General features: G+C 39.4%; 1 protein-coding gene across 1 annotated transcript; it reads left to right on the top strand.

The window, feature by feature from the left end:
• Nucleotides 1-14,620: 14,620 nt before the first annotated feature.
• On the top strand, nt 14,621-66,560 carry LOC124711369 (transmembrane protein 248-like). Its single transcript, XM_047241413.1, has 6 exons — nt 14,621-14,781; nt 14,925-15,116; nt 20,164-20,407; nt 33,512-33,885; nt 54,769-54,897; nt 65,921-66,560. Exons 2-6 carry the CDS (start codon nt 14,955-14,957, stop codon nt 65,936-65,938), a joined length of 927 nt encoding a protein of 308 aa, XP_047097369.1. The 5' UTR covers nt 14,621-14,781; nt 14,925-14,954; the 3' UTR covers nt 65,939-66,560.
• Nucleotides 66,561-72,089: the final 5,529 nt, after the last annotated feature.

Here is a 72,089-nt window from a genome sequence, read left to right as displayed (position 1 = left end):
ACATATAGTGGTCCATTGATCGTGACCGGGCCAAATATCGCACGAAATAAGCGTCAAACGAAAAAACTACAAAGTACGAAACTTGTCTAGCTTGAAGAGGGGAACCAGATGGCGCTATGGTTGGCCCATTAGAAGACGCTACCATAGGTCAAATGGATATCAACTGCGTTTTTTTTAATAGGAACCACCATTTTTTATTACATATTCGTGTAATACATAAAGAAATATTAATGTTTTAGTTGGACCACTTTTTTCACATTGTGATAGATGGCGCTGTAATAGTCACAAACATATGGCTCACAATTTTAGACAGGCAGTTGGTAACAGGCAGGTTTTTTAAATTAAAATACAGAACACAGATGCATTTGAACATTTTATTTCGGTTGTTCCAATGTGATACATGGACCTTTGTGAACTTATCATTTCTCAGATCGCATGCTGTTACAGCGTGATTATCTCAAATACCGCATTAATGCAATAAATGCTCAAAATGATGTCCGTCAACCTCAATGCAGTTGGCAATACGTGTAACGACATTCTTCTCAACAGCGAGTAGTTCGCCTTCCATAATGTTCACACATGCATTGACAATGCACTGACGCATGTTGTCAGGCGTTTTCGGTGGATCACGATAGCAAATATTCTTCAACTTTCCCCACAGAAAGAAATCCGAGGACGTCAGATCCGATGAACGTGCAGGCCATGGTATGGTGCTTCGACAACCAATCCACCTGTCATGAAATATGCTATTCAGTACCGCTACAACCACATGCGAGCTATGTGCTGGACATCCATCATATTGGAAGTACATCGCCATTCTTTTATGCAGTGAAACAGCTTATAGTAACATTGGTAGAACATTATGTAGGAAATCAGCTTACATTGTACTATTTAGATTGACATCGATAAAATGGGGGCCAATTATCCTTCCTCCTATAATGCCGCACCACACATTAACCCACCAAGGTCACTGTTGTTCCACTTGTCGCAGCCATCGTGGATTTTCCGTTGCCCAATAGTGCATATTATGCCGGTTTCCATAATGTTCACACATGCATTGACAATGCGCTGACACATGTTGTCAGGCGTTTTCGGTGGATGACGATAGCAAATATTCTTCAACTTTCCCCACAGAAAGAAATCCGAGGACGTCAGATCCGATGAACGTGCAGCCCATGGTATGGTGCTTCGAAGACCAATCCACCTGTCATGAAATATGCTATTCAGTACCGCTACAACCACATGCGAGCTATGTGCTGGACATCCATCATGTTGAAAGTCCATCGCCATTCATTTATGCAGTGAAACAGCTTATAGTAACATTGGTAGAATATTATGTAGGAAATCAGCATACATTGTACTATTTAGATTGACATCGATTAAATGGGGGCCAATTATCCTACCTCCTATAATGCCGCACCACACATTAACCCACCAGGGTCACTGTTGTTCCACTTGTCGCAGCCATCGTGGTTTTCCGATGCCCAATATGCTGGTTTACGTTACCGCTGTTGTGAATGACGCTTCGTCGCTAAACAGAATGCACGCAAAAAATCGGTCATCGTCCCATAACGGATATGCATAATTTACACCATACATACAACACTCAAGGGAAAAGTGTCCATCACTCATTGTTGAAGCTGTTAGCAGCTCAGAATCGAATTCAGTATGCAGCAACAAAAAATTTTGATCATTTGTCCAATAACATAAAACATCTGCCTTGTAGCAAAGGAAATTTTAAATTCCACTTAATATCATTTCTCTTGGACAACTTCTTCTATTCCATTGACGAATTTCGACTTAAAAGCCGGTAATCATCAAAAAGCCTTCTTTTTAAGTGTGTTTGCATGAGGAGGACTAAAAAACTAATCAATTCGTTAATGTTAACACTGGTTGTGTATACATATACTGCAAACTCGCTCGTTACACATCATTTCGATAAAAGAATCGTTCAAATGATTTAAATCTCGTGGCTGTTTAATCCTGTGTCAGCCTTCTCCACTAACTTAAACCACTGAAGTACAGGAAATGACACATTGGATGCATGTGATGGTTTCAGCACTAAATGGGTTCATTCTGAAATGATCTTTATATTTATTCAATAGAACTGATGTTTCTGGAATAAGTCTCTGTGTGCATGTACTTCTACAACTTCCCAGGATAACTTTGTGACAGCAGAACGTGACAGTGTTCAGAAACTGTTCATGTCATTACAGAATAAGTTGAATGGTTATGATCTTCTCATCTAACAGACTCGTGAATTTTTTTTTTTAAATTTGCCTTTTCGAAAATGTTTCTTCACTTGAAACTCATAGTTTGTGACTCGACTTCTGATGTGACTGGCATATTACTGGACAGTGTTATATATGAGGAACTGGTAGGTATGCATACTGATTCGATGCTTTACTGGGACAGGTATTCATGAACAAAAATAAGATCAGGATTTTAACCATTTTTCCCTTTTGAAATCGACAATGACAACAGAATTTTCGTGCTGTTGAAAGTACGAGGAGAACTGAAAGAAAAGTCTTCATTTGGCCGTTTCTAGATGGTTGAAACTACCAAGTTACTAAATTTGGCTCTGAGATTTCACTGTTGTTGTGTTCTGCAAATGAAGTTGATAGAATCCGGTGGTCTGATTTGCCAAAAATGGCACTACCATAGTGTGTGTGAAATCTTTCTGTGGTTAATTTCATTCCTGGAACTTTAGGACGGCGCTGGTTATACCCCTTGCGAGCTTCTAAGATATGTGGTAGGTCAAATTTGTTAGAGTGGCACAAATTGTGTAACAGCTGTTCCTTACACTTAAATACCCCTTCAATGTTCATAGAAATGATTGTAATGCCTGATTCTATGAGGGTTTCAAAACTTTTGGAAATCTTCATTAACTGATATATGCATTAACTACTAGTTCTGTTCTAATTATGGTATCAGGACATTTAAACCATTAGACAAAGTGTGTCTCCCATATATATTCTTTCTCCTAATATATACCTAATATATAATTTATACAAAAACTGGATACACGACACTGTGCTAGTGTTTCCTTCCTTCCAGTCAGTTCTAACAGAAAACAGGAAAATCGTATTTATGACTTACCGGCTCGTTGTTAGAATATTGCCATGATATCTGAATCGTCTGAAACATGGTAATCCTACCTGGTTCATATTAAAACTATGTGAAATGCTGTCACTGGAGTTATTATCCTTATAGAGCCATCGTCAGGAGAGATTACTCTCATAGTCCATACACCAATGATCCTAAAAGATTTATCAATTCACATTAAATAACTTCACCTCAAAATAAAAGTTTCATTTGCAATACCAGTAAGAAAAAGGTCCAGGGCAGAAATAGGGGGAAGAGTAGATGGGCAGTGATGGGAAAAGATGAGATAGATAGAGGGGGGAAGCAGCAATGGAGACAAAGGAAGGAGGAGAAGATGGACAGAGAGAGGGGAGAAGGATTTAGGATATACATTCAACTCCTATAGATATTTAGCAACTGTGAGGCATTGCCAGCCTTGCTAGTAAATAATAAGAACAACAGACCCATTATCAATCCCTGTGATAGAAATATGGTAAAATTTCTCCATCCTGAAGATGTCTGTTCATTGTGTAAACCCTCTGTGCTTCTTAATACGGGTCTCTATATGTTTTTAGTTAGATAGGATAAAAACAAGATATTATCAACACCTCTGATAACTTAATACTGAGATTCTCTTCAAGAATAATTTGAACTACACAACCAGAAGCTTTTGGCAAACCACAGAAAAATATTAGTCAGAAATATTTTGTCATTTAAGTTTGTATAATCTGATTTATTAATTATAAATGGCATGTTCTGAGGAGAGACCCATTTGAAATCCAAATTGACATTGACTAAGTATCTTATTTTGAGAGAGATATGTAGCAGCTCTTGTGTACATTAGCTATTCCAGTACCTTCAAAGAGGCTGATCCAAACTGTGAAAGTTTTTCGCTTTTAATTTATTATAAATTTTCATAGCCATGTATTGAGGAGATGAGGAGCAGAGTTTGAGTCTAAGAGCTAGCAGTATGAGTTTATCTATGTTCATTGTGTCATACACACACGTCAAAAAAAGTTTTGCATCACTTCGGTTCCATGAATTTTGGAAACTGTGCAGAAAACTGGAGTAGAGATCAACATAAACATCACTTCCGCCCTTTTTATTGCTCATGAAAACTACACTTTGCATGTTGTACCCCCGTACAGCGAGAACTTCAGAGGTTCTAATACCAAGTAGCACGTCCTCTTGCATTGACGCATGCCTGTATTCGTCATGGCATACTATCCACAAGTTCATCAAGTCGTCCATGAAGACGAAAGCCTCGCCTATATGCTGCTGATATGGTTGAACAATCAGTCAGACGATGACATTCACATACCGTACAGCCGTTACAGCGTCTTCCACGTCCACTAGCGGCATACGTCGGCCCCACATAATGCCACCCCAAAACAGAAGAGAACCTCCACCTTGCTGCACTCGCTGGACAGAGTGTCTAAGGCTTTCAGCCTGACCAGATTACCTCCACACATGTCTCCGATGATTGTCTAGTTGAAGGCATATGCAACACTCATTGGTGAAGAGAATGTGATGCCAACCCTGAGCAGTACATTCGGCATGTTGTTGAGCCCATCTGTATCACGCTGTTGGTGTCGTGGTTGCAAAGATGGACGTCACCATGGGCGCTGGAAGTGAAGTTGCGCATCATGCAGCCTATTGCGCTCAGTTTGAGTCGTAACACGACGTCCTGTGGCTGCACGAAAAGTGTTACTCAACATGATGGCGTTGCTTTCAGGGTTCCTCCGAGCCATAATCCATAGGTAGCGGTCATCCACTGCAATAGTAGCCCTTGGGCGGCTTGAGCGAGGCATGTCATCGACAGTTCTGGTCTCTCTGTGTCTCCTCCATGTCTGAACAACATTGCTCTGGTTCACTCTGAGATGTCTGGACACTTCCCTTGTTGAACGCCCTTCCTGGCACAAAGTAACAATGCGGACGCGATGGAACCGCGATATTGACCGTCTAGGCATGGTTGAACTACAAGCAACACGAGCTATCTACCTCCTTCCTGGTGGAATGACTGGATCTGATTAATAGGCGCTGCTCATGTATGGCTGTTTACATCTTTATGTGGGTTTAGTGACATCTCTGAACAGCCGGCCGCGGTGGCCATGCGGTTCTAGCGCTGCAGTCCGGAACCGCGGGGCTGCTACGGTCGCAGGTTCGAATCCTGCCTCAGGCATGGATGTGTGTGATGTCCTTAGGTTAGTTAGGTTTAAGTAGTTCTAAGTTCTAGGGGACTGATGACCTAAGACGTTAAGTCCCATAGTGCTCAGAGCCATTTGAACCATCTCTGAACAGTCAGAGGGACTGTGCTGCATGATGCAATATCAACAGTCAACGTATATCTTCAGGAGTTCTGGGAACCAGGGTGATGCAAAACTTTATATATATATATATATATGCTGATAATGGTTTTTATAAATAATTTTGGATTGATACTGACAAAGCCAAAAGTTCACAAATGTAATTACATGGAACAGGTAAAATATTAGATCTCTGAATAAAAGTCAGCATGACCCTCTGGGCTTAATATTACACATATTTTAATGGTAATTCTTTATAGTAATGATATTCTGTTTACCCTATCTGCTTTCCCTCAAAGGTTTAGGATAGGTTTCCTAGTGTTCAAGTCACTTACATAGGACAATATTCTCATTCCAAATGCAAGACTGTTTAGCTTGTTTGCTAAGTAGTTTATATAAGAAGATCAAGACAAATTTTGCTTTTCTAAAAATGTTCCCAGGCATTTGACAGATTCTGCCTCCCTGAGCTCAAGATTTTTATAGGTGATTTTTAAGTCACTTGATTGTGATCGTTTAGTTTTAAACTTTGTAAGTCATATTTTTTCATGTTTAGTTTTAATCCATTTACATCAAACCAATGTTCTATGCTATTTAGAGATCAGTGATTCTTTTATGAATTTGTTCCATGGTCTCACTTTCAATGAATACAGATGTGTCAACTGCAAAAAAACTGAGTGGGATGTTGTATTTAACGGTAAATCATTTCTATAAAATATAAACATGACTGGGCGTAAGATGGAACCTTGCAGGACACACAGAGAAATAATTTTCGATTGTGAGGAACAATTTCCTGTACCTGACGTTGCAACTACCCTTTGCTTTCTGTCTGTTAAATACGATGTCAACCTTTTCAAAGCACTACTGTTTATTTCGTATCCTTACTAATTTATGTAACAATAGAGAGTAATTTATGCAATCAGAAGCCTTTATACAATCACAAAAAATTCGTCTGATTTTTGGAATTTATCCAGAGATAAGCAAATTTTCTCAACTAATTTGTTGATGGCGCCTATTTTACTCTCCTATAATTTAATGTGATTGATAGGTTGTGGTATGGGAAAACTTAACCAAAATGTAAGGTAAGCAGAGCTCAAAGACTGCAGGGAGTGAAAGCGTAGACCCAAATGAGGTTACAGTTTCAAACACAATTTAATTTTATTAAACATTAAAAAACACTTGTTCACTGGTACAAATATATATATATATATATATATATATATATATATATATATATATATATATATATATATCACAAAACACAATAAAATTTATTAAATTCCAGGCCTGAAGGACTGCTGAACGTTCACAACTGTAATGTCAGAATGACAACCTTCAGATTCCACATAAGGAGATAATCAAGGTCTGAAGGACCCAACATTTTTGATTAATTATTGACCAATACAATAAGTTACTGAAAGGAATGACTTAAATCATTCGGCCAGAAGGGCCAATCAAATATAACCACAAATGCTGTTTTGATAATGCTACAAGAATGCAAAACCAACAGTTAATATACTTCGTCCAAAGGAGCAGTAAAGACCAAAAGACAAATTCAGATACCAAAGGTCTTTTTTAATGAAACACGCTAACAAGATAAAATTAATAACCAAAAAGGGGTAGTGACGTCGCCACTGGGCCTGAAGGGCCTGAATACCAGTAGCAATAAATATTTGAGAATGGTTGAATTTAGTGAGTCAGCACTTAAAACCAGCCCATGCCCCTACCACTAGGAAAAATTTACAATCAGCTGAGCTAGGACTGCCTGCTTTAGCGATATGGCACAGACCTGCAGAACAACTAGAAACTTCACCAACTTGGCGAATCGTCCACATAGGGCATGACAGCAACTCTCTATAACACATAAAATAAAAGTTACTAAACATTGAAACACATGGTTCAAAATATAATGCCTATCTAGGCAGGAACTGTTAATGACGCCCACTGGCCTTTGTAAATCTTCGACTTAGTAAATGTGACAGCCAGTACTAAATAATAATACCACTCAACAAATTGTAAAATACAAGATCGTTATTGCACTTGGATCAGAAAAAAATTTCAACCACAGATAACATATTAGGTTCAGTTATTAAGGCACAGAGAGTTAACACTCTTTTCTAGTGATAGTTACACTTCACAATATAACAGCAGATCATTGAATCGGGATTTTGTGCACGCCTGAGCCTACTAAAATTGCTAAACACCATGGTACACGACCTTAGAGCAAAACACACCCGACGACACAGGCACAGATTGAGTGAGACACATCAAGTCAAGAAATCCTCACCATTGGTCCAGAAGGCAGACAAGCATTCGGCGACAGGTTGCAACCAGCACCAACTCGAGTTATGTCAATCGCCCCAGTTCCGCCATAGCAACGCGGACACGCCATGTCAACAGTTGCCATACCGAGCTTACTTATCACACAGCCCGTCCAGAACGACTGCCGCCGTCCAGAGTACACACGCTCGTAGCAATCATGTGCATTCACAGGAAGTCATACCACCTTTCCTGCAACATTGCGCTGCCACAAAACTGGAAACTCAACTCCCCATCTCACTCCGGCAGCAGCACTCGATACTCTCGTCGACAGCAGGTCTCTCCCCAGAAAGCAGCGCCCTCCGAAATTTAAAAGCAAACAGACCAATCACGGCAGAGGAAAGCCAAGGCTCCACACCTAGGTAACGATGAACATGATACGGTTCAGTGATAATATTAGATTTTGCTATGAAATTTGCCATCTGGTTTGCACCAACTATTTCGAATACTTTTGAAAGTACTGGAAAAAGACCTACTGGTTGGTAGTTTCCTACATCTTCTTTTGAGCCTTTCTCAAGTAAAGGCTTTACTATTGTGTACTTTAGTGATGTCCCCCCCCCCCCCCCGTGACCCATGGTCGTTGCTGTTGGTGGGGAGGCCTGCATGCCTCAGCGATATACAGATAGCCATACCGTACGTGCAACCACAACACACAACAGAGGGGTATCTGTTGAGAGGCCAGACAAACTTGTGATTCCTGAAGAGGGCCAGCAGCCTTTTCAGTAGTTGCAGGGGCAACAGTCTGGATGATTGACTGATCTGGCCTTGTAATACTTAGCAAAATGAGTAAAATATTCCGGAGGTAAAATAGTCCCCCGTTTGGATCTCCGGGTGGGGACTATTCAGGAGGACGTTGTTATCAGGAGAAAGAAAACTGGCATTCTATGGATTGGAGCATGGATCGTCAGATCCCTTTATCGGACACGTAGATTAGAAAATTTAAAAAGGGAAATGGATAGGTTAAAGTTAGATATAGTGGGAATTAGTGAAGTTCGGTGGCAGGAGGAACAAGACTTCTGGTCAGGTGAATATAGGATTATAAACACAAAATCAAATAGGGGTAATGGAGGAGTAGGTTTAATAATGAAAAGGAAAGTAGGAATGTGGGTAAGCTACTACAAACAGCATAGTGAATGCATCATTGTGGGCAAGATAGATATGAAGCCCACGCCTACCACAGTAGTACAAGTTCATATGCCAACTAGCTCCACAGATGACGAAGAGACTGATGAAATGTTTGGTGAGATAAAAGAAATTATTCAGATAGTGAAGGGAGACGAAAATTTAATAGTCATGGGTGACTGGAATTCGATAGTAGGAAAAGGGAGAGAAGGAAATGTAGTAGGTGAATATGGATTGAGGGGAAGAAATGAAAGAGGAAGCCGCCTGGTAGAATTTTGCACAGAGCATAACTTAATCATAGCTAACACTAGGTTGAAGATCATAAAAGAAGGTTGCATACATGGAAGAAGCCTGGAGATACTAGAAGGTATCAGATAGATTATACAGGGTGGTCCATTGATTGTGACCAGGCCAAATATCTCACGAAATAAGCGTCAAACGAAAAAACTACAAAGAACGAAATTTATCTAGCTTGAAGAGGGAAACCAGATGGCGCTGTGGTTGGCCCGCTAGACGGCACTGTCATAGGTCAAACGGATATCAACTGCGTTTTTTTTAAATAGGAACCCCATTTTTTTATTACATATTCGTGTAGTACGTAAAGAAATATGAATGTTTTAGTTGGACCACTTTTTTCACATTGTGATAGATGGCGCTGTAATAGTCACAAACATATGGCTCACAATTTTAGATGAACAGTTAGTAACAGGTAGGTTTTTTAAATTAAAATACAGAACGTAGGTACATTTGAACATTTTATTTCAGTTGTTCCAATGTGATACATGGACCTTTGTGAACTTATCATTTCTGGGAACACATGCTGTTACAGCATGATTATCTCAAATACCACATTAATTCAATAAATGCTCAAAATGATGTTCGTCAACCTCAGTGCATTTAGCAATACGTGTAACGACATTCTTCTCAACAGCGAGTAGTTCGCCTTCCATAATGTTCGCACATGCATTGACAATGTGCTGACGCATGTTGTCAGGTGTTGTCGGTGGATCACGATAGCAAACATCCTTCAACTTTCGCCACAGAAAGAACTCCGGGGACGTCAAATCTGGTGAACGCGCGGGCCATGGTATTGTGCTTCGACGACCAATCCACCTGTCATGAAATATGCTATTCAATGCCGCTTCAACCGCACGTGAGCTATGTGCCGGACATCCATCATGTTTGAAGTACATCGCCATTCTGTCATGCAGTGAAACATATTGTAGTTAACATCGGTAGAACATTACGTAGGAAATCAGTATACATTGCACCATTTAGATTGACATCGATAAAATGGGGGCCAATTATCCTTCCTCCCATAATGCCGCACCACACATTAACCTGCAAACGTCCCTGATGTTCCACTTGTCGCAGCCACCGTGGATTTTCCGTTGCCCAATGGTGCATATTATGCCGGTTTACGTTACCGCTATTGGTGAATGACACTTCGTCGTTAAATTGAATGCGTGCAAAAAATCTGTCATCGTCCCGTAATTTCTCTTGTGCCCAGTGGCAGAACTGTGCACGACGTTTAAAGTCGTCGCCATGCAATTCCTAGTGCATAGAAATATGCTACGGGTACAATCGATGTTGCTATAGCATTCTCAACACCAACATTTTTGAGATTGCCGATTCTCGCGCAATTTGTCTGCTACTGACGTGCGGATTAGCCACGACAGCAGCTAAAACACCTACTTGGGCATCATCATTTATTGCAGGTCATGGTTGACGTTTCACATGTGGATGAACACTTTCTGTTTCCTTAAATAACGTAACTATCCGCCGAACGGTCCGGACACTTGGATGATGTCGTCCAGGATACCGAGCAGCATACATAGCGCGCGCCTGTTGGGGATTTTGATCACAATAGCCATACATCAACACGACATCGACATTTCCGCAATTGGTAAATGGTCCATTTTAACACGGGTTATGTATCACGAAGCAAATACCATCCGCACTGGCGGAATGTTACGCGATACCACGTACTTATACGTTTGTGACCATTACAGCGCCAGCTATCACAAGGCGATAAAAGTGGTCCAACTAAAACATTCAAATTTCTTTACATACTACACGAATATGTAATAAAAATGGGGGTTCCTATTTTTAAAAAACGCAGTTGATATCCGTTTGACCTATGGCAGCGCCATCTAGTGGACCGACCATAGCGCCATCAAGCTAGACGAGTTTCGTTCTTTGTAGTTTTTTCGTTTGATGCTTATTTCGTGAGATATTTGGCCCCTTTATAATGGTAAGACAGAGATTCAGGAACCCGGTTTTAAATTGTAGTACATTTCCAGTGGCAGATGTGGATTCTGACCACAATCTATTGGTTATGAACTGTAGATTAAAACTGAAGAAACTGAAAAAAGGTGGGAATTTGAGGAGATAGGACCTGGATAAACTGAAAGAACCAGGGGTTCTAGTGAACTTCAGGGAGAGCATTAGGGAACGATTGACAAGAATGGATAGCTTTGAGAGAAGAAATAGTGAAAATAGCAGAGTATCAAGTAGGTAAAAAGACCAGTTCTAATAGAAATCCTTGGGTAACAGAAGAGATATTGAATTTAATTGATGAAAGGAGAAAAAATAGAAATGCAGTAAATGAAGCAGGCAAAAAGGAATACAAACGTCTCAAAAATGAGATCGACAGGAAGTGCATAATGGCTAAGCAGGCATGGCTAGAGGACAAATGTAAGGATGTAGAGGCCTATCTCACTAGGGGTAAGATAGATACCGCCTACAGGAAAATTAAAGAGACCTTTGGAAAAAAAAAGAGAACCACTTGCACGAATATCAAGAGCTCAGATGGAAACCCAGGTCGAAGCAACGAAGGGACAGCAGAAAGGTGGAAGGACTATATAGAGGTTCTATACAAGGGCGATGTTCTTGAGGACAGTATTATAGAAATGGAAGAGAATGTAGATGAAGATGAAATAGAAGATATGATACTGCGTGAAGAGTTTGACAGAGCACTGAAAGACCTAAGTCGAAATAAGGCCCCGGAAATAGACAACATTTCATTAGAACTACTGACAGCCTAGGGAGAGCCAGGCCTAACAAAACTACTATCTAGTGAGCAAGATGTATGAGACAGGCGAAATACCCTCAGACTTCAAGAAGAATATAATAATTACAATTCCAAAGAAAGCAGGTGTTGACAGATGTGAAAATTACCGAACTACCCGTTTAATAAGCCATGGCTGCAAAATACTAACATGAATTCCTTACAGATGAATGGAAAAACTGGTAGAAGCCGACCTCAGGGAAGGTCAGTTTGGATTCCGTAGAAATGTTGGAACACATGATGCAAAACTGACGCTACAACTTATCTTAGAAAATAGATTAAGGAAAGGTAAACCTACGTTTCTAGCATTTATAGACTTAGAGAAAGCTTTTGACAATGTTGACTCTCTTTCAAATTCTGAAGGTGGCAGGGGCAAAATACAGGGAGCGAAAGGCTATTTACAATTTGTACAGAAAGCAGATGGCAGTTATAAGATTCAAGGGACATTAAAGAGAAGCAGTGGTTGGGAAGGGAGTGAGACAGGGTTGTTGATTCTGTATATTGAGCATGCAGTAAAGGAAACAAAAGAAAAATTCGGAGATGGAATTAAAATCCATAGAGAAGAATAAAAAACTTTGAGGTTCGCCAATGACATTGTAATTCTTTCAGAGACAGCATAGGACTTGGAAGAGCAGTTGAACAGAATGGATAGTGTCTTGAAAGGAGGATATAAGATGAACATGAACAAAAGCCAAACGAGAATAATGGAACATAGTCGAATTAAATCGTGTGATGCTGCGGGAATTAGATTAGGAAATGAGGTGCTTAAAGTAGTAAAGGAGTTTTGCTATTTGGGGAGCAAAATAACTGATGATGGTTGAAGTGGAGAGGATATAAAATGTAGACTGGCAATTGCATGGGAAGCATTTCTGAAGAAGAGAAATTTGTTAACATCGAGTATAGATTTACGTGTCAGGAAGTCGTTTCTGAAAGTATTTATATGGAGTGTAGCCATGTATGGAAGTGAAACATGGACGATAAATAGTTTAGACAAGAAGAGAATAGAAGCTTTCGAAATGTGGTGCTACAGAAGAATGCTGAAGATTAAATGGGTAGATCACAAAACTAATGAGGAGCTGTTCAACAAAATTGGAGAGAAGAGAAATTTGTGGCACAACTTGACTAGAAGGAGGGATCGGTTGGTAGGGCATATTCTGAAGCATCAGGGGATCACCAGTTTAGTATTGGAGGGCAGTGTGGATGGTAAAAATCGTAGAGGGAGACCAAAAGATGAATACACTAAACATATTCAGAAGCATATAGGTTCCAGTAGGTATTGGGAGATGAAGAAGCTTGCACAGGATAGAGTAGCATGGAGAGCAGCATCAAACTATTCTCTGGACTGAAGACCACAACAACAACAACAGTGTGTCTTCTTCAAATGACTGGTTTATTGTTTCAGATAGGGGTCCTGGTATTGTGTTTTAATTACACTAGTGCATATTTCAGTTCATCCATACGAAATTTTATTCTTAAGGGAGAGTACAATACTGATTGAAACCATACTGCCATTGATTTATTTATGTGGTTCATAATACATTTTTATGTGCCTTTTCTTTTGCTGCCTTTAGCATCCTTCTAAATACAGTTTTATTATATCTTTTTACGTCGTTTACAAAAATCTAAATCTGTATTACTCTTTAGTTCATTATGTGAGTGTCTTTTTCTGGCACTTGACACTTTTATACCAGCAGTTATCCATCCTACTGTACTAGTGATTTTTATTGCAGACTGTGGAGGATAACATTTCGTCAAAAAAATCTAAAAAACTTGTCGAGAAATGCGTTATAATTTTTAGAACTTGTAATACAATGACCCACTGGCCAATTTACTTATTTAAGCCTACAGTAAAATAGGTTTATATTTTCCTTGTTGATACATCATTTGTTGCACATTTTTCTAATGTCTGGTTCATTTATTTTTCGTAGCTGCAAAACCAGTTTCGAATGATCGGAAGTGCTTTAATCAACGCAGAATCGTTACTGAGTGAGGCGGAACAGTGGTTAATACACTGGACTCGAATTTGGGAGGACGGCGGTTCAAACCCGCGTGTGGCCATCCTGATTTAGATTTTCCGTAATTTCCCTAAACCGCGCCAGGTAAATGCCAGAATGGGTCCTTGGAAATGGTACGGCCGATTTCCTTTCCTCTCCTTCCCTAATCCGATGGGACCGATAACCTCGCATTTTGTCTCTCCCCCCAAACCAACCAACAAACCAGCAGAATCGTTTCGGATCATCAAATGAGTAATGTGATTATTTACTACTTTGATTACTATTATAATTGTTTGGCTGTTTTCTTTAACCAAGTAGTCCTCGCATTTCTTACCTGAGCTCCAAGTTTCGTATTGTTTATTGCTGAGGTAGATTTAATTCTATTATCTGAATTATTAACTTCAGACTGATTTGTCTTTTTAATAATGGTGATAATTTAGCGCACGCATTAGGATATACTATGAAATTGTCCCGATATAGCCTTTATGGCTCATGCATGGAACACAATTTATTTTATTATATTGTTTCTTTCGAATTGTTTCATTTAATTAGCTGTTAATAGGCGATACTGCATTTTTGTCCAGAAAATAAACGTTCCTGTTTGTCAATAATTATTGCAGGAGGAATGTAGAATCGAACTGAAGTCTTATAACAAAGATTTAATAACCACAGCACGAACTGTTGTGTACTTACAGCATTAAAAAACAACTATCTATAATATACTGGAACGCTGTGCATCCGACATCACGATGTTTCGACTTGTGGATAGTCATATGTTAGTGACGACTGGAAGGGCTTCCGCATCCGTAACTGTGATAATATGTAAAATGGACGGCACTGTGAGAGGAAAGCTGACAGTTTCTAATGTTCACAAAATGTGAAGATAGAAGTAAGCATAATAGTTATTTGTAATATGAGTTGATGATTCGTATGTAGCAGTTTATTTGTCTGTATCGTGTAAAATCGATTAACTTACTAGAAAGTATCAATGTTTATGATTCGTAGCTTCTGTTTACATTTGACGTTTCTCAGTTTCAGTGAAGATAACAGGTAGTTGTAACCATGGGACTGAGCTACCCGCTAAACAACCTGAAAGGGTTCGCATCTAGTCGACCGCCGTTAGTGGTTTTCACGTTGTGTGTGACAGCATTTGCATTGACAACTCTTTCGTTAGCATACTTCATCAAGAACTCTGATTCTGTACCAAACCCTGATGCCGCAATAGTAAGTAAATATTTATACATTAAGATTGTTGCTTGTCCAAAGACGTATATTGCTGTGAAACGAACATTTCATAGAGTATGTCTTGGCTACTGGTAGCTCTAGACAGTGGAAGCTATTGATTTACAAGACGTCGATATACTGGCGACGGAAGTCGCACTGAAACAATATGTTCCAGAACCCGATTTGTTGGCGTTAGTGCTCGAAATTTTCCTTCATGTTGTTGTTGCCACATTTTAATGGGTGGTCGAATCCAGAGGGTGAAAATTTTGTTGTGACATGCTTCTATGTTTTATTGGCCATTTAATAAAATTTTAATTTTTAGAAATATTTTGTCAGTGCTTTGATGATCCATCCAATGGAAGATTTCTCACTAAGGTAATAAAATATCCGGTTGAGTCACTGAAATTGTCCTTCTGTTTATTTTTTTCAAAGATTAATATAGCTTTAATCTGGAGTTCGCACCTAAGAAAATAAAGCAGTGATGCTTTTAGTACATGTGTGTAAGACTTTTAAATGTTGAATCAATTTGTAATTTAGATTAAAATTATTTAGTATTTTTATAATAAGTCAATCACTGTCTTTTTAAAATGAATGTTGTGTGTTCCAAAAACTAAAGCCTTTGTTTATACTTATTTTGCCCGGGATTGCCTTCTTAGCCAGTGCTAGTCTGCTTTTTATGTCCCTTCTGCTACAGTCATCATATGTTGCAGAACGTCATAGGTAGCAGAATTCGGTCACTTTGTCTAATTGTGGTCACCAGTTTTGATAACTTCAAAATTGAAAATCTTATTTCTGCTACTCCTCATTACTTGGGTCTTGCTAGCCAGTCTGTAGTCTGTACTCGTTCGACTGTTCATTCCAGTCAATGGTTCTGTAATTCTTTTCACTTTAACTGATGATAGCAATGTCATTAGTGAATCTTATTATTGATATGCTTTCACCCAAATTATAATCCCACTCCTGAATCCTTTTTATTTCTGCCATTGTTTCTTTGATACATAGATTGAATACTAGATCAACAAATTCTTTGAAAAGTCTTAGTTCCATTATCAAATGCATCATCAGAACTACATCTCAGGTGCTTTTACCTTTACTGAAGTCAAACTGTTCATAATCTAACAACTCCTCAATTTCAGTCGATCCAGTCTTCTATATATTTTTCTTGTCAACAACTTGGATGTACCCTATGAGATATTAAGCTGACTGTGCAGTAGTTGTGCCACTTATCTGTCCTTGCTATCTTTGAGGATATTCTGAATGAAACTTCCCTGGAAATGTGATGGTATGTCTCCAGTCAAATATACTTGTGTACAACAATGGTAGTCATTCTGGTCCCTACTGCTCACTAATGGGTGTTCTAGCTTTTATGGTGTGCAGCAGGTGGTACAAGTTTTAAAGGTATTTTAATTAGGTTTTTCATAAAATTTTAACTAAGTATTTTGTAGGTAATTATTACTGTATACTTTGCTGTAACTCTGCTGTATAGATTTTATAAAGTTATGTTACTGCCCTACTTTATAAATCCCCATTGCTGTGGAACCAGTGCACAATTAGAAAATTTTATTACTAAGAGGGGTACAAAAGTGGGCAGTTGGTAAAAAAGGTATACACTAACTTGAATTGTTGTTTGGATCCCACTTTCCCTAGTGATCACAGTAATTCTGAAGTTTTGGTGTTCATGTCTTCTGCCTTACATGGTCGGAAGTCTTCCAAATCTTTATTTAATTCTGACACCGAATTGGATTCCGTCTTCCTTATTGACTCCTATTCCCTTTTCTCTTATGCCATGGGACAAGTCCTACCCATCGTAAAGGCCTTTAGTGTACTCTTTCCACCTATCTGCCCACTCCTCTGCATTTAACTGTGGAATTTTCGTGCTCTTGATGTTGGTGTCCTTGTTTTCTAAGTTCTCTGAAGGTTGTTTTGCATTTTCAGTGTGCTAAAAGTCATTCCAACAAAAATTTCTTTTTGGATTTCTTCACATTTTGCCTGAAACCATTTTGCATTGGCTTTACTACACTTCCTATTTACATACTTCATTACAAAGTGACTTATATTGATGTACTTTTCCTGAAAATTTTTTTCACTTTCTTTCGTAGATCAATGGAAATATTTCTTTTGTTACAAAAGGTTTTTCTGCAGGGGTTTCCCTTGTACTTATGTTTATCTGTCCATCATATGTGATTGCAATTTTTATAGCTAGCCATTCCTCTTCAATTGAATTGGCTACTGTAATTTCATTATCATAAAATCTACAGCTGTAGAGAATATTAAACACATCTTATCATTTCTCAGTATTTCGGTATTCCTTTCCCGTCTGAATCTTCTGGATGACTCTCCTGAACTTAAACCTGCTGTTCATAATTACTAAATTATGATCCAGGTCTGTATCTGCTTGTGGATGTGCCTTACAATTCAGCATCCGATTTTGGAATCTCTGTTTGACACTGGTATAATCCAGCTGCAATCTTCCCATGTGTCTGGGACTTCAAAGTATACCTCCTCTTACTGTGATTTTTGAATCAGTGTCTTTGCTATGGCTAACAAATATTTTGCAGAACTTAGTTAGTCTCTCTCCTCTCTCATTCCTTCTACCAAGCCCATAATCTCCCATACCTCCATTTCCTTGACTTGCTGCTGCACTCCAATCCCCCATGATATTAAATTGTCATCTCTCTTTCCCTACTTAATTACCCATTCAATATCCTCATATGCTTTTATCTCTTCACCTTCTGCTTGTGATGTTGACATTTATACCAGATTTATTACTGTTTGCATTGGTTTGCTGTCAGTTCTGAATGGAACAACCCTATCACTGAACTATTCACAGTAACTCACTCTCTACCCTACCTTCATATTCATAATGAATCCTGCTCCGGGTATACTATTTTCTTCTGCTGTTTATACTACCCGTATTCATCTGAGCATCCATTTCTCTTTTCAGATTTCCTAGTTTCCATGCTACAGTGAGAAGTCTGATATTCCACACTCTTACTCCTAGAATGTTAAATTTTTGTCTGTTAAACTATGGAAAGTCCAGCATGGAATAACAACAATATTATGAATAGATTGCGACTCACCATATAGAGAAGGTGTTGAGTTACAGACAGAGACAACAAAAAGACTGTTACATATTTTAGCTGTTGCCCAAAGGGCCGTCTTCTGATGTAGTGTGCACCGCCACCCCCCTTTACCACTCCCCCCCCCCTCCCCACACACACACACACACACACACACACACACACACACACACACACACACACACACACACACACAAAAATAAGACCACTGTCCCTGGTTGCTGTGGCCAGATAAAGTGATTATGTGTGTTTGACTTATTCTAGTGTGAATGTGTATATCTTTTCTACTTCAGGAGATGGACTTTTGGGTGAAAGCTAAAATGTACAGCAGTTTGTGTCTGTCTGCAACTCAACATCCCCTCTGTGTAGTGAGTAGCAATCTATCGTTGTCATCATATTTTTGTTATTATTCAGTCATCGTGTTGTGGTTATCTCCCACTGGGCAATCCGTCCCTCCTGGAGACCTGGATCGAGGACTAGGCAGGAATGTTTTGCCAATGGAGATACCATCATGACACTTTTTCAGTTACAGGCCACATGCCATACACATTGTGATGCTGTGGTTTCCATTGGCTTGTGCGTCCTTATGCCATTGATCATTACTGATTAGTCCACCTTGCTGAATGTCTTCAGCTGCTATTGCTGATGGATTTTATTCAGAATTTAAACAGTGGTTGGGTTCAAACGTGAGACCCGGAATGTTTTGATTTCTAGTCAGACATTACTGCCAGACCACTACCCATTAGCAGTGCTATTATATAATTGCAAATGACTTACCAGTATTTATGAGGGGTGTTTGAAAAGCCCGTGCAAAAATAAAAACTACTTAAATGTTTGGGGTAAACCCTTTTTATTTTTCGGCAGTCTCCTTTTAGACTTATTCACTTCATCCAATGCTGTTCTAATTTGTTGATCCTTTCTGAATAATAGGAATTGTCGAAGTCTGTAAAATAGCTATTAGTTGCTGCAATCACCTCCTTGTTTGAATAAAATCTTTGTCCCGCCAGTCATTTTTTCAAATTGGGGAACAAATAGTAGTCTGATGGAGTCAAGTCTGGAGAATAGGGAGGATGTGAATTGAGTTGGAATCCTATTTCCATTAATTATGCGACCACAACTGCTGAGGTGTGTGCTGGTGCATTGTCATGGTGGAAAAGGACTTTTTTGCAGTCCAATCACCGGTGTTTTTCTTGCAGTTCGGATTTCAAACGCTCCAATAACAATGAATAATACACACCTGTAGTAGTTTTACTCTCTTCCAGATAGACGATGAGGATTATCCCTTGCGAAGCCCAAAAAACAGTTGCCATAATCTTTCCGGCCAAAGGAATGGTCTCCCGCTTTTTTTTGGTGCACATTATCCCTTGGTAATCCATTGGGTAGATTGTTGTTTGGTCTCAGGAGTATAGTAATGTATCCATGTTTCATCCGTAGTGACGAAATGGCACTTAAAGTCCTGGGGATTCTTCCTGAACAGCTTCCTTCCCCACCTTTCCCTAATCTGTTGTGGCCAATGACCACGCTGTTTGATCCCTTACCCCAAATCAAGCAATCCTATCTTTGGAGATCAGTGAAACTTGTGCTGGATTGGAAGGGAGGCATGCAGCAAGCAGTTATATACTTAGTCATGCTGCAGAGCATGTTCAGCAGCTGGGTATTGGATGTCCCCAAGGCAGACAGTTCTTCTGTATCCTTTCATGCATATAGCCATTTTAATGATAGTTATTACTATATAAAACAGAGTGGGCACATGTTCATTTATAAATGACATGTTGTTCACGAGTTACACTACCTTTGATGTTTTGCACTAATTCTTGTATTAGTGTTAACTGTATTGTGTGCGCATGAGATCAGTGATGAAGCAGTCAGTACAAAACCTGAATATTGCTCATCTTTCCGTTTTGTACATTCCAGTGTCTCTTCTGAATATGTATGTTCAGATTTGATAGTACTTTAATACTTTACAGGATTGGCCAACATTCCTGAGGCACTTGAGCAGCTTGGATCTCTGCGTATTGCCGGATGAGACCACCTCAGTGACACATGTCACAGCAAACAGTAGTGGGAGCCCTTCTACGACAACTGCAATCTATGACGAGCAGTTGTCTGACAGCTATGGAAATGTCTCTATTGCAGTGACTGCATCTCTGAGCCTTAGGGAACAGCTGCCACAAAATGTGACGTTCCTTTCTGGGTCCCTCCCACTTAGTGGTAAGTCAGTGATCTCTTTAGTCTGGATCTGTTGGACTGTATAACATGCTGGTCTCAGTTTGTCCTTTGACTTGAACACTTTGAAGCTTTGTGCAGGTACTATTTTAAGTTGTTTAGCTGAGAAATCGTCAAACTACAACACACTTTCTTAAGCTAATTAATGCTACTGACATTTATCATTAATCTTGTCAGCTCTGTGACATTGACAATGCTTAATACTCTCTATATGATGGATTTAAAAATAGTTTCTTTAGAACTAGTCGTGGCCCTCCAGTTCTGAGTCAGGCAGAGGGCTTGAACCAGGAACTGTGAAAGATCTGCAATGAACTAGGCTGAAACTTCGTGCATTTAACTTCATACGGTTGAGAACTGCATGGCCTACCTAAATGTGTTGACAGTGCACTACACATCAAAGGCTGCAACATAAGTAGCTGACTGTATATGGAGTGTGTAAAAGTTTCTTCCCATTCCAAATAGTAACAGTAGGAAATCGGGAATATTAATGTAAGATCCAAAGAAATGCACCTCAGAAATGAAATCACAAATGCCCTGACCAACTACTACCATCTGAAACAGTATCTCAGTTTGAAACACTTCAGAAAGGCAATGCAGCTCATACAATAGTGCAAAAAAATCCTTTTTAATGAATCTCTGGGAATCGAAATATTTTTTTCTTAAACAGGGGTTTTCCTTCAGTGATCTAGAGACTTATAGCTGATTGTAAAATTATTTGTATTGAGATAAATCATTGGGTATATGTATAGAAACAGTAACTCAGTACGTTTTTTCACAAATGATCATTCTGTTAACTCACGTGGCACATGTCCAGTCTGTAGTACAATTTGGTGCACACACACCCGAAAAGTATCCATGTCTGTGCCAATTGCAACTGCCACAATTAGTGCCATTACAAAGACATCCTGTTTCCTTAAAATTCTGTGCATACTCGTAAATGGATTATCTGGTAGGTGGATCCTCATTGAATGTACATAGTCCAACAAACTGCAGTGCAGATTCTCTTGCAGAACTCAGTGCTACGAAATGCCTCCTTTGTTGGTCTGGTAGCCATGCTGCTGGAGATTACCATACCAAAAAACTCCTCAAGTTGCTGTAATCCCTTATTAATCATGGTGTTGTACTGTTCTTCCAATGGTTTACAGTTTCTATGTCCACAGCCTCAATCTCTCCACTTACTCTAAAGTGAAAGATTATTATGTTTCTTAAAATGATATAACCAGCTGTTCGATGGACTGAAATTTTTAACACTGATCTTCTGGACGATTTCCTGAACATTTTAAAAGAATAGGTTCCACATCAGTAAACATTGACATGTGCTCATTCTTTCTCTTGCATCCAAAACCAGTAGCGGCAGTTACCACTCCCTTGTTTTTGAGAAAGGCACCCCGTACAGACTGTACCAAATAGTACTACTACTTAAGTGTGGAAAGTTTTATGCTGTGATTGTCCTTAGCATCACGGATGATCATCAGATTCTGCTGAATCGTAAGCTTTCTGTGTTTGCAGGCCATAACTCCACAAAAGTAAAACTGATAAATTCAACAATAACAAAGACAACTCTTCATGGCTCACGATTCATTACTCTGCGACTGTGATGTCAGATCACATGACCAGAGTTGCACAGCAGGCAGAACGGAAATCGCTTTCAGATTTGTTTGATGCTTTTTCTGTATCACTACAATGGAATTCAATCTAGATACCTGTCAACCGAAAGAATCGATTACCGTACACTGCCATCACTTGACACAAAGTGTATCTTTGTGAAACTGAAAGAAATCAGAAACTCACTTGCACTCATTAGGAATTGCATGAGAAGTGATTTTAATTTGCAGAATACTTCGTGTTCATTCCTTAAAAGTGAATTTTTTTCTTAAAGCGGGGTTTTTTAAAAGTGAGGAGCAATAACATTGATTTTATTTTTAACAGAGAGAGAGAGAGAGAGAGTTAAGCGGGTTCGTTAATTTGGATTTTGCTGTGGATACAGAAAGCTGGCTAAAACTTAAAATTGACAGCAGTAAGATGTTTGATGTAAATCTAAATGTATATTGGAATGACACACTGATGGGGAAATACATGTGGTGTATTTGTTGGAGTATACAAGAACTTCAGTTCCACAGATACAGGTAATGGGAAACATATGGAAAGACCAGAAACACAACACATTACCACACATCATTCGCTTTAGAAAAACCGTTGACATTTGAAACAACTTTCAGTCATTTTGGAGTGGATAAAGGCTGATAGTGTATGGTTTTTAAGGGAATCTTATACCTTTTGTCCAGCAAAATACTGTTAAGGTCGGGTACCGATGGTGAAGGTAGATAGCGATCTCGCACTTTTTTCTCCAAAGTAGAAAACGAAGGCTTGGTAACATTGAGGTCTGGGGACTTTATTGGCCAGAGGAGATGTGAAATTTCGTTGTCACACTCACAAATCCAGTCCTGTTCCTTCGGAGTCGTGAGAACAGAGTCCCTGTCATCCTGGAATGCAGGATCACCTGTGGAGAACGAACACTGTACCACGGGATGGATCTGATCAGTCAAAATGGTCACATAATCCTTGGCAGTAGTGCAGCATGCAGAATACCCGTGGGGCCCGTGGAATCGCATGATATTGCTATACAAGTCGTCACTGAATCCCGCCATGTTTCGCTCTCAAAATGTAAACTTGGCCAGAAGTTGGAAACATTCTGACATTCTGAAACAAGTCTCACGTGGCCAAATGACTTTCTTCCATTGTTCTGTAATCCAGGTTTTATGGCTCCAGCACCATGTTTTTCCTGTTACGGACATTTGTATCATACTTTGGGAATTCCAGCTCACCCTGCAATTCTCGGGCTACGAAGGTCCGTTCGTGTAATTTTGGGAGTGACAGGGTTTGCGAGTGCGACATTCAGTTCTCTGCAGGTATTATGTAATTTATTGTCACAATCCTGTTCAATGACTGTCTGTCACAATCACTCGACACACATTTATGTCTGCATTGCAACTTAGTGGATGATGATTTTTCCATTTTCCCTCTAAGTGGTATGAATCTTCAATTAGTACCTCTTGAAACATGAAACGCACTTCAGCTACCTCGGTTACAGAAGCACCCTCCATACGAGCACCTACAATTTGCCAAAACTCAAATTCACTTGCAAAGACATCACACAGGTGCCATTCGTGGCCAAATACAACAGTGCAATGTGCAGGCTCGACTAGCGTCTGCATTTATACTCCAGGACGCATTTCTTGTGGTGTTTCCATACTTTAATTTGACCCCTGCAGAAATTGAAGCTACATTCAGGATTTTTCGGCCAAGACTCCGTATCAAGCAGGTATGATTTGTAATTGGATCTTATGTAGCCAAAAACATAACCACAAGCGTTTCCTTACTCCCCCCCCCCCCCCCCCACCCCCAATTGCCTTTTTGATAGGGACAAGCAAAAGTAGTTTAATATTTTGGCCAATTTCAGTGTCGTATTTGCCCAATTTGGGATTATACAGTGTACTCCCAATGATTTGTGTGCAGGTTATACTGTTTCTAGATTATTCACGAATCTAGAAAAAATACTATCGAACAGTAATCAATACCCTCCCCTTCCTCCTGCCATTTCCTCCAATATCATTTCCATTGTTTAAACAACTGCTACATGACAACAGAATAATGTGTTCATTGTTTCAGTAAAATCTTCTTGGTTTACAGGAAGGGGGAACAAAAAACCACTCAAGTTTGATAGCTCTCTCTGCCATCGTCATTGAGAGTTGAAGTCACTGATTGTAAACCATGAAGATTTTACTGAAGCAGTAGACATGGTACTTCGTCATAATGAGGCACACGTTTAAACACTGGAAGTGACATTTATGGTCACACGGGTGGGAGGGGGGAGTTGTTTATTACAGTTTGATAGTAATTTTTAGATTCCTGTGTAATCTGCACACAAATAATTGGGCAAAAATAATGCATATATTGGCTAAACTATTAAATTACTTTAGCCTGTCCCTATCAACAAGGTAAAAAAAAATTTCAAGGAAACTCTCGTGGTGCTGTAAATTGAGAAGATTTTACTGCCACGAAATATTCCATAGTTATCAGCCAGCCTGTTCTGTGTAAATCAAAAACAGATTCGATTTTGTGATGTTAATCGTCATGTAATAGTCACCAAAGAAATTTAGAACAAATGTGTAAGATGACAGAGAAATGACAAGAGAATCAAAAGAAATATGTTGAAATTAAAACAACACTTTAGAATTAATGGAAAGATTTGATAAGATGGAAAAATGTTGCAAAACTAAGTGCTGATTATGGTATTGGGATGCAGACTATTCGTGAGATTAAAAAGAATAAGCAGAAAATAGCGAATTTTGTCAGGAAATGCAATTCTCGTTCTGGACCATCTGCACAGAAAAGCATATAGAAATATACATTTAATGAATTAAATTCTGATCTTTTGCAGTGATTTAGCCAAAAATAAGCAGAACGTGTCAGTTTAGGTGTGATGTGTGCCGAAAAAGCTAAATTTTTTCATGATGATGTAGGTTTATGGGGTGACTTTAATGCCTCATCTGGATAGCTAACCAGATGCAAACAATGTCCCATGATTCACAGAATTACTGTGAGAGAAGACTAGCTTAGTTCAAATGTTGGGGCAGCTGGTTCCTTCTGCAAACAGTCCCAGAAATTTGTGGGAGAAGAGTAGTTCACACCAGACCAAATTTATCATACAGATAAAAGTGCTCTATATTGGAAATATCTACCAACCAGAACCCTTGCTTTTAAGAGTGACGTTCATGCTCCTGGATATGAGTCGCTTAAAGAATGCATTAAAAGTTTTGTGCACTGCTATTGCTTCTGGGAACCACAAAATGAAACTTCTAGTGAGTAGAAAATTTTTAAAAAATATTGCAGCTAAGGATCTCCCTTTGCATTATTACAACCAAAAAGGAGCGTGGATGGGTAGTGAGAGTTTCAAAAACTGTTTCCACTCACATTTTGTAGCAAAATTTGGTGATTTCTAGAAAAGAGGGTTGCTACAGAAGGCTGTTCTATTGCTTAGTAATATCACTTCATGTCCCAATGAGAGAATTATTGTTTGTGATGATGGGCTCATCGTAACTAAGTTCTTACCTCCTAAAGTGAGTGCCATGATACAGCCAATGTACCACAGCGTAATTAGATCAGTAACACAGCGCTACTGGCCTGATCTCTATGCGTATTTTTATGAAAAGGACAGTCGCTACCCATCATATAGAGGAGATGCTGAGTCGCAGATAGACACAACAAAAAGACTGTTGCAAAATAAACTTTTGGCCAACAAGGTCTTTGTCAAAAATAGACAAGACTCATAGACGTGTGTGCGTGCACGCGTACACACACACACACACACACACACACACACACACACACACACACACACACACACACACACACATGTGCGTAAGTAAGTTCCTCAGTCATATGGTAATCATCGGTGAAGACTTTAATCATCCAACAATTGATTGAGAAAATTACAGTTCTGTTGGTGGTGGGAGTGCCAAGGCGTCCTGTGAAACGCTGCTAAATGCCTTCTCTGAAAACTACCTACAGCAGATGGGTAGGGACGCCACTCGTGACAGAAATGTATTGGCTCAAATGGCAATAAACAGACCTGACCTCTTGGGGGTTTTCCACATCAAAACTGGTATCAAGGACAATGATGTGGCAACAATGATTACCAAAGTACAAAGGACAACTAAAACGAGTAAAAAGATGTACACTGAAGAGCCAAAGAAACTGGTACACCTGCCTAATATTGCGTAGGGCCCCCGTGAGCACGCAGAAGTGGCATGGACCCATCTAATGTCTGAAGTAATGCTGGAGGAAACTGAAACCATGAATCCTGTGATCCCGTGGGGCTCTCCATAGTAAATCCAGATATGCTCAATAATGTTCATGTCTAGGGAGTTTGGTGGCCAGCAGGTGTGTTTACATTCAAAAGTGTTCCTGGAGCCACCCTATAGCAATTCTGAACGTGTGGGTTGTCTCATTGTTCAGCTGAAATTGCACAAGTCCATTGGAATACACAATGGATCATGAGGTTGTCTCCAAACTCGTACACATCGATCTGCTTGATACAATTTGAAATGAGACAGGCAACATGTTTCCAGTCATCAACAGTCCAATGTCAGTGTTGACAGGCCCAGATGAGGTGTAAAGCTTTGTGTCATGCAGTCATCAAGGGTACACAAGTGAGTGTTTTGGTCCGAAAACCCATATCGATGACGTTTTGTTGAATGGTTCAGCGTTGAAATCTGCAGCAGTTTAAAGAAGGGTTGCACTTACGTCACGTTAAACGATTCTCTTCAGTCATCATTGGTCACCTTCTAGCAGAATCTTTTTCCAGCCACAGCAGTGTTTGAGATTTGATGTTTTACCAGATTCCTGATAGTCCCAGCACATACGTGAAATGGTCGTTCAGGAAAATCCCCACTTCATCACTAAACATCACTTCCAAACTCGTGTAAATCTTGATAACCTGCCATTGTAGCAGCAGTAACCAGTCTAACAACTATGCCAGACACTTTGTCGTCGTATATAGGCGTTGCCGACCACAGTGTCATATTCTGTCTGTTTACATATCTCTGTATTTGTATATGCATGCCTTTACCAGTTTCTCTGACACTACAGTGTCTATATTCAATAAACAAGATAAAAAATGAGTAATGTCATATCTAAGTGAGGAACTTGAAACTTTCAGCACAGGGCAGAAGCATGTAGAAGAACTATGGCTCTAGATTAAAAGAATAATTGACCATGCACTGGATAGATACGTACTGAGTAGGAAAGTATATAATGGGAGGGAATCTCCATTGAATACAGTCACTTTAATGGAATGTCTAAAGAAATAGAAACTATTGCATAACTAGGTGTAAAAGTGTGGGGCTATATATAGAGAGATGCTGAATTAAACAATTTTGGCTGTTAAGAGAGCAATGTGTGATGCCTTTAATGACTACTGTTGCAGAATATTATCAAATAATATTTCACAAAGCCCAAAGAAATTCTGGTTTTATGTAAAGACTGTTAGTGACACCAGAGTTAGTGTACAGTCCATAATGAAAGAGGCAGGAATTGAAATTGAGGGTAACAAAGCAAATGCTGAAATGCTTAACTCCATTTTCAAATGTTCATTTACAAAGGAAAACTCAGAAGAATTGCCCCAGCTTAATCCTCATACCACTGAAAATATGAATAAAATAAATGTTAGCATCAGTGGTGTTGAGAAACAGCTGAAATCGTTAAAAATGAATAAAGTTCTGGGGCCCAAGAGAATCCCTCTGATTCTATGCTGAATTTGAGGCTGAGTTAGCTCCTCTTCTAACTGTAATCTATCGTAGATTTCTCGAACAAGGAACAAAAGATGGGGTAATAGAAGTGATCCAATATCTTTGATATCGATTTGTTGGTAAACCTTAGAACATATACTGAGCTCAGCAGAATGAGGTATCTTGAACAGAATAATCTCCTCACTGCCAAGCAGCATGGATTCAGAAAACATCAATGATGTGAAATCCAACTCACGCTTTCTTACATGACGTGCTGAAAGCTTCGGACCAAAGCGGTCAGGTAGATGCAGTATTTCTTGATTTCAGAAAAGCATTTGACTCAGTACCACACCTAAACTTACTGTCAAAAGTACAGTAATATCGGGCATCAAATGAAATTTGTGGCTGGATTGAGAACTTTTTTGGTAGGGAGGACACAGCTTATTACTTTGGGTGGAGAGTCATTACATGTAGAAGTAATATCAGGTGTGCCCCAGGGAAGTGTGTTGGGACCCTTGCTGTCATGCTGTATATTAATGACATTGAAGACATTATTAACATCATACTTTTTGCGGATGATGCAGTTATCTTTAAGGAAGTACTGTCAGAAGGAAGATGCACAAATATTCAGTCAGACCTGCATAACATTTCAAAGTGGTGCAAAGATTGGCAACTTGCTTTAAACGTTCAGAAATATAAAATTTTGCACTTCACAAAAGAAAAAAAAGTAGTATCTTATGACTACAATATCGATGAGTTACTGTTGGAATCTGCCAACTCAAACAAATACCTGGATGTAATATTTTGTATGGATATGAAATGGAATGATCACATAGGTTCAGTTGTAGGTAAAGCAGTATTTGTTGAATACTGGGGAAGTGTCATCAATCTACAAAGGAGACTGCTTACAAATCACTCGTGTGACTGGTTCTAGAATGTTGCTCAAGTGTGTGGGACCTGTACCAAATAGGACTAGCAGGTGATATTGAACATATACAAAGAAGAGTAGCATGAATGGTCAGAGGTTTGTTCATTCCATGGGAGAGTCACACAGAAATACTGAAGGAACTGAACGGGGAGACTCTTCAAGACAGACGTAAACTATCCCGAGAAAGTCTATTAACCAAGTTTCAAGAATTGGCTTTAAATGATGATTCTAGGAATATGCTACAATCTCCTGCATATCACTCACGTAGGGATTGTGAGAATAAAACTAGAACAATTACTGCGTGTGTGGAGGCATTCGAACAGTTATTCTTCCCGTGCTCCGTATGTGAATGAATGAATGAAACGGGAAGAAACCCTAATAATTGGTATAATGGGACATATCCTCTGCCTTGCACATCACAGTGGTTTACGGAGTGTAGATGCAGATGCAGACACAAAGGACAACATTTTGAAGGGTTCCAATTTTTGTGTACCCAAAATGTGAAAAATTTTAATACAGTGGTCACAATTTTTAACCCATTGCACTGTTTTTATTATTCTGAGGAAAAAAGCTGTCAGTTAATAGTCACATTTCAATCATAATCAACTCACTACATTTATTGTAGTGAACTACATTGAAATGGTGTAATCTTAAGGTACAGTAGCTACTAATGTAACTACACAATTACATGTAAGGGGAATTAGCCCCCCACAATATTTTTGTGAAACTACATAAGTTTTTTTTTTTTTTTTTTTTCAATACTTCCCTGGCATGTTCAACATACAAGAGTACTACACTGAAGCACCAAAGAAACTAGTGTAGGCATGTGTATTCAAATACAGAGATAAGCAAAAGGCAGAATACGGCACTGTGGTCGGCAACACCTGTGAAGACGAATGTCTGGCCCAGTAGTTAGATCAGTAACTGCTGCTACAATGGCAGGTTATCAAGATTTACGCGGGTTTGAAAGTGGAGTTATTGACAGCCTACGAGTGATGTGACACAGCATCTCCGAGGTAGAGACGAAGTGGGGATTTTCCCATTTGACCATTTCACAAGTGTACCATGAATATCAGAAATCCAGTAAAACATCAAATCTGACATCGCTGTAGCCGGAAAAACGAACGTGACCAACAACGACTGAAGTGAATCATTCATTGTGACAGAAGGGCATCCCTTCCTCAGATTGCTGCAGATTCCCATGCTGGGCCATCAGCAAGTGTCAGCATGCAAACCATTCAACAAAACATCATTAATATGGGCTTTCAGACCAAAAGGCTCACTCATGTACCCTTGATAACTGCACAATAGAAAGCTTTATGCTTTGCCTGGGCCCATCAACACAAACATTGGACTGTTGATGACTGGAAACATGTTGCCTGTTTCATTTCAAATTATATCGAGCGGATAGACGTGTACGGGTATGGAGACTTCCTCATGAATCCATGGAACCTGCATGTCAGCAGAGCACTGTTCAAGCTAGTGGAGGCTCTGTAATGGCATGGGGCATGTGCAGCTGGATTGATATCAGACACCTGATACGTCTAGATACAACTCTTACAGGTGGCACGCCCATACGCATCCTATCTGATCACTTGCGTCCATTCATGTCCATTGTGCATTCCAACGGACTTGGACAATTCCAGCAGGACAATACGACACCCCACGTGTCCAGAATTGCTACAGAGTGGCTCCAGGAAAACTTTTGTAAACTTAAACACACCTAATTGGCCACCAAACTCCCCAGACATGAACATTATTGAGCGTATCTGGGATGCCTTGCAACTTGCTGTTCAGAAGAGATCTCCACCCCTCATATGCTTACGGATTTATGGGCAGCCCCATGTGATTAATGGTTTCAGTTTTCTCTAGCACTACTTCAAACATTAGTAGAGTCCATGCCACATCATGTTGGTGCACTTCTACATGCTCGGGGGAACGCTGCACAATATTAGGCAGGTGTGCCAGTTTCTTTGGCTCTTCAGCGTATATCTACTTACTATAGGCCTGTCGAATGGGCAGCATATCTGATCTAAACATATTGTTCTGGAATGTGATTGTATAGTTTCCTTTTGTGAATGTGTAATTTAGCAAATTTATTTATCATACCTAATTTATATGTTGCTGTTGCCATTTATAGCATAGTGAATAAATGTCTCGTACATTTAATTATGGTTTTTCCTTATAAGAGACAGGGATATTGAAGTTTATGACCAAGAGGTTCAAACTAGAATGAACATTTTATCATAATGGCTTACTTGTAGAAAATATACTGGATTTCTACAGAGAAATACTTCACATTTTATGCATTTTGTGTTGGACAACAGTGGTGATAAAAACAAATTAAAGTCATGTGAATTATTCTAGGTACACTTGTCATATTAATGCTCTATGAAATCCACACTTTTGGCAATATCCACCATTGTCTTTGCAGGAGAGAACCTTATTGTTGGAGTAGTAAAGGTATCACACGAACTTAGTAGTAACCACTGTGGTCAGAGGTCACATTAGCATGTAGAACATATGATACAGGCTAACGTGTGGATCTGAAAGAGAAGTTCACATTCATAAATATAATATAGTTGACACTTAAACTGTAACATACCACTTTTTTAGTCTAGATAGTATATTTACAATCTGACATATGTGGTAAGGCAATTGTCACTAGTAAAAAGTCATTTCTGTTCTCTCAAAACACAAAAAGAATGTAAATTTGTAATTTTCCACCCAAAATTGGCAGTGTGAGCTTTTGAAATTCGTAGCATAATAACAACTAAGTCATCAATGAAGAACTCTCGTTCGTTTCAAGTCGGTCTTATTTAGTGTTCAAATTGTTATTTATACCACTAAACAGAGTGAAAATGTTGAGTTCCACAATTTTTTTTGTTTTTTCCTCCCATGTCAGCCAAGTGGAATGGAATGTAATGTAATGGAGTACTTAGTAGTGTTGATAAAAAAAATTCAGTCTTTAGTATGTGATACTCTTGCCCTTCTACCAGTCCGAAATGAAAAAAATATCCATACAATCATGTGATAATGAAGGTGAGAAAATAAAACCAAGTACCCTTTATTCACTCAAAATTATGTTTAAGAAGTTCCTGAAATATACTCATTATAATGCATGCAAGTACAAAGTGTAATTAACACACTTCAAAGACTACCTAGAACTTCGCATTTTCGTGTATGTTTTGTTTCTCTTCAGTTACCAGTTTCCTTGGGAAAGTGTAAAGCTAGTAAATAGTGTGTTGCTAGTAAGCTGTTGCTTGAGTAGTTCCAAATTTTGATAGTAATTAACTTCCAGTGGCAAACCCATGAAGACTATTTACAACACATCCACCAGGAAAGCTTGAAAAGTCATAATTAGCTTCATGGTATGAACAATATTCAGAATATTTATTTGCAGTAAATAGGCTGATGGAAAAAGTAAAATATAAGAAAACTCTCATGGTTACTTAAATCAGTGCTTCGTGTGTACTAATAATCACAGAAATACAAGGAGGAAACTGCCTGATCTTCATCAACAATAATTTTCGTGTATGTAATTTTGTTATTATTTCTTTTTTGTAAATACGAGGGGGTATCCAAAAATACGAGTTATTATTTTAAAACTATATATTTTCAAACTGTGTACAAAACAACTTTATCCCCTTCAAAATACTCTCCATTATAACTAACAAATTTGTCCCACCTGTGCTTCCACTGTTCAAAACATTTTTTGTAGTCATCTTTAGAAATGGCTGACAGGTCTTCGCTCGTTTTTCTCTTGACTTCTTTAGTGTTGTCAAATAAGTGTCTTTCATGCCCCATTTCTTGCGTGGAAATAAGAATAAGTCACACGGAGTCAGGTCAGGTAAGTAAGGTGTGTGGGGCAGCAGAACCATGCCATTTTTTAGCCAAAAACTGTCTTAGATGACTGTGTGCAGGTGCATTGACGTGATGGAGGGACCGTCTCCTGTTTGTCACGAATAGAGCTCCAAAATAACCCACTAATCTCTGAGAGTCGATCAGTTGTCTGTCAAAGATCTGTGAGCACTAGCTCTCGAATGTTTTCAATGTTTTTGTCGAATCATTGAGAAATAGATGTCCAGAACAAGGTCTGTCATCAGTCGACATGTAGCCATTTTTAAATTGAGCAAACCACTTGTATACTTGTGTTTTTCCCCATAGTGTCATTTTGGTAATCTGTTTTAAACATTAAAACAGTTTCAGCAGCTTTTTTACTGAGAAGAAAAGAAAAATTTCACAGCTCACATTGTTCACTTAAACTTGCCATCATGAAAAAAACAAGAACAAAACAGCCCTTGCAAAAACAATCTCTGCAGATGAACAAAATAAGCCAGGCCAACAACATAGGCCTCACTGAACTGGCAATGAGTTGTACTATACACACCTAACAGCAGAAATGCATACTACACAAACTCCACCCATGACAATGTTGTTCCGGTTTTTTTGGGGTACCCCCTCGTACGTTGACAACATTCAATGTTCAAAAGCTAATTTTTAATTTTAATTCAGATTTACTTCCTTCAAATCTCTCTCTCTCTCTCTCTCTCTCTCTCTCTCTCTCTCTCTGTGTGTGTGTGCGTGCGTGTGTGTGTGCGTGTGCGTGTGCGTGTGCGTGTGAGACATTCCACCTAACTGACAGATACTTCTTTCCTCTCCTCTCACAAGTCAATCAGTTTAATTTTCTGACTGTCCAGTCACATTAGGCAGAGTCATTGCCTAATGGCTTCATAATGTCTTATACCATTTTAGTGAGATTGCTCCCTTTAGTGCAGCTGTGTGTTGCCTTTGATCTGTAGTATGCCATAAAATTAGGTGTTGTCTCCAATGAACTAGGAAAGAAAGATAATAAAGGAATTTTCATTGCAGAATGGGCTCAGTCATGCTGCACAGGTGAGGCAGACAGCACCTTTTCCGGGACTACGAATCTCAATGTGACGGTGCTGTTGCCCCCTAATGCGGCCTCCGTGACCGCCAACGGTTCTGCAACGAACTCTCGCGAAGTCTGCGTGACATTCTCCGGCCCGCGTTCCATGCTGCCCGCTGCCCAGCAGTCGCCACCGACCTGCGGTAGTGGCGGTCTGAGTCTTTACACGGCGAGTGGCGGCACGGCGAGGCTGGTGGCCAGGAGCGGTGACCCGGCCGCCCTCGGCGAGAGGGTGGGTGACGGCTGGTGTGCGGGTGGGGCGCAGGTGCGCCTCAGCTACAGGGCTGGCCCGGGCTTCTCAGTCACACTTACCGTGGTGAGTAGCTTGCCTGTATCTGTGTACTTACTTGCCAGAATGTGGCTGAGTGCACATCTTGTCCCAGATTAATTCTTCTTCCTCTCTCAAATTTATTTATTTATTTAGTTTTATGAGGAGATCCATTGGGTCCTCAACTGCTCTGCCAACGTCGTCATCTCGGAGTAGCATTAGCACCCTACATTTTCAGTTATTTGTTGAATCTATACCAATCTTTCGTTCTGCTACAGTGTCTATCCCCTACAGCTCTGTAAAGTACTGTGAAAGCTATTCCTTGCTTTCTTAATATGTGTCCTAATTTCTGCCCTTACTTCGTGTCAGTATTTTCCACACTTTCTTTAACTTGCTGTTGCTGTAGAGAACTTCCTCATTTCTAACCTTATCAGTCCACATAATTTTTGACACCCTCATATAGCAACACATCTGAAACATTCTTTTTCTTCTTTCCTCATTTTCCACAGTCTGTGATTCACTTACAAACAATGATATGCTCCTAATTTTTTTCAGAAATTTCTTCTGATATCAGTAGACTATATTTTGTTGAGGAATACCCATTTTGCCTGCGCTACTCTGCTTATTGTACTTTCCTTGTTCTGTGTGACAAGAGTAAATTGTCCACAAAGATAATGGAATTACTTCACTACATCTACTCCATAATTTAATGTGAAGTTTATTGCTAATCTCATCTCGGCTGCTCTTCATCAGTTTCAGGTTCTATCTTGTGTTTACTGCAGTGCGCTCTTTAGCTTGTCCTATAGTTAATGCGGTACCAAAATTACAGAGTAGTAGTTTTTGTACAGTACATATGTGCCCAGTAGGTTTACCAGTAACATTGGTAGCATTGATAGGGAAAGAAATATAAATTAATATTTAAGAGAGGAACTGAGAGCCAATGACTTACCTTTATTTTTTTGTTTATTTTGCACATAATTAGAACTGCATATTGTTCAGCAATACACACCTTTGTGTATTGTATGTCCTTGAAAATATAAATTGCATGTACTAACTAATAAAAACAAGTTGACCATGTAACTTCTGTGTTTCTATGTAAGTAAAGCAGTTACTTTTGATGCAACTACAGTTTATATGTACAACTACACTCCTGGAAATGGAAAAAAGAACACATTGACACCGGTGTGTCAGACCCACCATACTTGCTCCGGACACTGCGAGAGGGCTGTACAAGCAATGATCACACGCACGGCACAGCGGACACACCAGGAACCGCGGTGTTGGCCGTCGAATGGCGCTAGCTGCGCAGCATTTGTGCACCGCCGCCGTCAGTGTCAGCCAGTTTGCCGTGGCATACGGAGCTCCATCGCAGTCTTTAACACTGGTAGCATGCCGCGACAGCGTGGACGTGAACCGTATGTGCAGTTGACGGACTTTGAGCGAGGGCGTATAGTGGGCATGCGGGAGGCCGGGTGGACGTACCGCCGAATTGCTCAACACGTGGGGCGTGAGGTCTCCACAGTACATCGATGTTGTCACCAGTGGTCGGCGGAAGGTGCACGTGCCCGTCGACCTGGGACCGGACCGCAGCGACGCACGGATGCACGCCAAGACCGTAGGATCCTACGCAGTGCCGTAGGGGACCGCACCGCCACTTCCCAGCAAATTAGGGACACTGTTGCTCCTGGGGTATCGGCGAGGACCATTCGCAACCGTCTCCATGAAGCTGGGCTACGGTCCCGCACACCGTTAGGCCGTCTTCCGCTCACGCCCCAACATCGTGCAGCCCGCCTCCAGTGGTGTCGTGACAGGCGTGAATGGAGGGACGAATGGAGACGTGTCGTCTTCAGCGATGAGAGTCGCTTCTGCCTTGGTGCCAATGATGGTCGTATGCGTGTTTGGCGCCGTGCAGGTGAGCGCCACAATCAGGACTGCATACGACCGAGGCACACAGGGCAAACACCTGGCATCATGGTGTGGGGAGCGATCTCCTACACTGGCCGTACACCACTGGTGATCGTCGAGGGGACACTGAATAGTGCACGGTACATCCAAACCGTCATCGAACCCATCGTTCTACCATTCCTAGACCGGCAAGGGAACTTGCTGTTCCAACAGGACAATGCACGTCCGCATGTATCCCGTGCCACCCAACGTGCTCTAGAAGGTGTAAGTCAACTACCCTGGCCAGCAAGATCTCCGGATCTGTCCCCCATTGAGCATGTTTGGGACTGGATGAAGCGTCGTCTCACGCGGTCTGCACGTCCAGCACGAACGCTGGTCCAACTGAGGCGCCAGGTGGAAATGGCATGGCAAGCCGTTCCACAGGACTACATCCAGCATCTCTACGATCGTCTCCATGGGAGAATAGCAGCCTGCATTGCTGCGAAAGGTGGATATACACTGTACTAGTGCCGACATTGTGCATGCTCTGTTGCCTGTGTCTATGTGCCTGTGGTTCTGTCAGTGTGATCATGTGATGTATCTGACCCCAGGAATGTGTCAATAAAGTTTCCCCTTCCTGGGACAATGAATTCACGGTGTTCTTATTTCAATTTCCAGGAGTGTGTGTGTGTGTGTGTGTGTGTGTGTGTGTGTGTGTGTGTGTGTGTGTGTGTGTGTGTATATATAATGGAAGGAAACATTCCACGTGGGAAAAATTATATATAAAAACAAAGATGAGGTGACTTACCGAACAAAAGTGCTGGCAGGTCGATAGACACACAAACAAACACAAACACACACACAAAATTCAAGCTTTCGCAACAAACTGTTGCCTCATCAGGAAAGAGGGAAGGAGAGGGGAAGACGAAAGGAAGTGGGTTTTAAGGGAGAGGGTAAGGAGTCATTCCAATCCCGGGAGCGGAAAGACTTACCTTAGGGGGAAAAAAGGACAGGTATACACTCGCACACACGCACATATCCATCCACACATACAGACACAAGCAGACATATTTAAAGACAAAGAGTTTGGGCAGAGATGTCAGTCGAGGCAGAAGTGTAGAGGCAAAGAAGTTGTTGAAAGACAGGTGAGGTATGAGTGGCGGCAACTTGAAATTAGCGGAGATTGAGGCCTGGCGGATGACGAGAAGAGAGGATATACTGAAGGGCAAGTTCCCATCTCCGGAGTTCGGATAGGTTGGTGTTGGTGGGAAGTATCCAGATAACCCGGACGGTGTAACACTGTGCCAAGATGTGCTGGCTGTGCACCAAGGCATGTTTAGCCACAGGGTGATCCTCATTACCAACAAACACTGTCTGCCTGTGTCCATTCATGCGAATGGACAGTTTGTTGCTGGTCATTCCCACATAGAATGCATCACAGTGTAGGCAGGTCAGTTGGTAAATCACGTGGGTGCTTTCACACGTGGCTCTGCCTCTGATCGTGTACACCTTCCGGGTTACAGGACTGGAGTAGGTGGTGGTGGGAGGGTGCATGGGACAGGTTTTGCATCGGGGGCGGTTACAAGGATAGGAGCCAGAGGGTAGGGAAGGTGGTTTGGGGATTTCATAGGGATGAACTAACAGGTTACGAAGGTTAGGTGGACGGCGGAAAGACACTCTTGGCGGAGTGGGGAGGATTTCATGAAGGATGGATCTCATTTCAGGGCAGGATTTGAGGAAGTCGTATCCCTGCTGGAGAGCCACATTCAGAGTCTGGTCCAGTCCCGGAAAGTATCCTGTCACAAGTGGGGCACTTTTGTGGTTCTTCTGTGGGGGATTCTGGGTTTGAGGGGACGAGGAAGTGGCTCTGGTTATTTGCTTCTGTACCAGGTCGGGAGGGTAGTTGCGGGATGCGAAAGCTGTTTTCAGGTTGTTGGTGTAATGATTCAGGGATTCCGGACTGGAGCAGATTCGTTTGCCACGAAGACCTAGGCTGTAGGGAAGGGACCGTTTGATGTGGAATGGGTGGCAGCTGTCATAATGGAGGTACTGTTGCTTGTTGGTGGGTTTGATGTGGACGGATGTGTGAAGTTGGCCATTGGACAGGTGGAGGTCAACGTCAAGGAAAGTGGCATGGGATTTGGAGTAGGACCAGGTGAAACTGATGGAACCAAAGGAGTTGAGGTTGGAGAGGAAGTTCTGGAGTTCTTCTTCACTGTGAGTCCAGATCATGAAGATGTCATCAATAAATCTGTACCAAACTTTGGGTTGGCAGACTTGGGTAACCAAGAAGGCTTCCTCTAAGCGACCCATGAATAGGTTGGCGTACGAGGGGGCCATCCTGGTACCCATGGCTGTTCCCTTTAATTGTTGGTATGTCTGGCCCTCAAAAGTGAAGAAGTTGTGGGTCAGGATGAAGCTGGCTAAGGTGATGAGGAAAGAGGTTTTAGGTAGGGTGGCAGGTGATCGGCGTGAAAGGAAATGCTCCATCGCAGCGAGGCCCTGGACGTGCGGAATATTTGTGTATAAGGACGTGGCATCAATGGTTACAAGGATGGTTTCCGGGGGTAACAGATTGGGTAAGGATTCCAGGCGTTCAAGGAAGTGGTTGGTGTCCTTGATGAAGGATGGGAGACTGCATGTAATGGGTTGAAGGTGTTGATCTACGTAGGCAGAGATACGTTCTGTGGGGGCTTGGTAACCAGCTACAATGGGGCGGCCGGGATGATTGGGTTTGTGGATTTTAGGAAGAAGGTAGAAGGTTGGGGTGCGGGGTGTCGGTGGGGTCAGGAGGTTGATGGAGTCAGGTGAAAGGTTTTGCAGGGGGCCTAAGGTTCTGAGGATTCCTTGAAGCTCCGCCTGGACATCGGGAATGGGGTTACCTTGGCAAACTTTGTATGTGGTGTTGTCTGAAAGCTGACGCAGTCCCTCAGCCACATACTCCCGACGATCAAGTACCACGGTCGTGGAACCCTTGTCCGCCGGAAGAATGACGATGGATCGGTCAGCCTTCAGATCACGCATAGCCTGGGCTTCAGCAGTGGTGATGTTGGGTGTAGGATTAAGGTTTTTTAAGAAGGATTGAGATGCAAGGCTGGAAGTCAGAAATTCCTGGAAGGTTTGGAGAGGGTGATTTTGAGGAAGAGGAAGTGGGTCCCGCTGTGACGGAGGACGGAACTGTTCCAGGCAGGGTTCAATTTGGATGGTGTCTTGAGGAGTCGGATCATTAGGAGTAGGATTAGGATCATTTTTCTTCGTGGCAAAGTGATACTTCCAGCAGAGAGTACGGGTGTAGGACAGTAAATCTTTGACGAGGGCTGTTTGGTTGAATCGGGGAGTGGGGCTGAAGGTGAGGCCTTTGGATAGGACAGAGGTTTCGGATTGGGAGAGAGGTTTGGAGGAAAGGTTAACTACTGAATTAGGGTGTTGTGGTTCCAGATTGTGTTGATCGGAATTTTGAGGTTTTGGAGGGAGTGGAGCTGGAAGTGGGAGATTGAGTAGATGGGAGAGACTGGGTTTGTGTGCAATGAGAGGAGGTTGAGGTTTGCTGGAAAGATTGTGAAGGGTGAGTGAGTTGCCTTTCCGGAGGTGGGAAACCAGGAGATTGGATAGTTTTTTGAGGTGGAGGGTGGCATGCTGTTCTAATTTACGGTTGGCCTGTAGGAGGATGCTCTGAACAGCCGGTGTGGATGTGGGGGAGGAAAGATTAAGGACTTTTATTAAGGATAGGAGTTGACGGGTGTGTTCATTGGCTGAGTTGATGTGTAGGTGAAGGATTAGGTGGGTGAAACAAAGATGAGGTGACTTACCGAACAAAAGCGCTGGCAGGTCAATAGACACACAAACATACACACAAAATTCAAGCTTTCGCAACAAACTGTTGCCTCATCAGGAAAGAGGGAAGGAGAGGGGAAGACGAAAGGAAGTGGGTTTTAAGGGAGAGGGTAAGGAGTCATTCCAATCCCGGGAGCGGAAAGACTTACCTTAGGGGGAATGATTCCTTACCCTCTCCCTTAAAACCCACTTCCTTTCGTCTTCCCCTCTCCTTCCCTCTTTCCTGATGAGGCAACAGTTTGTTGCGAAAGCTTGAATTTTGTGTGTATGTTTGTGTTTGTTTGTGTGTCTATCGACCTGCCAGCGCTTTTGTTCGGTAAGTCACCTCATCTTTGTTTTTTTATATATAATTTTTCCCACGTGGAATGTTTCCTTCCATATATATATATATATATATATATATATATATATATATATATATATATATATATATATATATATATATATATATATATATAAAAAAACAAAGATGAGGTGACTTACCGAACAAAAGCGCTGGCAGGTCGATAGACACACAAACAAACACAAACATACACACAAAATTCAAGCTTTCGCAACAAACTGTTGCCTCATCAGGAAAGAGGTTAAGGAGAGGGGAAGACGAAAGGAAGTGGGTTTTAAAGGAGAGGGTAAGGAGTCATTCCAATCCCGGGAGCAGAAAGACTTACCTTAGGGGGAAAAAAGGACAGGTATACACTCGCACACACGCACATATCCATCCACACATACAGACACAAGCAGACATATTTAAAGACCATTAAATATGTCTGCTTGTGTCTGTATGTGTGGATGGATATGTGCGTGTGTGCGAGTGTATACCTGTCCTTTTTTCCCCCTAAGGTAAGTCTTTCTGCTCCCGGGATTGGAATGACTCCTTACCCTCTCCTTTAAAACCCACTTCCTTTCGTCTTCCCCTCTCCTTAACCTCTTTCCTGATGAGGCAACAGTTTGTTGCGAAAGCTTGAATTTTGTGTGTATGTTTGTGTTTGTTTGTGTGTCTATCGACCTGCCAGCGCTTTTGTTCGGTAAGTCACCTCATCTTTGTTTTTATATATAATTTTTCCCACGTGGAATGTTTCCTTCCATTATATATATATAGTTCAAGTCAATCCTGTTCCTATAAAGTTTGTGTAGTTCATCTCCTTCCTTTCATGAGTATCAAGCAATATAAAACATGTTTTACTTAATAAATAAATATTCTTAGATAATTGCTGCTGCGTTCCATGCTGTATATCCATTCTGTATTTACCTTGTGGTACCTGTAAAATTCTATTCATAAATAAATATGTGTGTATGTCTCTCCACACTGTCAGATAATCACGAATTATATAATGTCAAATATTTCATCAACATGTATAAATTTTTCTAAGGAAGGGATGAGAGTATGAGCCACAACAGAGGACTGACGTTTTGTTTTCTCCTTATTCTCCTTTCTATTTAATGGTGCATCAGTTCAGTTCAGTAGATGAGCTTTAATTATGTCATTAGATGACTGCTAAATATGTTCTCTTAAATAATTCTTCCAATCTGAAGTGTCAAGCCTACATAACTCCAAAAATTTCATTACAAGTTCCCATTAGATTAAAGTGTTATAGATTTAAATCTTCTGGTATATTTCCAACAGTGGCTGCTGTAAATAATTCTTTCCACATAAATCTATACTTTCACCTTTAGTTATAAGAATATATGACACCACATAAGTTATTATCTCAGGCATACCAATCTTTCAATAAATAATATTCTTTCCACTACTTTCATTCTGTATTCCATGAGTACATGTGATATAGCGTTCAAATCTAGTTTCTCTCGTCTCAACATATTCTCAATTACTCATAACATTCTCACCTATCCATTATTCATTCTTCACAAAATAACATATACTTATTCCTCAGCATTATATATATTTTTTCCTCTTATTCATCACCACTTACTTTTTACTTCAACAACAACAACAACAACAACAACAACAACAACAATAATAATAATAATAATAATAATACCATTTTCTCATCTTATATACCATTTATCTCTCTCTGTATTACTATTTGTCCTCTTATTAAACTAAAATTACATTCACTCATCTCATTCAGTCACTCACATCACTCATATCAACATTACTATTATCACATGCCTCCTAAAGAAAATAATTGTGTTCAGTTCTCTGCCTCCTCTAACGTGTATATGCATCAATAGCAACTCCTCTTATAACCAAATATCTTATTAGCTATTGGATGGTTCACATTGCTTTCTAGACTTACCTGCATTCATTAGATTATAAGTGTCTGTATAACTTAAATGTAGGCTCATCATAACTGTATATCATATTAATTATCTTCTTTGTTTTACTGGTACTATTAAAATCTACATCCTGATATAATTCTTTTTCTATTTTCTTACTGTCATCATATCGGAGAAAACAAATCGTCGGTTCCGTTGCGCTCTACTCCCTATTGACCGTAACTCGAGCGCTTAGCTCGGTCGTCGTTCGTTTTCCGGCAAATTCGGTTGTTGCTGCGGGTTGGGTTCATTGCCCAACTCAATAACATTTACATTTCTGTCGCGCGTCACCCAAGTATCAGCTGTTTGGTTGTTGACATTACCCCGCGTCGCATTGGGAGTTCCGTTAGGTACAAATTGAGGGTTGCTGTATTGCATGTGTCGTGGCGGTTGTCCATTGTGATTTCCCCATACATTATTTTGCCCATGACTGTAACTGGTATTGTCATTACTGTTATTCCTGCAATACATGTTTGGATGTTGTTGGATGTTGTTTCTCTGAAAATATCCTGGATGGTACCTGTTATCCTCTCTTCTTTGATCTCTATAATTTCGGTTCCTTCTTCTGTTGTTGTTATTTTGAATATAACTGTTATTTTTCTGATTGTAATTACTGTTCGGATAACCATTATAGTAATAATTACTGTTTCCTTGCCAATGCTGCGAGTTGTTTCTCCTAATATTGAATGGATTTGTCCCAGTGTAGTGTGAATTGTTTCTTTGAGTGCTTTGTTGTGGTGTCGGAGGCGGATTCCAATAGCCTCTGTCATTTCTGTTGTGCGTATGCGAATTGCTTGGATGGATCGGATACAATTGATTGAAATTCCTGATCTCATCTCTGTAAACAACATCTATCTCATCAACATAACTAAAAAAATTCTTTATGTTGTCCTCTGACACTCCTATTAATTTATCACGGTAAGGAACTGGTAAGTGGCTTTTAAGTGTTCTAATTACATCTGGTAAATCTGCTTGTTTTGTCCAATATAATGTTTTGTCTAGGTAGCGTTCAAAGTATTGTCGTAAAGTCTCTTTCTTCGGGTTGTAAATTTCTGGATTGTATACTTCTCGTTTTAAACTTTGCTGTTCTGTGATCGACCAGAATTCCTCAAGAAATGCTTGTTCAAACTGTTCAAATGTTAAACATCGTCTTTTAATTGCTGCTCCCCACTTAGCTGCTCTTCCACGTAACAAATTTGTAACATATCGAATTTTATCGGCTTCTAACCAATGTCTCGGGAAAATACCATCAAAAGAGCGGATGAAAACAATCGGATGCACTTTGTCTTTCTCATCACATGAAAATGTCTGAAAGTATCCATGTCGTACTAATGTTTCATCAGCTACTCCCGATGGTATTATGGGTCCTGTATTTTGTGTCAAACTGTGCATAGTATGTGGTGATGTCTGATAGTAATTTTGATCTTGTGGTAGCATTGAAAATGGTTCATTGGGATTTGTATCACTCATTGGTAATTCTATTTTCGGCTATGTGCTGGGTCTAGCATTATTATGATTCTCATTTATGTTTTGGTTGTCTGTTATGGGTTTTGGTATCACTGACGAACTTGGTATTACATTCTCTTTAAGTTTACGTACCTCTTTCTGAATATTATCTGTTTCTCCCTTTACTTGTTCCTTTGTCTTATCTAAAATGATCTGTGTCATTGTCTCAAACTTCTCATCTAAATAATCATCACGTAATTTGCATTCATGTACAAGTTTTTTTGCTAGAGTTGTGTCATTCTTTAAAGATGCTACATCTGCTCTGTCTTCAAGCTTTTCTAACTTTTCCTGTAAGGATTTCTGCTCCAATGTTACATCATTTAATCTGTCTGAAAGGTCTGTAATCGTCAGGTCTAAGTGTTCTTGGTTTGTTTTTACGGAATTGTGTGACTGTCGTAATTCGTCAACTTGGGTACTGGTTTTCTGTTGTTCAAAAACTACTGTTAACAATTTCTCATTACATCATTGTAAATCAGTTTTTGTCTCGTCACTGAATTCCACAAATACCTTTTCTTGTCTCGTAACCTTGTCTGATAAGTCAGTAAATTTCCTTCCAAGACTACTGGTGGTTTCTGTCAAGTCGGCAATTTGTCTCGATTGTTTTTCAAAATTTTGTTTTATGTCCCGTGTCAGTTCATCGAATTTAGTGTCAAATTTCCCAATGTCACGTTTTAAATTGTCATTTTTCTCGTCTAAAGCGTCAAATCTTTTGTCTAAAGTGTCAGATTTTCTGTTTTGGTCACCAAGTAACTTCAGAGTCTGGTTGAGCATGTCAGAGTCCTGTGTCTTAGTTTCGTCATTTTTTCGTGTCTGATTGATGTCTGGTTCTGAAGTTGATGTTGTCAATGTCACGTTTTGTCGCGTAGTACTCACTCTCCATTCGCCTGTATATCTGTTTTAATATAGGGGTTGTTGTCTTAATCGATCCGGTAAAATTATGTATTGAAATCCTCACTATTAAGTTCAATATTCATTTGACTGTCGGACATGTTTTGCAATGTGTCACTTTCACTAAGCTCGTCCGCGGAAACAATTTCTACGCGTGTAGCGTCCATCTTGCGATTTTCATAATTGATTGCAAATAAAATTTTCCAGTGGTAAAAAAAATTTTTTTGAAATATGATATGTTGAAATCTGAAATTTCTCTTATGAAAATTGATATATCTATATGATTTCTAATTAGAAATTGAATTATTAAACTGGTACTGAAATTTCCCTCTCACAAATAAATGACTGTGAATATGCTCTTCACTTACCATTTGCAATAATAGTAGTAAATCAATTTTAACTACAATTTGAAAAAATAATTTCGAAATAAATGGATCGGAATAAAGGAAGTACAGATGGCTGTTTGAAACTGGAAAAAATGTAAATTTCTGTACTCACCATTCCCCCCCCCCCCCCCCCCCCCCAGTCTTATGTTGCAAATGTAGCGTCAAATATACAGTTTTCAATCCAAAATTTTTCTTTCGCGTCCGTGCAAATTATTTTATGGAACGTTATACTTTCCCCCTTTTTTTTTACCAAATTAATTTCCTCAGCATGAAAATGAAAATTAACACAAATTAATAACAGGGAAAACAATATTGTTGTAAATTTCATGCACGTAACATTACAATTGAAATGAATGAGACTTAGTCCAAATTCATTTTCTGATGCTATTAAGTGGTTAAAATTAGATAAAATGTCCAAAATTTATAATAACTGCACTTGTATCAAATCCGAACTGCACTTGTATCAAATCCGAAGATTGCAAGTCCAGTCACCAGGACGCCAATTGTAGTGTTACCTTTTTATTATCTTCTCCTCATTAGCTATTGAAACAACCTCGCTTTGTAATGTAATTTTAATTTTCACCAAAAGCACATTCAACACATCGCGGAAAAATACACGTCTTTCGTATCAAGACGGGAGAGAGACATTCATTAGTTCTTAAAAACAAAAAAACTACGCAAAAGTAAAAAAAAAAAAAAAAAAAAAATTATTTATAAAATCGGTCGCTGGCGCAGCGCTCTTCGGCGTGCGCGATCGTAAATTATAACTTTGCGGAAGTCAAAGTACCATAGTGTTTGCCAATCAAGTTTCTCAACATTTTAGTGGAACTCTTCTGCTAATCAAGCACCTTCCCTTGTATGTATTCAGTGTCCTGTTAGGCTGACCGGAAATACCCTAGGTCCCATACACTTAAGCAATAATTGGGTAAGGACTATATAAATGCTCACTATTCAGTTTCCTTTGTAGACATGCATAGTTTCCCAGTTTTCTCCCAACAAATTTCCTTCATGTACAACTAAATCTCTATAGTAGTTCCACTAAATATATCTACAAATTTTCAAATTTCTCTATTCCTCCTTTATTTCTTTTATCGTTTGTTCAATATACAGACTGTATAATATGGGTGATAGGCTGCAACCAAGTTGTGCTTGCTTCTCAATTACAGGCACCTCTTCCCCCATTTCATGCCACTTATAACAGTATTTTAAAAATGCAATGGTTTACAGCTCTTAGGAAATGGTGAAAACCCATGAATGCACACAGCTTGCAGTGTTCTGCTGGTTCTTATCTGTGATCTGGGATAGCAAAGTAAATTCTGACCGGAAACTAAGATTTTCTATTATTCAATCTTACTCGCCTTACTATTTCAGCACACTCACAACCTCTTCCAATTGAACTTCATTTCCTGAAGTGCTGCAGTTACTGCTGAAAGTTAAGTGTACAAATCCAACAACCAATCCTCAAAATAAATACAATGCTGATGATAATCAATATATAGTATATTGTACTCATGTGTACAGTGACTGTTAATTTTAATGTTGTTTTAACATTTTAATGTTTGGAGAATCACAATTACATAGAAAAGGACTATGTTCACGAATGGTCTCTTGTTGAATGGATTCCAATTGAGTGAATGTATAATAAGTTTTCTCTTATCCCTGTGACATTATAGGCATTGTCACAGCTGCTCTTCCTGTGTGGCTTGCACAATATATCGAAGGACATGTGGCATTGTGAGGTTTCTAGGTTGGTTGTATGTTGCCATCAGTGTGTACCAATGTGCGCCATAACGTGCCACTCCAAATGACATTTTCCACATTTTCAGCACTGAATGATTGTGTTACTGCATCAAACTTATGCTCTGTGATATGATAACAAGAAGTTTGTGTGTGGTAGCACTCGATTCTGTACATCAGAAGCAGATCCAGGTGGTTACCAGTTATTGTTGTCCAGCATCTAATCAGTGAGTGATTTGCTGCTTTTCGGCTGGCCCATCAGCTGTTATTGTACTGTTATCTTACGTATCATCATTATATACAAACAATGAAAACAATCAATTATTACAAAATAATTTAATTGAATGGATAAAAATTGTACTTGCCAAGTGGTGGCAGAACACGTAAATGAAGGTTGTAATTGTCCAAGCTTTTGAAGCCAGTGGCTCCTTCTTCAGGGAGAGGGGTTAAAGAGTAAGGAAGAGGGGTGGTAGAAAAGGACTGGAGAAGTCTAGGAAAAGGCATAGATTTTGGGAGAGTCACCCAGGACTGTGGGTCAGGGGGCACTTACCGCACAGGATGAGAAGGAAACGCTGATTCTGTCTTTCCTTGCGGCCTAAGCCACCTTCGGTCTTTCCTTCTAATAAAGTCTTTCAGTTTGGCCAAACCCTTCTCAAGTCTTTCCTTCTCATCCCGTGTGGTAAGTTTCCCCCGACACGCAGTCCTGGGTGACTTCTGAAATCTACCCCTTTTCCTAAACCTCTCCAGTCCTTTTCCATCACCCGCCTTCCTGCCCCTTCACCCCTTCTGGCTGAAGGAGGAGCCGCTGGCGCTGAAAGCTTGGCGAATTACAACCTTCTTTTATGTGTGTGTTCTGCCACCACTTGGTGAGTAGATTGCATCATTATATATATGTGCACAAAACATTAAACCCAATTCATAGTGCTCATGAGTAGCTACCATAAAATTACAGTGTCAAAATTAGAGAGGAAAAAATGCATGTATAACAATTATAAACCACTATTTGACTGTACAGGCCTGGTACTTCCTCTATTATTCACAGTTACAAGAGGAACAACAAAATGCAAATTCCATGAGATTAGAAACTACCAAATATTAAAAAGATTAGCCCTATACTTAGAGAAATAACACCATATGAAGTAAATCATAAATTGTATTCGAAGTGTATATATATATATATATATATATATATATATATATATGAAGAAGGCTTAGTTTAGTTTTAGTTATGTCATGTTCCATAGATTATTTTATCAATATGATGTGGAACAAGTCAGCTTACAAGATATATACACACACATGAATAGTGCTAATATTAATATTACTGAAATTTTTAGTTCTACACATGCAACTACATTTAGAGGTATGATTCTTATCCTCTCTCTCTCTCTCTACCATTTCTGAAACAGAAATTTTTCCATGGAGTAGGAGTAGTTGTCCAAAAGAAATGATTTTAAGCTAGATGTAAAACTTGATCTGCTACCTGCCAAACACATTATGTTGTTGTGCAAATGATCAAAGATTTTTGTTGCTGAATAATGTACTTCTTTTTGAACAACTGACATCTTCAATAACGGATAGGTCCCTCTAGTGTTGTACGTATGAACATCACTGTTCTTCGCGAATTGAGATGGATTATTTGTAATGAATTTCATTAGCGAATATATGTACTCTGATGGTGCAGTTAAAATACCTAACTCCTTGAAAAGATGCCTATATGACCTTCTTGGGTGAACACCACTAATTATTCTCACTGCTCTCTCTTGTGCAATCAATACTTTGTCTAAATGATAAGTTATCCCAGAAAACTATTTCATAAGACATTATTGAGTGGAAATATGCAAAGTACGTTTGGAGGCTGATCTGTTTATTACCAAGACTAGCGATTAAATGAAGAGCGAAAGAAGATGAACTTAGGGGGATGAGAAGTTCCGCCTTATGCAGAAGAACTGCACCACAAGAAGATGAACTTAGTTGTTTGAGAAACTCAGTAATATGCTTCTTCCAGTTCAAATTGTCATCAATGTCAACACCCAAAAATTTGGAGAAATCTACGTACCCTGTTAACTGAGCCCTGTTCATATGCTACATCAATTGTCCGTATGACTCTATTCGGTGTACAGAACTGAATATAGTGATTTTTCCAAAATTAAGGGAGAGTCCATTTTCTGAGAATCACTTAATAATTCTTTGAGACATCCTTCACAATATCTTCAACTACTTTTTCTGGAATGGGATTTATTATAACACTCATGTCATCTGCAAAAAGTACTAGTTCTGCTTGCTGAAAGTTAAGTGAGAGGTCATTCATGTGAATAAGAAACAGCAGAGGACCTAAAATTGAACCCTTTGGGACTTCCTTTGTGATAACTCCTCATTCACTAGAATTTACCACCCTCCCAACATTATTTGTGCTATTCAGCACAACTTTTTGCTTTCTGTTCATTAAGTATGATTCAAACCAGCTGTGTGTATAGCCTTCAATTCCATAAAACCTGAGTTTTTCTAATAGTGTGACATGATCCACGCAGTCAAATGCCTTGGAGAGATCACAAAAAAAGCAACTGGCGATAATTTGTTATTTAGGGCTTGTACTATTTGATGGGTAAATGTGTAGATAGCATTCTCAGTCAAGTAACCCTTCCGGAATCTGAACTGTGACATGCTAAGTAAATTATTTTCACTTAAATGTGAGACTACTCTTGAATACATAACTTTTTTCGAATATTTTAGAAAATGAAGTCAGCAATGAGATTGGTCTATAATTATTTGTCACTCTTGCCCCCTTTCTTATGATGGGAAAATTCCCTGTGCCAGTGAAGCATTACATATATTGCTAAGGACTCCACTTATTAAATTAGAACAACACTTCAAAATTCTGTTAGAGACTCCCTCAACACCACATGAGCTCTTGTTTTTTAGTATATTTATAATTCTCTTAATTTCAGTGGGGGATGTTGGTGCTATTTCTAAAGGCCTAAAGTCCTGGGAATGACATTTTAACATTTTTTGCTTTTTCAACTGAACCCTTTAACCCTCATTTTGCTGCTACATTCAGAAAGTGATTGTTAAAAATACTTGCAACTTGTGAATTATCACTCACATCATCATTGCTATGGTGTGCTGTGCACTGACGGGCTGCCCCGTCTCCTGTTTCACAATATTTCATATAGTTTTAATCTTATTATCCACATTATTAATTTCTGTCAGAACACACAAGCTTCTCGACTTATTAATGAATTTCCTTAAAATATTACATTATCTTTTGTAGTAAGCAAGTAACGTAGGATCCTGACTTATTCTGGCCTGTCCAAATATTTCCCTCTTCCTCTTACACGATATCTAAATTCCGTTAGTAATCCATGGATTACTCGACTTTGTAATGGCGTTTTTGGATAACGTTTCAAGAAAGCAACTATCAAATATTGAGGCAAATTTACGGTGGAATAAATTGAATTTGGCATCAGCATCATTTTCTGTACATACTTCATCCCATTCTACCTCTTCTAGGCTGCACTTTATAAAGCTCTCTATCCTGTTTGCATTAATAAGCCTCCCTGCCTTGTATGAACCTGCCTGAATCCTGTAAGGTGCTACATGTGTTATTTCCATTAACTGTGCGTCATGATCACAGGGTGTATATGACCCGGGACAACCGGGAAAAACCTGGGAATTTTTTAGAGTCCCGGGAATTGTTGTTGTTTTAGTTTTCAGTTAAGTTTTTGTAATTTTGACTGGTAAGAACCAATACTCTGACAAAAGATATTTCTGTATCCCGCTACTGCAGAATAATACTGCAGCATTAAAATATGAACAATAGAAAAAAAAAAATTAAACCTAAATTGCAAAGGAAATGCGCCAAATAAAATAATACAGTGCTCGTACAAGTGTCTGCCAGCAGCAAAATGTGTCAATGGCTTTTGGAAGACTATGCAATGCCTCATAACAACAAATTGCCTTCGATGAGAGTGACGTCACAAACTGTTTACATTAGACTCATTTAATCAGTTACGAGCGGGCTCATGCACAAAAGCAGTTGAGTCGCGTAAGAGTAGTACCTTCTCCCACTTCCGGCTACAAAAATGTGGCTGTTGGCTGTGTAACCAGCAGTAGCAGCAACCAGCCACATGGTACACGGAAAAATTTTACTGGCACGCCCAAGCTGCCAGATTCACGGGTGTGCTGCAGGCTCGGATCTAGTGGGGAGTGGGGGCAAACCTGGGTATCTGAACCGGGCGGCAATTTTGGGGGGAGGGGGCAAATTCATATTCTTTAGGGGGGGGGGGGGGGGGGGGGGAAACCTTGTTTCACAAAGCACCTAGCATCCTGCGCCCATCGGTCTATAGATTATTATATGATTTTAAAACACATCCCTGCTGCTTTTTGAAAACAATAGAAGTTGATTTTTGAAAGCGTGCATAGTTTACATGATGTCTCTGCCAGGGGAATCCTCAGACATCTAGAAATAAACTTTCCTGCAGACAAAACGGGATGGTGCTATACGAGCTGAGCAGAATAAAGCTGAACCGGTGAATGCTAACTGCTGCTTGTTTATGTGGTTGATTCGGTTTGCGAATGTCCAGCCTTGTTATAATTACTAGTCAAATCCATAGATTCAGACTACCAGAGTGGAAATAAATTACTTACCGGCAAGAAAGATTACGTATTATCTTCTCGGTGTATGCGAGAAAGTGAAATTTTGACAAATTTTTTGGCCAGATCGCTAGACTAGACAGGGCCAGTTGTAGTCCTGGGTTAGCAGTCGCTTAAGTTCCATTCTGGGAGTAGCGCGGAAAACGCATTGTATGAACACTAATAATGCCTAACGGGAGAATAATTGCTGGACAACTAAACTGTGATTGTGGCAGTGTTAGTAAAGTTAACTGGAGAATGAGTTTTGACAGTGGTAGGAATAGTTACAGAATTAGTGATCACAAGACTGTTTGTTAGAACGAGGAAGGAGAAGAAACAGGGACATCACACAAATTATGGAAGAAAATGACGATTCCAAATTTATATAAAAATTTCTTTCTACTGCTTTTCGGTCTCATGCATGAGAAACTGGGGCATATGAATGAAATGTGAAACTATTTCCTAACGTAAAGCTTTTTGCCTGTAGTAGACCAAATAGGTGTTTCGTGAATTATATTCTGACGTATTATAAAAATGATCGTTATTGCCAATACAGTCTCGCTTATTTTGTGTGCATTACAATTGCTGCAACATTAGAAATGGCTATTTTGTTTTCTCCAGCACACAGTGATAAAATAGGTGTAATCAGATTGAGAAACCACACAAGTCTTGGGTACTATTTGTATAACAGCTTTTTCAGTATTAGACAACAACATTTCTATTTTTCATGTAGCAAAATGTTTGACGAACTTCGCTAAGGTAATGGTTCTTTTGCAGAAAAGAAAGCACGCCATGTAAAACTGTAGCAAGATTAGAGAGAAATATTGCTGGGACCTAAGGATTGAAGAAATGTTTACTATCTTGCCTGTCTCTTGTCTTTGCTGGTTTTAGGTGTCCTATATTTAATTTTATGTCGCACAGAAGAGCAAGTTATTGGCTAATAGGCAATAAAGAGTCCAGATTTTCTGAAGAGTTCTTGTTCTCCTGGTTACAAATAATGCTATCCGGTATTAATTGCGAGGGCTTTTTTTACAACAACAAAAAAAGAGGGGCAGGATGTCTAACTGGCCGACTGGGAGCAGGAGAGACGCTACAGGACATTTTAATTTCCACTGTCCTGAAATAGTTTGATGGCATCCATTACAAAATATACACGTTTGAGTTCCACAGGGCAAAATACAGTGACATACGGTGTGGCAATGTTGTTTCAAGATGGATGGCACCGCACTGCACACTTAAGACCAAATAACGTCTTACATTTCCTCGAAGATATATGTTTTATGTATCAGACTCTTCAGAAAGATGTGTGCTACAAAATTAACTTATTTTTTAAAAGTCCTTTTTTTCTCGCAGAGCAGCCTGAGTTATAGTGTGTGTGTGTGTGGGGGGGGGGGGGGGGTAAATTTAGTGATTTTTCTGTTTCCTTGTTGTTTATTACTCTCATGTCAAATAAAAACAAGATGGATTTCTGTGGCTGGGAGCTATTAAGTGAATTAAAATACATTCACATAATTACGGAAGGCTAAACTATGTTACTAGTTTCAGATTTTATTTAATTTCCACCTTTCTGACAGTCAAGTGTTAATCGCCATGCAGAACAATGAAGTTATTTTTGTCAGTTTGATAAATAAATTTGGCTTTTGTTAAGCTTTCCTGCTGAGGCAGTCAATTTATTCCACACCGTTGGCCAGTTTCAACTGTTCGCTGCATTTCAGGTGCACGTTTTCATCTTCTAGCACGCATGGCATTTTCTTTTCCCCCGGAGTATCATTTTTTAAAGTGCCGGGAAATTCTACATTGCTGTATAAAACCATATCCTTCAAAAGGATAAGTTTTACAGTTCTAAGAGAAAGTATACTCTCACTTAACATGGCAAAAGTGTGTTTTCACCCAGGAGAAAATGTATTTTCACTGCTGAGAAAATGTATTTTCACTGCTGAGAAAATGTATTTTCACTGCTGAGAAAATGTATTTTCACTGCTGAGAAAATGTATTTTTAACCGGTAGATCCTGGAAAAATCTGGGAACTTTTTTACCTTGTCAGCGTATACACCCTGGATCAGGTAACCCATTAACAACTGAGTACACATTAATTGTTTCTGCCTGAGCACTGCCTATGAAAATGTTATCGATAAGTGACCTACTATCCTGCTGCACACGAGTTGGAAAATTTACAACAGATACTAGATTGAAGCAACCAAACAAAGATTCTAGCTCATTTTTCCTATCCGTATCTTTCAAGAAATATACATTAAAATCACTGCAAACCACTAACTGCTTCTTCTTGTCTGACAGGTAGCTGAATAATGCCTCAAGATTTTTCATGAATAACTGAAAGTTACCTTGAGGAGATCTGTAGATTGTTACAATTAGTATAGAAGTATATTGAAGTAGCAACTCACAAGCACATACTTCAAGGATCTGATCTACACAAAAACTATTTATTTCAATATTTTTCACTTTGTGTCCAGTTTTTATATAAGTAGCAACTCCTCCTTTTTCCATGTTGACTCTACATGAATAAGATGCTGACCTGTAATGCCTTAAATTTAACTTCTCCATCCCTGCAGTTACATGGTGTTCAGAGAGACACAAAACATCTATACCTTCAGAATTTACTCCATTTTCTAGGCATACAAAAAGCTCATCTATCTTATTTTTCAGTCCTCTAATGTTCTGATGAAACACACAGATTTTATTTCTTTGGATACTGCTACAGACATTATGGCACTGTTCTGTTTTAATCTCTTTCAATACTCTCTGTCTGTAACCTGACTCTAACCTAAAAAATGCGTCCTTCTGACTCCAGTAATCACAGGTATTTTGTCTTGTGTGCATGTGGCCCCCCTTACATTTTCTGCAAGATGATCAACTAATCTATCCTTCCCCCTCCTATTCAGGTGCAGGCCATGACTAGTGTAACCCCGCCTCCCAATTGCATCAACAGGCACAGCACAGATATGAGATTTAGGCTATTGTGTATATGGTGACAACTCTTGTGAACACCTATACTGCATTATGTGGTATAACAGCAACCAGTAACAATATGTACAGTTTGTCAGTTAACAGATCCTACTCAGTTATCAGTGTTTTTGAATTCTCACATCTTACACGAAATGAGCTAATTGGATGGCATGTGAAAGTAAGAGATCCTGCATCTGCTTTTGTTCTGGAGTTAAATGGAGCGGTTGGCTTGGCCATGACAATTTACAATGGTTATTATTTGTACCACATTTGCTTAAAATTTCAGTGTCTAAATTCACAGTAAATTGTCTATGTTGACTCCTACATTTAAGATTTTCTTTTGTGATGACGCTTTTAGCCTTATTTTGGTTTTCTGTTGTATGTAGACACCAGAAGATGGTCTGGAAACAACTGAAACCAGTTGTGTGATAAATTTTGGAGTCATACAGCTGCTTGCAATCATGAGTTTTAACACTATTCTGGTTTCTATACAAATTGTAGATAACATTTTCTTCTTTTGTATACCATTGCAACCTTCAGAATCTGAAAGCATGTAATCCAATAAACATTGTCAAATGCTTTTATAAATTTGAAAGTGCTATAAATATAGGCTTTTCTTCTCAACTTCTAAGATAATATGAAGCTTCTGGTTACCAACTAAAACAGTTAGTAATACTCACATTTGAAATTGTCTTCAGTGACAATATCCCAATTATACTTCATTTTTTATGCTGACAAAAATGATTTAATTTATTTCAGAATTTTCATATTTAAGGTAGTGTTCAGATTTTATTGCCGACTGCTATTTTACTATTTGTTACAGCGTGATCGTTCATTGATCAATCTCCACTTGATACACACGAGTTACTTCTTGTTTGTGATGGCCATGACCCTGATATGCTATGCCATTATCAAAGGAAAGCCAAAGCAAAAGACTATTATCATAGAAAAGGTAAATAAATGTCTCAGTTTAATGAGAATAATTATAGTATGTGAAATGTTTAACATAAAGTTGTAGGTTGTGCAGTATTTGAATAATTTGATTTACTAACTTCTTGTTTCTTTCTAGATGTAAAAATGTGTTGTTTTTTTATTGTTTGGCACAACAATGCCTTGCACTGCGTGTATTCTCTCTCTCTCTCTCTCTCTCTCTCTCTCTCTCTCTCTCTCTCTCTCTCTAATCACCAGAGGATTATGCTATTCATATAATCCTAGCTGCATGTCATCTCTCATTTTCTTTCAATTAATAGCAGGTATTAGAGCAAAATTAAAGGAAATATAGAAAATTATAGTTCTAGAAAAAACTCAAATATAAGAGAAAATCAAACCAATGGACTATAAGAAACTTTACGCACACTAAGCAGTATATTTCACACTGATGCTAGAATTTAAATGCATTATGGTATTTGGAAGTCACTGTATTGTGGAGAAAAGCACATTAAATAACCAAATAGTCAAGCAGAAGTATTAACAGCAAGAGGGAAAATACAACTCAGTTGATTTTAAAAACTGAACAGAATTCTGAGAAACTGGGTCCGTAAACATTTATTCTGTATTATAATAAATGTATTTCTGAAAAGTTCAGTGCTATTTTTCAACAGCATTTTCTCTGTCTTTGGTGTTACATTGAAAAATAATATATCGTTGTTTTTATGTGCAGTGAAACCCCACTTTCACAGTTTTCAAGGGACTTCATAAAAATGGTTTACTTTGCAGGAAAATGTAAAATGTGTGAAATAATGTTTTAAGCTGTAAGAGTTACTTGTAGAGTAGCCCTTGCATTTTTGCTCTTTGTGTATGGTATATGTACTTTTTTGTCATCAGTCTTCAGACTGGTTAGATACAGCCCGCCACGAATTCCTCTCTTATGCTAACCTCTTCATCTCAAGAGTAGCACTTGGAACCTATGTCCTCAATTATTTACTGGGTGTATTCCAGTCTTGTCTTCCTCTACAATTTTTGTCCTCAACAGCTCCCTCTAGTACCATGGAAGCCATTCCCACATGTCTTAACAGATGTCCTATCATCCTGTTCCTTCTCCTTATCAGCGTTTGCCACACATTTCTTTCCTCTCCGATTCTGCTCAGAACCACCTCATTCCTTACCTTATCAGTCCACCTAATTTTCAACATTCGACTGTAGCACCACATCTCAGAGGCTTCGATTCTCTTCTGTTCTGGTTTTCCTACAGTCCATGTTTCACTACCATACAATGATGTACTCAAGATGTACATTTTCAGAAATTTATTGCTCAGACTAAGGCCAATATTTGATATTAGTAGACTTCTCTTGGCCAGGAATGCCCTTTTTGCCATTGCTAGTCTGCTTTTGATGTCCTCCTTGCTCTGTATGTCATTTGTTATTTTACTGCATAGATAGCAGAATTCCTTAACTTCATCTACTTCGTGACACTAAGTTTCTCGCTGTTGTAATTTCTACTACTTCTCATTACCTTCGTCTTTCTTCGATTTACTCTCAGTCCATACTCTGTACTCATTAGACTGTTTATTCCATTTAGCAGTTCATGTAATTCTTCTTCACTTTCACTCACGATAGCAATGTCATCAGCAAATCGTATCATTGATATCCTTTCACCTTGAATTTTAATTCCACTTATGAACTTTTATTTCCAACATTGCTTCCTTGATGTACAGATTGAACAGTAGGGGCGAAAGGCTACATCCTTGGCTTACACCCTTTTTATTTTATATGACCCATCTTCCTTATAGCTTACCCCTACTTTTTCAGAATTTCGAACATCTTGCACCATTTTACGTTGTTGAATGCTTTTTCCAGGTTGACAAATCCTATTAACATGTCTTGATTTTTCTTTAGTCTTGCTTCAATTATTAACCACAATGTGTGAGTTGCCTCTCTCGTGCCTTTACCTTTCCTAAAGCCAAACTGATAGACATCTAGAGCCTCCTCAGTTTTCTTTTCCATTCTTCTGTGTATTATTCTTGTAAGCAACTTGGATGCATGAACTGTTAAACTGAATGTGCTCTGATAATTCTTGCACTTACCAGCTCCTCGCGTCTTCCGAATGGTGTGGCTGATGCTTTTCCGAAAGTCAGATGGTATGTCGCCAGACTCGTACATTCTACACACCAACGTGAATAGTCGTTTTGTTGTCAGTTCCCCCACTGATTTTAGAAATTCTCGTGGAATGTTATCTATCTCTTCTGCCTTATTTGATGTTACGTCCTCCAAAGCTCTCTTAAATTCTGATTCTAATACTGGATCCCCTATCTCTTCTAAATCGACTCCTGTTTCTTCTTCTATAACATCAGACAAATCATCTCTCTCAAGAGGCTTTCGGTGTATTCTTTCCACCTATCCACTCTCTCCGCTGCATTTAACATTGGAATTCCCATTGCACTTTTAATGTTATCACCCTTGCTTTTAATGTCACGGAAGGTTGTTTTGACTTTCTCGTATGCTAAGTCTGTCCTGACAATAATTTCTTTTTTGATGTTTTCACATTTTTCTTGCAGCCATTTCATCCTCACTTCCCTGCATTTCCTATTTATTTCATTCCTCAGCGAATTGTATTTCTGTATTCCTGAGTTTCCTGGAACATTTTTGTACTTCCTCCTTTCATCAATCAACTGGAGTATTTCTTCTGTTACCCATGGTTTCTTTGCAGTTACCTTCTTTGTACCTATGTTGTCCTTCCCAACTTCTGTGATGGCCCTTTTTAAAGATGTCCATTCCTCTTCAACTTTACTGCCTACTGAGTTATTCTGTATTGCAGTATATATAGCCTTAGAGAACTTCTGTATCCCACTTCTTTGTGCATTGATTCTTCCTGACTAATGTCTTAAACTTCAGCCTATTCTTCATCACTACTATATTGTGATCTGAGTCTATATCTGCTCCTGGGTATGCCTTACATCCGGTATCTGATTTCAGAATCTCTGTCTGACTATGATGTAATCTAACTGAAGTCTTCCCGTGTCACCCGGCCTTTTCCAAGTATGTCACCTCCTCTTGTGATTCCAGAAAAGAATATTCAGTATCACTAGCTGAAACGTGTTACAGAACTCAATCAGTCTTTCTCCTCTCTCATTCTTTGTTCCTAGCCCATACTCTCCTGTAACCTTTCCTTCTACTCCTTCCCCTACAACTGCATTCCAGTCCTCCATGACTATTAGATTTTCATTCCCCTTCACATAATGTATTACCCTTTCAATATCCTCCTACACTTTCTCTATCTCTTCATCTTCAGCTTGCAACGTCGGCATGTATACCTGAACTATCATTGTCGATGTTGGTTTGCTGTCGATTCTGATAAGAACGACCCTATCACTGGTCTGTTCACTGTAACACACTCTGCCCTACCTTCCTATTCATAACTAATCCTACACCCGTTGTACTATTTTCTGCTGTGGTTGATATTACCTTATACTCATCTGACCAGAAATCATTATCTCCTTTCCATTTCACTTCGCTGGCGCCTACTCTATCTAGATTGAGCCTTTGCATTTCCCTTTTCAGATTTTCTAGTTTCCCTACCACATTCATGTTTCTGACATTCCATGCCCCGACTCATGGAACACTATCCTTCCATTGGTTATTCATTGTCTCTCTCATGGTCACCTTTGCCTTCTAAGTCCCCTCCCGGAGATCTGAGTGGGGGGACTATTCCGGAATCTTTTGCCAATGGAGAGATCATCATGATACTTCTTCAGTTACGGGCCACATGTCCTGTGGATACGCATTACACATCTTTAATGCAGAGGTTTCCATTGCCTTCTGCATCCTTATGCCATTGATCATTGCTGATTCTTCTACCTTTATTGACAGTTTTGCACCCCTAGGACAAGAGAGTGCCCTGAACCTGTGTCCGCTCCTCTGCCCTCTTTGACTAGGCTGTTGGCAGAATGAGGGCGACTTTTTATGCTGGAAGTAGTCTTCTGCCTATGCGGATTCTTAATTAAAATTTAAGCAGCAGCGGGATTTGAACCTGGGACCAAAGACGTTTCGATTATTAATCAAAGACGCTACCCCTGGACCGTGGGAAGCAATATGTACATAATAGGCATCAAAATCCTTGTCAGGGATTTGTTTACTATCTAAGAAAGGTTTATTATCTAACAAAAACCGCTGATGTAACTGGAACTGATGGCTGGCTGGGAATTAGCAACATTTGACTCAATTTCATATGTCATAATCGGTGTTTTTGGAAAGCCTGCAACTGTCATTAATTATTTAAATAATGAAACACTGTAGTAGTTACCCCCCGCCCCCCCCCTTTTTTTAAGCACAATGTTTTGAGAATTTTTTCTTGTCAAGTGCAATTATGTACATAAGTATTTTCTGTGGTGTTGGCACGTGTGTTGTTCTGCGTATCTTGCACTGTAGTAGTCTTTTTAGGTTATCGTGTACTGTGCCTCCTCAGTTATGTGGAAATCCAAACATGCAAACTATCACTTACATTCTTTGTTTGTGTAACTTCAATAAAACAAAAAACATCATCATCATTTAAGACTGATTATGCCCTATTCAGTGCTAACATTGGTGCCTCTTCTGATGTTAAACCTATTACTTCAAAACCATTCTTAACCGAATCCAGGTACCTTCTCCTTGATCTGCCCAGACTCCTCCTACCCTCTACTGCTGAACCCATGAGTCTCTTGGGTAACCTTGCTTCTCCCATGCGTGTAACATGACCCCACCATCTAAGCCTGTTCACCCTGACTGCTACATCTATAGAGTTCATTCCCAGTTTTTCTTTGATTTCCTTATTGTGGACACCCTCCTGCCATTGTTCCCATCTACTAGTACCTGCAATCATCCTAGCTACTTTCATATCCGTAACCTCAACCTTATTGATAAGGTAACCTGAATCCACCCAGCTTTCGCTCCCATACAACAAAGTTGGTCGAAAGATTGAACGGTGCACAGATAACTTAGTCTAGGTACTGACTTCCTTCTTGCAGAGGAGACTAGATCGTAGCTGAGCGCTCACTGCATTAGCCTTGCTACACCTCGCTTCCAGTTCTTTCACTATGTTGCCATCCTGTGAGAATATGCATCCTAAGTACTTGAAACCGTCCACCTGTTCTTTGTTCCTCCTATTTGGCACTCAAGCCGTTTATATTTCTTTCCCACTGACATTACTTTCGTTTTGGAGAGGCTAATCTTCATACCATAGTCCTTACATTTCTGAGCTACCTCTGAAATATTACTCTGCAAACTTTCAATCGAATCTGCTATCACAACTAAGTCATCCGCATATGCAAGACTGCTTATTTTGTGTTCACATATCTTAATCTCACCCAGCCAGTCTATTGTTTTTAACATATGATCCATAAATAATATGAACAACAGTGGAGACAGGTTGCAGCCTTGTCTTACCCCTGAAACTACTCTGAACCATGAACTCAGTTTACCGTCAACTCTAACTGCTGCCTGACTATCGATGTAAATACCTTTAATTGCTTGCAAAAGTTTGCCTCCTATTCCATAATCTCGTAGAACAGACAGTAACTTCCTAGGAACCCGGTCATATGCCTTTTCTAGATCTATAAAGCATAGGTACAATTCCCTGTTCCACTCATAACACTTCTCCATTATTTGCCGTAAGCTAAAGATCTGGTCCTGACAACCTCTAAGAGGCCTAAACCCACACTGATTTTCATCCAATTGCTCCTCAACTAATACTCGCACTTTCCTTTCAACAATACCTGAGAAGATTTTACCCACAACGCTGATTAGAGATACCTCTGTAGTTGTTACAATCTTTTCTGTTCCATGTTTAAAGATTGGTGTGATTACTGCTTTTGTCCAGTCTGATGGAACCTGTCCTGACTCCCAGGCCATTTCGATTATCCTGTGTAGCCATTTAAGACCTGACATACTACTGTACTTGATGAGTTCCGACTTAATTTCATCCACCCCAGCTGCTTTATTGCACTGCAATCTATTGACCATTTTCTCCACTTCCTCAAACGTGATCCTATTTCCATCATCATTCCTATCCCATTCTACCTCGAAATCTGAAACATTACTGATCGTATTTTCACCTTCATTAAGAAACTCTTCAAAATATTCCCTCCATCTGCCCAAGGCATCCACAGGATTCACCAGCAGTTTTCCTGACCTGTCCAAAATACTTGTCATTTCCTTCTTACCTCCCTTTCGAAGACTGCTAATTACACTCCAGAATGTTTTTCCAGCAGCTTGACCCAATGTCTCCAACCTGTTTCCAAAGTCTTCCCAAGATTTCTTCTTGGATGCTGCAATTATCTGTTTGGCTTTGTTTCTTTCTTCAACATAACTTTCTCTGTCTACCTGAGTTCTAGTATGTAGCCATTTTTTATACGCCTTCTTTTTCCTTTTACAGGCTGCCTTGACTGTGTCATTCCACCAAGCTGTTTGCTTCCTCCTACTTTTACACACTACTGTTCCAAGACATTCTTTAGCCACTTCTAGTACTGTGTCCCTGTACCTTATCCATTCCTTTTCCAATGACTGTAATTGACTACATTCAACTAACTGGTACCTTTCTGAGATTGCTGTTATGTACTTGTGCCTGATTTCCTTATCCTGAAGTTTCCCCACTCTTATCCTCCTACATATGGACCTGACCTCCTGCACTTTTGGACTCACAATCCCAATTTCACTGCAGATTAAATAATGATCTGTGTCATCAAAGAATCCCCTGAATACACGTGTGTCCCTCACAGCCTTCCCGAATTCCTGATCTGTTATTATATAGTCAATGACAGATCTAGTTCCCCTGCCTTCCCAAGTATACCGGTGAATGTTTTTATGTTTAAAAAAGGAGTTTGTGATTACTAAGCCCATACTGGCACAGAAATCCAAGAGTTGCTGCCCGTTCCTGTTGGCCTCCATATCCTCTCCAAATTTACCCATAACGTTTTCATACCCTTCTGTTCGATTTCCAGTCCCTTCACAATGCGAATATACTGACACAATCCTAATTTTCTTGCTAGACACTGTCAAATCTATCCACATCAGTCGTTCGTTTACATACCTTATTGCAACTACGCTGAGTTCCATTTCTTTCCTGATGTAAAGCCCTACACCCCATTGTGCTATTCCTGCTTTGACTCCTGACAAGTAGACATTGTATTCTCCCACTTCTTCTTCTTCTTTCTCACCCCTTACCCGAATGTCACTAACAGCTAAAACGTCCAGCCCCATCTTACTTGCAGCCTCTGCCAGCTCTACCTTCTTCCAAGAGTAGTCCCCATTGATATTAATAGCTTCCCATCTCATTACCATTTGTTTGCCAGGTCGTATCTTAGGAGTCCCTGGTTTGTCAGTTAGAGGTGGGACTCCGTCACCTCCAAAGGTCCGAGGCATTTTGCTCTGATTGTTGCCAGCATCATATTTAAAGTACCAGGGAAGCAGGTTGCTAGCCTTACTTGCCCCGAGTCCCATTGGGTTTTACCCCTAATGGCTGAGGGACTAACCGTTGGATTTGGTAGTCTTTGCCGTATGAGCACAAAGGTGACCACGACTCAGAATATGTCAGAGATGCCCAGCCTTATTCCAAAGTAACTGGTATCCCGACTGTCGGGACCACTTACTTGGCCACTCATACGTTGCCCGTGGTTCATGAACTAGGACATGACTACAGGAACCCACACCATGAACCACAAAAAACAAAAAACAGAAATCGTAAAAACTTCACTTGACAATCAGAATAAGTTCTTGAAACATGGTTTGCTCAGCATGAAAAAATACATAATAGGTGCTGTTTGAACCAGAAACATTTGAGCAACACAAAGTGAGTGATTACGTCAGCTAGCAGTACAAGTGGCCAAATCATGACACACACTAAATATGGTTCGACCAAGGTGTCACAATGATCACAACAACGACAAAACTATGTATGCACAGGAAAGACAGTTTGGAAATGCTTGGGATTGATCACAAGTTCCTTATCCAAACGAATCTAGTTACTCCCATCAGTTACCACACTGAGTAGAGCTTGAGAGCGGCAGGAGATTTGGCATGAATTGTTCAGCTTTAACATGTTTATTGGTTCAAATCTGCTGAGTGAAGTGCCCTGGTGTCAAGAAACTTAATCATGTAATGTTTGTAAACACTACTTGACAGCCAATATTATACCAGCATTATTTTCTGTCAGTTTTTTTCTCCAAGAATATGTTTTTATAATGTACAAATCGCAGAAAAAATATAAATTTGTTTATGCAAAATCAGGTGCAAATTAACATTGTGCATGTAAGAAATTTGATAGGAGCAATAAAAAAGTTTCGTAAATGGCATGGGAACGTTAATTCCAGGCATGTAAATGTGGGGTTATACTGTATTTTAACAAAATTTGTACCACATTTATCTAGGAAACAGTTCCTTACACCTAGATAATTTAAGGAAAAATAATGTAAACAAGTAGGTCTCCAAGTTAACACTTCTGACTCTTTTCCCAAATGAAATTCTATCCTGAGAAATTGTCACAAAAATAAACTGGGATTGAGGAATTTCGTGAGAACATCAACCACTTAAGCATGAAATCTTAGCTAATCGACATACTTGATTTCAGCTAAAATACTATGTGTTGTGACAGTGTGGTAAGACCTTGTACTCAGAGGAATGTGATTCAGATCATTGTCATGTTGTCCACTGTAGGTTTCCCATTGTTTCTCTAAATCACTTAGAGCAAATGCTGGGACAGTTCCTTTGAGGACATACACTATGTGGTCAAAAGTATCCGGACACGCCCAACAACATACGTTTTTCATATTAGGTGTATTGTGCTGCCACCTACTGACAGGTACTCCATATCAGCGACCTCAGTAGGCATTAGACATTGTGAGAGAACAGAATGGGGCACTCCGCGGAACTCACGGACTTTGAATGTGGTCAGGTGATTGGGTGTCACTTGTTTCATACTTCTGTACCTGAGATTACAAGACTCCTAAACATCCTTAGGGCCACTGTTTCTGATGTGATAGTGAAGTGGAAACGTGAAGGGACATGTACGACACAAAAGCGTACAGGCCGACCTTGTCTGTTGACTGACAGAGACCGCCAACAGTTGAAGAGGGTCGTAATGTGTAATAGGCAGACATCTGTCCAGACCATCACACAGGAATTACAAACTACATCAGGATCCACTGCAAGTACTATGACAGTCAGGCGAGAAGTGAGAAAACTTGGATTTCATGGTCGAGTGGCTGCTCATAAGCCACACATCACACCAGTAAATGCCAAATGACACCTCGCTTGGTGTAAGGAGCATAAGCATTGGGCGATTGAACAGTGGAAAAACATTGTGTGGAGTGACGAATCACAGTACACAGTGTGGCGATCCGATGGCAGGGTGTGGGTGTGGCGAATGCCCTGTGGACGTCATCTGCCATCGTGTGTAGTGCCAACAGTAAAATTCAGAGGTGGCGGTGTTATAGCGTAGTCCCCTTGTTTTTTTGCGTGGCACTATCACTGCACAGGCCTACATTAATATTTTAAGCATCTTCTTGCTTACCACAGTTGAAGAGCAATTCGGGGAGGGTGATTGCATCTTTCAACACAATCGAGCACCTGTTCATAATGTACGGCCTCTGGTGGAATGTTACACAACAATAACACCCCTGTAAGGTAGTGGCCTGCTCAGAGTCCTGACCTGAATCCTATAGAACACGTTTGGGATAGTTTGGAATGCCAACTTCATGCCAGGCCTCACCGACTGACATTGCTACCTCTCCTCAGTGCAGCGCTCCATGCCGAATGGCCTACCGTTCCCCAAGAAACCTTCTGGCACCTGATTGAATGTATGCCTGCATGTGAGTGGAAGCTGTCATCAAGGCTAAGGGTGGGCCAACACCATATTGAATTCCAGCATTACCAATGGAGGGTGCCATGAACTTGTAAGTAATTTTCAGCCAGGTGTCCGGATACTTTTGATCACATATTGTAGGTAACTTCTTTCCCTCATCCCGCACTTGGGCTGTCTGTAATGACTTCTTTATCAACTGAACTGTAAACCCTAATTTCCATTTCATCTAATTTTGTAGCTACTGTCATTGCCAAGTAAGATAAATAACAAACAAAATAGTGAAGTGTAACAACAAAACTAAGTACTTAATGGCACACCAAGTAGTAGCAGAGCAATAATTAAATTAGACAAATAGCTAAATTTATGAGATTGACAACAAGCCCAGATTGGATGGATGGATCATGTGACAGCCATAATACTCCCTCCTAACAATATTCACTATTCTTGACAGCTGTTTCCCAACATTAATTTAGTCAGACACATAATGTGGTTAGATTTTATGTTTCTTATAGAGTGCAATTATTGTTTATTGAATTATTTGGTATGAAATGTCAGATGAAAATCTGCATCTAGACAGGAGAAGCAAAGATTTTCACACAGAGTATAGTATAAAGCCCATATTCACCAACTGCTTCTCGGTCATAATTTTTTATTTGGAAACAGATGAAATGTTATGTTGCTGTTGTTAAAAAAATTATGTGAAGGTATATCAATCAAATATTTTTGCTGGACAACACAGGAAACTATTTCCTCAAAAGTTTGGAACTTCTCATATTTAGATCTGTATTCCTTTGAATTTACAGTGGGGTTGATATTCTAAGAGCATGTGGAAATTCATGATATAAAAAGGAATTGTGAGGGCCCATGTTAGATACGATAAGGAACAGTTAGGACACACAATTATAAATTTAGAAATCCCTATACAATAGTGTTAAGCAGTCATTAGTACATACAAAGATCAGATTGTTGCTCAAAATCTTAATCATATATATTTGGGTATGTAGTAGCTGGTAGCGTTTGCTTGTTGATTTCATACTGCAATTTAATATGTGTAGGTAGTGTCATACCTTCTTCTCAGCATGTACCAAAATTGTGTTTGTAAATATACAATTATCTAAAGTGTGTATATTTTCGTATTTGAAGATTTATACTTATAACAAGGTTCTTGTGAATGTCATTGCAAAATGTAATTCTTACATTCCAGGTTCCGCTGGATCCGTAAGCTATAAACACAAGATGAAAAGTCATTTCTCATCAATTTTGGACAGTAACTTGGACTTTTTTGTCTCAGGACTTTGTGCTACAGGTTCTTAGTCTACACAGCCATTTTATTGTCTCTAGTTTGGAGATTAAGCACCAACAATGTAAGAAGTCAACAATGTGCTAGCAGTAATTATTCTTTGTGTTTAAAATGTCCTCTTATGGGCCTAACTTGGACAAGAAATTGTCAATAGAGAGAAGTGTATTTAAAGTTATTCTTGTTTAGAAACCTTAATCAGCAAGTTGTTGAACTAGATACACTTGAATAGTGATGGTATTATTGAGAGCTATTTATGTGAAAATTAATGGAACTGAAGAAGAGTTGCTTGTCAACTTTTGTGTAAATACATGTGTTGTATCATCCTGATTTATTGTTCAGAAATGGCCTTTGTAATCAGACTGTAAGAGCTTTAGCATTGTAAGAATACAGTGTTGGTGTGAACAGTATTACTGTTTAAGTGGATGTCCTCATTTCTGTGCTACATTTTTAAGTTTTCATGAATTTATTACGCGGCAGGGGGAGAGCCGTGCAGTGTATATGTGACTCATCATGTGTGCCATTATGAAATACAATATTAAGATAGTGTGACAAATATTCATTTCCCTAAGTGTTCCGACAAATTCTGTTACTTAATTGTACGTAAAAGCAGCAAAATTATGAAATCACTGTAGAAGTTTCACTTTACTTTTTCTCCAAGTGCTGACATTAATATCCAACATGCAAACTAATTGTGACATGGAAACTAATTATCTCCGTAATTGCTGCAAATATGAATGTGATGCTCAGAGTTGGTACTAGCATACATTATTGATCCAACAGTAAAAATCCTGTCTTTACAGCTCTCATATTGCCCATCATACTTCCGTTTCTTGTTCTACACACCTACGTAAAATTCCACAACTGCCGACAAAAATAAAATATGTAACTAGACCAGAGGAGAAGACATGTCCATATTTATGGCACCTAAATTTCACATAATGGCATCAGGAGCATGAGTAAGACAAATGCAAGTGCTTTATTTTGTAACTGGAACAGTAAAATTTAGCCAGGGATATAGAATGTTGGCAGAGATTGTAAAATTAAGGAGTAGTGTCAGACAGGCAGGTGGATAGGGAGGGAGACAGGGAAAACAACAAGAGTGTCCAAAATCACAAAGTGTAAGAACATGTTTCTTTCAACAACGTGGTCGGATATATGTCCAGGTCACCATCACAGACCAGGAAGATTTATTGCACATCTATGGGTGAACATTGTAGCTAAAAATGCCTCGGAATATCGTTGCAGATTGCACTACCTCACAGTGTCCTAGGTGACCCAGCAGTTGCAGCTGCGTGCAATCGTTGGGCCTATTAACATTTTCCTCCAATAAGCAATGTGACAGTGTATTTATTTGAAGTGGGTGGTACCGAGAGTTGTGGCCCAGTGGAAAGACTTCTGAACTTGGATTCAGAAGGTTTGAGGTTCATATCCTCATCCTGCTACCGAGATTTAGGTTTTCCATGATTTCCCTAAATTGATTAAGCCAAATGCCAGGGTGGTTCCTTTGAAAGAGCCTGGGAGGTGTACATCCCCAGTTTGAACTGGAGCTCTGTCTCCAATGACTCCATTGATGGATGGTACACTAAGCCCTAACCTTCCTGCATTCCATTTTAAGGTCAGTGGTGGCTCTAAGATATCCTGCGCATCTGTGCCCAAACACGCGTCGAATAATGCAAAGACATGATTGGACTTTGTTTCGTCAGAAGTAACATATGCTGGGACAAACTGGCTTTTTAGTCCTAAAAAATCACAATGCAAGGTTATCTTACCAGTATAATGGTGGTGGTGGTGGTGGTGGTGGTGGTAGTAGGATGACTAGTGTGTTACATGCACTCACATCAGTGTTCGTAGGAGTGGTTATCATAGTGAGTATTGCTAGCGGAGGTGGTTGTGATAACATTTAGACAACATTTGATGCAACCGGATTCATATGACATAATTGCTGCAGCCTGGCTTACATAACACAAGCGCTGCAAACAGTTATGTTTGATTCAAATGACACTGGAGAACAGCAAAGTGTCATGATTTTTAATGGTAACTTTTACACATTACAAAATAGCAAGGCAGGCAACAACCAGAGAATTAGTGTCTGGTTTATCAAAAGAATATGTTGTGGCATATGGTCATGTTTCATAATCCATGCAACCCTCATGATGAGTGTTGCAAAAAATAATGTATTGAAAGAAGATCCAATAAATTTACTTGTACAGGCAAAGCATATTCCTCCATCAGATATCAGTTTTGCTGGCTCTTCAGTAGCGGAGCGAAAAAAATCTTAGGTCACTAAAAAGTAGCAACTCTTACTGGCTAAGAATTTTATATTTCAGGTATGCTCAACCATCACTTAGAAATAATGCCTTTTGGAAGACAATTTGAGAAGGAAGGTAATAGTGAAACTAGTTTATAGTTATTGATATCTTATCCTACAACTGTTCTTAAACTTCTGTCTGTCTGGAAAGACACCTAGTGAAAGTGATTCATTAAATATGTTGCTCAGTACAGTAGCTTCATTTGAACAACATGATTCCACTATTTTGTTTTAAATGTTATTAACCCTATGAGCTACTTATTTTCGTGGTTTCACCAGAATAAATTCGTGTTATCTCAGATTGATGGAATTCATGTGGTATTGATTATTGCATAAACTGAAGCGCTTTTTTTCTTTTGAACTAAGAACAGAGTTTCTCTGTTACAATTAGAAAGATGTTGTTAAAAGGGCTTGTTATATACTGACTATCATGAATCATTTAGTCTTTATTTTTAAATGCAAGCTTTTTGATTTTCTTAACTATTCTCAGTAATAGAAAATGCCTTCTACAGTATGAAAGCCTTAGTGCATCTGTGCTTATCCTGACCATTATATGTAGCTCTCCCTTTCTGCCACATGATACTGCAGTGCCTTTTGTTAACCGCTATTTCTGTGGTACACCACTAGTGTCATAGTTCAGTTTTCATTGACAAACAGCTTTTTTTTTAAATCAAAAAACGACTTGTATCTAGATTAGAAGTAAAGTTATATGATACATGTGGTCTTGCAAGGGAAATACCAGAAGTTGGCAATGCAATAGAACTCTGCTTTTATACTTTTCAAGGGACTTAAAAAATGTAAAATGTGAACAATAACTTCTTAAGTGGCAAAAATTACATTTAGGATCTCCCGCCCTTGCTTTCTCATAGTTTATGTATGATGCGTGTACATAATAGGAATTAAAATATTTGCTGGGGACTTATTATCTAATAAAGATTTCAGTATCTGAATTTTGTTCTGTGTTTAGCTGCTGATGAAACAAACTGGCAACTGACTGGGAAGTAGAAACAGTATTATGAAAAGAACAGATCTCTGCTCATTGTCCTAAAGATGACACAGTGAGTTGCCTACAGGTACAACGGAAAGACTGTTACATAAAAGCTTTTAGTCAAAGCCCCATCTGTCCTGTCACTTCCTTCCAATTCACATCCACCCACTCTCATTGTGTTCCACTCTCTGCCAATACACTCACTGGTCTTTCCCCTTCAGTGCTTCTCTTCCCCCCCCCCCCCCCCCCCCCCCAGCACACACACACAGACAGAGCCTCCCAACACTTGGCATGTGTCATCTTTACAGTGAGAAGCAATCTGTCCTTTTTATGATATATATATATCCTCCAATCTAGAATTTCCATTGTTTGGGGAGTAGAAGCATTTAACTTAATTTCAGTCATCATAACTGATGTCGTGAAACTGTGTCAGTCATTATTTAAATAATGAAACACTACACCAGTTACATTATTTTTAGTACTTTACATGACACATTTTGAGAATTTCTCGTTTTCAAGTGCAAATATTTATGTAATGATGCTGTCTCATGTTTTCATCTGCCTCTATTGCACTGTAGTCATTTCTTTAAGGTTACAAAGTGTACTATGCCTACTCCACTATGCAGAAAACCACACACACACACACACACACACACACACACACACACACACACACACACACATTGTTTGTTTGTGAAGCATCGCAAAAAGTACTTAAGTATTTGCACTTGACAATAAGAATAAAGCCTCAAAAAGTGCTATGCTAATAGAAAAAAATCGTAACCGGTGCAGTGTTTAAGTTACTCCCATCAGCCACCACACCAAGTAGAATGGTGACAGGAAACAAAGCACAAATTATTCAGACTTTTACCGATTCAGATCTGCTGAATAGAGCACCTTTGCGTCCAGAAACTTAACCACGTAACACCACCTGAAGGCCAATCTCATGCCAATGTTATTTTATGTTTACTTCACTTTTTTCCTCCACAAACATTGTTTCATAAAGCATAAAGCACTTGAAAATTACAGGTAAGTTAACCTAAAAACAGGTTCAAATTAACGTTGTGTGGCGTTCGCTGTGTTATTCAGTGGTTTGGTATTTAACTAACTTGTAAATGGAAATGACAATCTTATTTTATTACACTAAGTAATTACTGAATAATTTTTATCCCGGCCAACGATTTGATCAAGTTGCTAAAGAACTCAAATTTAACGTTGTGTTAAAGTGTTGTCTGTAAGTTGTGTAACTATCGCTAAATCACAGTTCATACAACAGATCCTATACAACTATTGATTATGATGGAAACAGTTATCTTTAGCAAAATGATCATTAAAACCATCGAATATCAGCCGCGCACAACACTGACGTATATTACCTGAAACAATATTCTTCGCAACTGGTGCGTAATTAATTTCAGCTCCATACATCAGCTAGAAAAGTTTGTTATCGATCGTGCACTACCTCACAGTGTCCTAGGTGACCCAGCAGTTGCAGCTGCGTGCAATCTGATTCGAATCATTTTCATTAAAATGAGTTCGGGACCATCGATGCTTATTTATTTTTACACATTTGTATTACGTTCGGCATTTATGTCTGCAGAGTTGCGTAATTTGAATTTGCCGCTGAGATAATTGTTAAGATGGCGGCAGACAATTGATAGACTTTCTATTGTTAGAGCAAATAAGTATTTTAAATGCTTATTAAACTTTACATAAACTCTACTTTCGTATTTTGCGCTATTTAGACTTCATCAAGCAAACATTTGATTTGTTTCTAAGGAAAACACAGACAAAACGCGATACAAATCACTATCATCAATGGCTGCACTCCTTGCAGCAGAAAGAAATAATTAACACAGATAATGCTTACTGAGAGAGGAATTAAAGTTACAAATAATTATTCATTCATATTTATAATAATAATGAACTCTATTTTCAAGTAATAATTAACAAATAATTACAATTTCTTAACAGACCTCAGTTTGATATGCATCCGCAACCTACAAAAGCCAACCAACAAAAGGTAAAAACAAAAGAAGACAAACGCAGATCATAAAAGGAATTTACAATTATCATTGTCTTTGTATGATACACATCAATATGTCCAAATACATCATAGAATATTATATAAATAATTAATATTTATCATCGTTTTCACTATTTTTTTCATATGTTGAATAGATAATGTTTATAACTGTTACAGGCATAATTTCCTCTCGTCGCACTGTAGCTAAAATTTAACTCGTGGATGTTACAATGCCCCTTGGACTGAGAAAAAAAATTAGTTTATCTATTGTATAAATTTTTTATCAGTCCACGTAGATTTGCTAGTCTCAAAATGCAAATGTTTAGTTTCAATGTTGTATTAGACATGATAAAATTATAGTTGAATCGAGTACTTTAAATTACTTCAGTGACTGTATTATCTCGGAAACTGCTGCGGATACTTCCCGGATTAACTTATCCCCCCCCCCCCCCCCCCCCCCCACCATTTGGGTTCACTGGACTCGGAAAACCGGGAATAAAACCGTCCAGGGGGCTTCAAGAAAATACAGGCACCTACTTTTAACAGTCAGGCTTGACATGAATGTAATAAAATATGCTGGAAAATGCAAATTTATGACTGTTGTAAGCATCTGAGATAATTAATGTTTTTTCATGGTGGTATATCATAAAATTTCCAAAGTCACTCATTTATTGGATGTCATAACAATTTGCCGCCGACGTCGTAAGACAACACCCGTGTCGAGCCGTTGGAACGCAGACAGGTAGTGGCT

Source organism: Schistocerca piceifrons, chromosome 8 (genome assembly GCF_021461385.2).
Source record: "Schistocerca piceifrons isolate TAMUIC-IGC-003096 chromosome 8, iqSchPice1.1, whole genome shotgun sequence".
Classification (NCBI taxonomy): Eukaryota; Metazoa; Arthropoda; class Insecta; order Orthoptera; family Acrididae; genus Schistocerca; species Schistocerca piceifrons.
This window is presented reverse-complemented; position numbering and strand designations above follow the sequence as displayed.

Bases quoted from the DNA above. Each gene is read 5' to 3' on its own strand.
- LOC124711369 (XM_047241413.1), top strand. From the start codon at position 14,955: ATGGGACTGAGCTACCCGCTAAACAACCTGAAAGGGTTCGCATCTAGT. The intron at 15,117-20,163 runs GTAAGTAAATAT...AATACTTTACAG, and splicing joins CAAACCCTGATGCCGCAATA to GATTGGCCAACATTCCTGAG. The intron at 33,886-54,768 runs GTGAGTAGCTTG...TATTTGTTACAG, and splicing joins TCTCAGTCACACTTACCGTG to CGTGATCGTTCATTGATCAA.